The 60,948-nt window shown below is 41.5% G+C and overlaps 1 protein-coding gene and 1 pseudogene across 1 annotated transcript; one reads left to right on the top strand and one right to left on the bottom strand.

The window, feature by feature from the left end:
* The first annotated feature begins 11,025 nt into the window (after positions 1 to 11,025).
* Positions 11,026 to 12,459, top strand: LOC119804303 (annotated as a pseudogene).
* Positions 12,460 to 24,235: 11,776 nt separating this feature from the next.
* On the bottom strand, positions 24,236 to 32,996 carry Cdx4 (caudal type homeobox 4). Its single transcript, XM_038316638.1, has 3 exons — positions 32,495 to 32,996; positions 26,902 to 27,047; positions 24,236 to 25,795 (listed from the first exon to the last, which is right to left on the bottom strand). The coding sequence occupies exons 1-3, from the start codon at positions 32,994 to 32,996 to the stop codon at positions 25,589 to 25,591; spliced, it is 855 nt and encodes a 284-aa protein (XP_038172566.1). The 3' UTR covers positions 24,236 to 25,588.
* Positions 32,997 to 60,948: the final 27,952 nt, after the last annotated feature.

The following is a 60,948-nucleotide window of genomic DNA, read 5'->3' as shown; positions in this document are numbered from 1 at the left end:
ATGTTATAGACATTCATATGTCTCTGTGAAACATGCTTTATTTTTTTGTTTTTTTTTTTTTTTTTTTTTTTTTCCTTTCTTTTTTTTTTCTTTTTTTTTTTTTTTTTTTTGAGACAGCATTTCTCTGTGTAACAGCCCTGGCTGTCCTGGAACTCAGTTAGTAGACCAGGCTGGCCTCGAACTCACAGAGATCCATCTGCCTCTGTCTCCCAAGTGCTGGGATTACAGCCGTATACCACCACCACCCGATTTAATTTTTTCTTGAATAGATATGTTTAAGTGGAATTCTGGGCCACATACTTAAAACCATGTTGAACTTTGGGACTGGAGAGATGGCTCAGAGGTTAAGAGCACATAAGATCTGAATTTGTTTCTCAACACCTATTATTTGGGCAGTGCACAGCAGGTAACTCCAACTTCCACAGATTAGATGACTTTAACCTCTGTGGGCACCTGCACACATGTTCACACACACAGTTAATGATAATTTTTTAAACAAAGATTACATTGAACTTAATAAAATTGTTGAAGTATTTTCCCAGAGTGGCTCTATCAGCTGCCATTCTCGTGAGTTATTTTCCGTCTTCTGAATGATTTATTTACAACTCAACTGCCATCGCCATTTATAAACATGAAAGGTATTTATTAAAATTTGGCATATTGTTCCTTTGTTACTGATATTCCAAGATATTTGACATTTTTGTTGTCTTTCCTATTTTGTCTTTGTTCCATGTTCTCTTTTCTGGTCTTTTTTTTCCCTTTTACCTTGCTGGGGACGGAACCCAAGACCTCACACACACACTGGGAGAAGAGCTGCAGCACCGCACCACTCCTTCTTCAGCCCCTGTATGTATTCTTTGCGGCCATTGGCAGAAACTCATCTTACTTTTCTGTACCTGTGTCTTTTTGCTGGGTGTGTAAATTTGGACTGACGATGGTTTCAGCATTTGAAAAAGGTTATGCCACCTGTTTTGTGTACCCATATGTTTTAGAGAATGAACAATCTTAGTTTTGAGTTGCCAATGATATTTTGTTTATTTGCTGGATGCTTTAAATATTTTTTCTTTGTTGTTAATATTTGAAAATTGCATTACTATGTAGTTTCGTAAGGATTAATTTGTCCTTCTATTTTGAGTCTCCTCCTCCCCTTCTTCCTCATCCTCCTCCTCTTCTTTTTTTGAGACAAGGTCTCACTATGTAGTCTTGGCTTGCTTGGAACTTGCTATGTAGACTAGGCTGACCTGAGACTCCCAGAGATCTACCTGCCCCTGCGTCCCAAGTGCTGGGATTCAAGTCGTGTAGTTTAATAAGTTGTTTTCAAGTCTAATTTGAGCATCCTCACATTAGCTCACGAGAGCCTGGATATTCTCCACTTTCTCTTTTGACTGATATCTGCTTGGCTCTGCATCCTTAGGGGAAGCTGAGTTGTAGCATCCATCATTATGTGACTCCCTGTGGAAGATGAACGTCCACTTATCCCATCGACTTGATTGACGCTAGGATAAGGGGTACTGCTGGATGAAGTGAGAAATTGGGCTTCTTATGTCATTTGCACTAATCCTGAAGATAGAAGTGCCTTGCAGTTGATGAGTGAAAATGAGAAGCCCTAATTGCCTTCTTTTCCCACCATTATTTGCAACTTCAGAAGTATAGGAGTCAAAGCACCAAAATTGGCCTTGCTGTGTAGATGAAGGCGGAGCTGGAGTTCTTTTCCGTGATGTTTACAATTACTATACAGGTAACCAACCACCTAAGTTTTTTCCAGTTAGCTATGCTGGGCCTTTGGCTAGGAAGAACTGATTTAGGTGTAAATTTATAACTGTCCCAACTAGTATTGCTGCGATTCTGACTTCTTCATCTCCAAGTCTGGAGTAGATGAGGCATTAAGAAATCTCAGTGAGAAAGGGAGGGGTTTTTATATTCCCCAGTGGTGTAGCCCTTGGTAAGTTTTCCTTTCTTAAGTAAAACAGCCCCCCCATGTTTATGCAAGCAGTCCCATTTAAACAGAATGGAGTGTGTGCGCGCGCGCCCCCCCACACATACAGAGAGAGAGAGAGAGAGAGAGAGAGAGAGAGAGAGAGAGAGAGGAGGTAGAAGGGAGGTTTGTTAGGAAGAACAAGGGTGTTCTGCTAGAACTTCAAGCTGAGAAAGCCCCATTCCTGCCTCTCCAAACCCTGCCCTCTCAAAAAACCTGCTAAGTGGCAGCTCTTCCCCTGAAGCTGGACACAAACACATCTTGTAGAGGACATGTCATCACACCCCCCACCCCAGTACCTACAAGGTATTTAAGTGCCCTGCCTTAGATCGGTCATGTGATTTTTCTCCTGCCCCCCCCCCCCATCGCTGGGGGTTGGAGGGTTACCCAGGAGTGCTCTGCCCAAATAAACCTGGTCTTTTACTTTTGAATTTGACTTGCTCTGGCTTACTGCATCGATGGAGCTAGAGATTCAGAAAACCTATCAAAGGGGTTCAGCAGTAACAGAGAGCAATGGGATGAATATGATCAATGTAATATAATCTCACTATGTAGCCCTGGCTAGCCTGGAACTCACTATGTAAACCAGTCTCTCCTTGAACTCATAAAGATTCTCTACCTCCCAAGTGCTGGGATTAAAGCCATGCACAACCATGTCTGACCAAAAATTATGTTTTTTTTAAATTCCCTAAAATAGGAATCTGTGACTGATCTTTTGAAATATTGTATATACATTTTATTTTAAAGCATACAATTTTATATTGTTTAGTATATTCACAAATCATTGAAATCATCAGACTTCCAGTTCCAGAACATTATTATCACTCCATTAATGGCTATTCCCAGTCCACCTCTCTTTCCAGCTACTAGCAACCAGTAATCGATGGTGTTTCAGTGGATTTGTATATTCTGGACATTTCATAGAAACAGAATGACACAGCATGCAGTGTTTATGTTGGGCTTGTTTGTTTTGTGTGACACAATTTTTTTTCAAGATACAAAAGTTTGTTAGCACTTTTTTCTTTGGCTGAAAAATATGTATGAATAAATCATATTTTGTTTGCATTCATCAATTGGTGGTTATTAGATTGCCTTTACTTTTACATATTATGAATAGGAATAGGAACAATACAAGTCCTGGGAATAATGCTGCTTTTAGTAGACCATACAAGCATGTTTCCTAAGATTCTTAGAGATTACACAGAGGAATGCATTTGCCAGGTGTCATAGAAAACATATGTTTCACTCTCTTAAGAAGCAACCAATCTTTTCTACAATGGCTACATCATTTTATCTTTCTGTAGTGATATTTTTGTATGTGTTTTAACAAATAAAGCTTGCCTAAAGATCTGAGTGCAGAGATAAGCCACTAGAGGCCAGGCAGTAGTGGCACACACCTTTAATCCCAGGACTCAGGAGCTGGAGGCAGAGGGATCTCTGTGAGTTCAAGGTCACCTTGGGCTTGGTCAAATCTAAAGAGAAACAGAGCCAGGCAGTGGTGGCTCACACCTTTAATCCCAATACTGGGGAATCACATGCCTTTAATCTCTGCACTAGGGAGATAGAGACAGGAAGGGATACAGCTGGGCGGAGAGAGAGGAAATATAAAGCAGGAGGAGACAGGAGCTCAGTTGCAGTCAGAGGCAGCAATCTGAAGCAATCAGTCTGAAGATGCAGATCACACAGTCTGAGGAGGCAGTGTGAGGACAGCATTGTCCTTTTGGTCTGAGGATTTGGTAGAGGTAAAAGGTCTCTCTAGTGGCTGGCTGCACTGCTTCTCTGATCTCTCAGCTTTCACCCCCCTGATATCTGACTCTGGGTTTTTATTATTAAGAACAATTAGAATTTGTGCTATGCCATTGCACCAGCAGTGTCCGAAGAGTCCAGTGTTCCCGTTTCATCATCAGTTGCTATTGTTTTCTGTCTTGCTCTTTTACATAACAATCATCCTGTATCTAGTCCTTGTCATACATATGCAGTGGCACTTCATCCTTCTTTTGATTTTCATTTTCCTGCTGAACAACGACATGGGGGGGGGGGGGCTTTCCTGTTTTTAGAAATTCTACTTATTTATTTATTTGTGTGGGTGTGCCACAGTGTGCTTGTGGAGATCCGAGAATTACTTGCAGGAGTTGGACTCTCCTCTTGGGGGTCAAATTTAGATCATCAGACTTGGCAGCTGAGTCGATCTTACCTGCCCCCCCCCAGCCCCAGTGTGAATATGTGTGTGTTCACATGTGCGTGTGGGTGCATATGCACGTGTGTGTGTGTGTGTGTGTGTGTGTGTGTATGTGCGTGTGTGTTTAGACAAGGTCTCACTATGTAGCTGTGACTGTCCTGAGCTCACTTTGTAGACTAGGCTGCTTTCAAACTCAAAAACGATCTGCCTGCTTTGGGGCTGGTTAATCACAGTAACATCAGGTCGCTGGCTCTGGGTGACTCCTGGCAGTAGAGACAAAGTGACTTGGCCCAGACTGCAGTTTACTGCTGCTGTGGTGGCAGTTGATTACTTCAGTGATGGTGGCTGAAAGTACAAGGATCAAAGTTTTCTGTCAATGTGTTCTTTATTGGTTTCAGTTTTGGTGATTTCTTAAAATTTCATTTTAGTGGTTTCTTTCTGTTGCTGGCTTTAGGCTTAATTTCCTTACCCCCTTCAGTTTGTTATGGCGGACCCTTAATTTGTTCCCTTCAAATCTTCGTTCCTTTGTTATATAGACATTTAATCCTATAATTATCTCTCCAGGATTTAGCTACAGCGCATAACTGATGTGCTGTACTTTTATTTTCAATTAGTTAGAACATTTTAATTTCTTTTGAGACTTCTGGGACCTATGGGTTATTTAAAAGTATGCTGTAGAGTTCCTAAATACTTTCAAATTACTGAGTCTCTGTTTATGATTTACATTATGCTTTTGGAGTATGAACATAGAGTCCACATAATTTCTGTTTTCTCAAATTTTATTAAGGTATATTTTATAGCCCACATATGACACATCTTAGTAAATGTTCTCTTTGTGCTTTCCATGCCTTTGTGTTTTGCTGTTGTTGGACTCAGTGGTCCATAAATATTAATTTTATTATGGTCATTAGGACTTCTATCTAGCCAGGTGTTGTAGTGGATCTCTGAGTTCAAGGACAGCCTGGTCTACAGAGTGAGTTCCAGGACAGCCAGAGTTGTGAGTTGTTTCAAAGAGAAACCCTGTGTCCCTGTGTTGAAAAACCAGAGAGAGAGAGGGAGAGAGAGAGAGAGAGAGAGAGAGACAGACAGACAGACACAGAGAGAGACAGAGACAGAGAGTCTGCTATCTGCTTTTTGATGACATTTTGCTACTGTCAGTTATAGACAAGAATGTAGTCTCTCTAGAATACACAGCTGGCTTTGTTTCCTCCTCATTTCTAACAGCTTTTGCTCATGTACTCACATGCTGTCTTTTTAGCTGCCTATGTCTTTAGGATTGTTATTTCTTCTTTGGAGAATTGATCCCTTTCCTTTTTCTTTTTTGTGGTCCTGAGGGTGCAACCGAGTCACGCTAGTCGAGTGTCCTCTTACTGTTCTAGTCTGCTTTTAACTGCTGTGATGAAACACTGACCCAAACCAACTCGGGAGCACGAGGTTTATTTGCTTCCGAGTTACAGAAGTCATGGCAGGAACCTGGAGGCAAGAATGTAAACAGAGACCATGGAAGAACGCTGCTTGGTGGCCAGCCTCCTCTGGCTTGATCACCTACCTTTCTTATACAGCTCACCTGCCCAAGGATGCTACTTCCCACAGTGGGCTGAGCCCTCTTATATCAATTAGTAATTTAGGAAATGCTTCACCTGGTCAGTGGGCTAGTTCAGTGGGGAAGGGTCTTTGCTGCTGCCAAGCCTGAGGACCTGGGTTTGGTTCCTGGGGCCCACATGGTGGAAAGAGAATTGAATCCCTTTGATCTCCACAGGTACACACACACACACACACACACACACACACACTGTAATAATAATAAAAAAGAAAATGCTGCATGGACATGGCCTCAGGCCTATCTGATTTGGGCCGTCCTTCAGGTGAGGTTCCTTTCTCCTGGTGATCCGACGTTTGTGTCAAGTTGACAGCTGAAGCTAACTCTGACACCTCCCAACCACTTGGGAGGCTGAGCCAGAGAAACAGGATTTGGTGCTGGAGATGTATGGCAGTAGCCTGTGTCAAACCCATTCAATTATATATTTATGTGCTTATATATAAAACAATAATAAAGAAAAAGAGGCCATGATTTGAAAGGAAGAGAAGAAGGATTATGAGAAGAGTTGGAAAGAGGAGGGAAATGATATAATTATATTTAACATTTTAAAAATTGCAAAAAACAAAATAAAAAACCGCATATATTTTTAGGCAAAAAAAAAAACCCCATGAAATAAAGCGAATATTTATATAGATGAATGCAAACAACCTTTGTCAATGTTTTAATTTATTGCATTTAATCTTTCTTTTTCTCCCCTTCTCCCTTTATGTATTGTTTTTTAAAAAGCATTTAAAATTGTGTGTATGCATACATGTCTGTGTGTGGGAATGCACACATGAATATAGGTACATGTTGAAGTCAGAAGATAAGGTTGGATTCCTTAGAACTGGAGTATAGGCAGTTGCGAGCCACTCAACATTGGTGCTGGAAACTGAACTCAGGTCTTCTGCAAGAACTGTATGCTTTCTGAAGTACTGAACCAGCTCTCCAGCCCCAATCTATATGGTTTTATTTGAACTTACTCTAAGCTGCGTACGATGTTCACTCACGTAGTATCATTTATAGTTTATTTTGCTGTCTTTAGCTTTTTAGTGATTGCTTTGGGGCTCATGATATCCATTTAAAATAATTGATCTTTGCTTTCATACAGCACTAAATTGCTTTATTATAGTGAAAATTTAACAGATTATGCTCAATTTCTCTAGTACATTAGTACTGTCATTATTTCCAGCAGTTATATTTTAGGCAAATTAACAAAAAGAAAAATAAATCTAGGCATGGTGGTGTATGCCACTCGTCTGAGCACTAAGTAGCCCAAGGCAGAAAGATTGTGATTTTTGAGGGCTGTCTGGGCTACATAGTGACCTCATCTCAAACTAGACAAATAAACAAAATAAGCAAGGCCTTTAATCCCAGCACTGGAGAGGCAGAGGCAGGCAGATCTCTACCAGTTCCTATCAGTTCAAGGTCAACCTGGTCTAGCAAGTCCCAGGCCAGCCAGAAACATAGTGAGAATATCCTTGTCTCAAAAAAAAAAAAGGCACAAAAATGTGAGCTTTCAGTAGACTACTTGGGAGTTTCTACCTCACTAATTATGCTATTTAGAAATAGAAATACTATTACTTTTTCTTTTCCTAAAAGTTTGCCTTAAAGCCAGGCAGTGGTGGCGCACACCTTTAATCCCAGCACTTGGGAGGCAGTGGCAGGTGGATCTCTGTGAGTTCGAGGACAGCCTGGTCTACAAGAGCTAGTTCCAGGACAGCTAGGTGGGACTGTAACACAGAGAAACCTTGTCTTGAAATAAAAATAAAGTTTGCCTTAAATCCTCTCATATCCTGACTAGAACTTCTAGCATTATATTTCTAAGTCTTAAGAACAGGGCTGGAGAGATGTCTCAGCAGTTAAGAGAACTTATTTTTCTTGCAGAAGACCTGAGTTTAGTTCGCAGCACCTCATGGCAGCTCACAACTACATTTAATTATAGTTCCAGGGAATCGATGGCTTCTTTTGACCTCTTCAGGGTCCCCCATACATGTGATTCACATACACTCAGATACACATACATACATACATACACACAAAATAATAAATATTTTTTAAAAGACTGGTAAGAACAGACTCAGCTGATTATTCCCTACCTTAGCTATGAAGTGTGTTCTAGCTAACACACTTTTTTCTGTGTTGTTTAGTATGACCAGATATATTTTTTTTTACTAGCCTAGTGTACTGGTTGATTTTATGTCCACTTGACACAAGCTAGAGTCATCAGAGAGGAAGGATCCTCAATTGAGAAAATGCCTCCCTGAGATCCAGCTGTAAGGCATTTTCTCAATTAATGATCAAAGAAGGAGGGCCCAGCCTTTTGTAGGTGGTATCATCCTCAGGCTAGCAGTCCTGGGTTCTTAAGAAAGCAGGCTGAGCAAGCCATAGTGAGCAAGCCAATAAACAGCACCCTCCATGGCCTCTGAATCAGCTCCTGTCTAGTGGTTCCTGCCCTACTTTAATTCCTGTCCTGATTTCAATGATCAGCAACCATGTGGAAGTATAAACCAATAAACCCTTTTTTCCCCAACTTGCTCTTTGGTTATGGTGCTACGATACAGCAAGAGAAACCCTAAGAAACTTAGCCAGCTGCTACAATCATATGCTAATTTCTTGCTCTCTCTACGCCACTCTCTCCACCTTTCCCCCTCCTTACACACACACACACACATGTACACACATGTATACACGCACAGATACACTAATGCAAAATACAAATCTGTGTCCATAAGTTGACCCGTAAATAATGTAAAATCCTCACACAGTCATGCATACATATGTGTGTGTGTGTGTGTGTTTGTGTGTGTGTGCGCGCGCGTGTGTGTGTTGCTAAGGAAAGAAACTCAGGCCTTGTGATGCTGAGCAGGTGCTCTGTCACTGTATAACCTGAGTCATGTGTAACTTTTGATTTTTCCCAAATGTAGCTATTAATAGGCACTTCTGTTGTCTTAAAGCTTCACCATTAACACAGACAGCACAACAACACACATTTTGTATATGTATTATAAATAGCAGAGTGTAAGTAAAATGCACAGTCTATGAGTGTGAAGAACTTGTAACATGGCTAGGTGACGATGGAAAACCAAGCTTCCTATGTGGTCTCTAGTGGTACCTTGGTGTAGAGGTCTTTGTTACAGCCCCGCACTGATGGAGGTTCTAGCATCCTACTTGGCTTTCTGCAACATCACCTTTATTTGTTAGTACTTTTTCTTACAGTAGATATTAAGTCAGCACCATATTCCTATCTGAATTTGCCTTTTGCTACCTACAATTGATCCTAAACTTCTTTCTTGTTAGTGGTTTACACTATGAATTCTTCTCTGCGATTGTACTTTTCTCCTTCTGTTCTGGATGGGCTTTCCTTGGTGAGCTGATAGAAAATGTTTGTTGGGCATTTGTGGCGCACACCTTTAATCCCAGAACTCAGGAGGCAGAGGCAGGCAGATCTCTGTGAGTTCAAGGCCAGCCTGGTCTACAAGAGTTAGTTCCAGGACAGGCACCAAAGCTACACAGAGAAACCCTGTCTCAAACAACAACAACGAAACAAAAACAACACAAACACACCACATAAAACCCAACAAAACCCAAAACTCCAACAAAACACACAAGCAAATAAAAAAAAACAAAAACCACAAAAAACCTTAAGCAGAGTTCTAAAATGTGAGAATCTTAATATCAGAGAAATGCAAACTGAAACCATAAGATGATGATTGGTCCTCACATTGCTAGGATGGTTATGCCTGTTATATAGGCAGCTTCTCCTTGAGCCTCATTTTAGGATTTAAGGATCTCAGGTGTAGAGATTAACAAGACATACATCCTATTTTTACCAATCTTTATGCACCTTTAAGAGATGTTTATTGCTGCCCTTTATATCTTTGCCTTTCTGAGCATTTACCCAACATAATTCATTCTCAGTCCCTGCCCCTGCCTCTCATTATTGGAAATGAGATGCTCTCACTTTCTAAACAATACAAACTTTAAAAACTAAATAATGTGCTTTTATCACCTATTTGTGTCTAGTCTAGCAATAATGCCAAGTAAGTCTTACAAAATATATTTTGAATAAATATAAGCCCATTAAGATTACAACTTTTTGAAACCTAAGGTAAAAAATTAGTATTTAAGTCATATTTCTCCTATTTATTAGAAAGTAACTTTGTTGCAATCATATGTGGATGGGGACATGAGAAAGCAGATGATTAATTATATTAAGGAATAAGTAAAGTGTATATACTCTCTGTCACACACATATACACATTGGAGATAAGGTCTTACTACATAACCCTGGCTGGCCTAAAACTTGTTATATATACTAGACTGACCTCCAATTTATAGAAATCTGCCTGTTTCTCTTTCCTAAGTGATGAGATTAAAGGCGTGTACCACCAAGCTTGGTTCAAAGTATATATTTAGAAGAGCTCAAGTTTATTGGCTCAGAATTTGACATTTGAGGAGCAAAAGTGCTTAGTGAGCACCAATAAAAGGACCTGTAAGGTAAATATTTTAGTTGCTTTATATGAAAAAAAGGGGGGGCAGACAGTGGTAGTGCATGCCTTTAGTCCCAGCACTCAGGAGGCAAAGGTAGGCAGATCTCTGTGTGTTTGAGGCCAGTCTGGTCTACAGAGAAAGTTGCAGGATAGCTGGGGATATGTAGAGAAACCCTGTTTTGAAAAAAATGGAAAAGAGAGAGAGAAAGAAAAGGAGGAGGGGGCTGGAGAGATGGCTTAGAGGTTAAGAGTACTGGCTGCTCTTCCGGAGGTCCCAAGTAACCAGGTTCCATTTTCTAGCATGCAGGAGAACACTGTATATATAGTAAATAAATGTGTTAAAAATAAAAATCACATTTTTGTAGAAAATAAAAGCAGCATTAATTATTACCTTACCTTTTATAAAAGTATTAGCATGAAAGTGATATTTATGTTGAATCCTCCAAAATCATCTATTTTTGATGCGTCCACATATATAATTTATCTACAACAATTGGGTTGTGTTTTATCATTTTAAATTGAGTTGTATTTTATTGTTTCAAATTGAGACATAAAGGTTTGGAGTTATAGTTCTTGGTAGAACCTGTCTAGCACATACAAAGGTTCTATCCCCAGCAGCAGCAGCAACAACACACATGCACATACAGAGAGAGACACACATCTCAAAATACCTTGACAAATAAAATTGTATATATGTTATGATTTACAGTGTGAGTGACCCTGGCGGGTCCCACTGTGAGTTTGGAAGACTGCGGTGGATAAGGGACAGACAGGTATGCCATGCAGAGAGAGCTTGGGAATGGAGAGCTTATTTAGTGGGTATTGGGAGGGTATAAGGATAGGAGAGGTATGGGGGGGAGAGAGAAAGAAATGGGGAGAGAGACAAAAAGCAGCCTCTTCAGAACAGTGGAGGAGAGGGAGAGGGAGAGGGGGAGGGGGAGGGGGAGAGAGAGAGAGAGGGAGGGAGAGGGGAGAGAGAGAGAGAGAGAGAGAGAGAGAGAGAGAGAGAGAGAGAGAGAGAGAGAGAGAGAGAGAGGAGATAGAGGAGAGAGCAGAGACCAGCTTGCCTCAGCAAGAAGGGGGAGATTGGGAATGGGTGGAGCTTGTTTCTTAAAGGGACAGAATACCCAGGTGATAGGGCAGGCCTGCATAAAAATTATAACATTCCCATCTTTCTCTTAACATAAAAAGGCAAGGAGTTAGGCATGGCAGGTTAAGGGGCCGAGGGTGTTGAGTTCTCAAGACTGCTATCTGCTGATTTGTGGGCATCGAAATCTTGGGGGACCTGAGAAATCTGGGATGCTGGCCATGCCCTAGGCTATCTGGTTACATTACTGCTATCCAGGATTTGTGGAACTCTCTGGTGTCTCTTGGACCTGGCAAGGTGTTGGCAGAACAGAGGGCAAGGTTAAGTTTAGGAACAAAAATTTTTCTCTAGGTCCTGGTAATTGAGGAGGAGGGTGTCAGGACCGGGGAAAGTTGGGAAGATTTGGGCTCTTAGGGTCTGGTTATTGGCCTGTTTAATGTGAATCTTTCAATTCAGCTTCCTGGAACTCAACAATTCTTTGAGTTTGTGAAAATATAGTTTTAGACACACGCATTGTATAAACGACAGTATATTTATTCCAGATCTTCAGACCTGTGAAGATGGTTTTGCTGAGGTGACCTGTGAAGGCGGTTTGCTATTCTCTTGACCCAGAAAACCCTATAAAATCATGCAAATCAAGAGGAATAAATCTTCGGGTTCACTTTAAGAACACCCATGAAACTGCCGTGGCCATCAAGGGTCTGCACATCCGAAAAGCCACCAAACATCTGGAAGATGTCACTTTAAAGGAGCAATGTATCCCATTCTGAAGGTACAATGGTGGAGTCCGTAGGTCTGGCCAAACAGTGGGGCTGAAGACAGGGTCGGTGGCCAAAAGAGAGTGCTGAATTTTTACTGCATGTGCTTAAAACTGAAGAGAGCAATGCTGAGCTGAAGGGTTTAGATGTAGGTTCTCTAGTCATTGAACACATCCAGGTGAACAAAGCATCCAAGATGCGCCAATGACCTTATAGAGCTCGCGGCCGGATGAACCCGTGCATGTGCTCCACTTGCCATATCAAGATGATCCTCAATGACAAGGAACAGATTGTTCCAAAGCCAGAAGAGGAGCTTGCACAGAAGAAAAAGATCCCAGTAGAAACTAAAGAAACAAAAACTTATGGTACAGGAATAAATTCAGCATAAGAATCTTAACAATGTATTCATCATTAAAAAAACATGTTTTATTTAAAATATATTCAGGGGCTGGAGAGATGGTTTAGTAGTTAAGAGCACTGACTGTTCTTCTTTAGGACTTGGGTTTGTCTCCCAACACTCATTTGGCAGTTTACAACTTCTGAACTCCAGTCCCAGGGGATTCAATGCTCTCTTCGGGCCTCTGTAGACACCAGTCACAGAACTGCCTGCATATACACAAAAGTAAATTAACTTAAAAATATATTAATAATGGAATGGTTAAGTCAAACTCATTAATGTAGTTATGTTTGTATAGAGAGTTCTTGATCCTACTTGAAACATTATTTAAGAATACAGTGTCTCATTAACTGTAGTCACTATGCTTTTCAATAGATCTCTTCGACTTGTGCTTGCTACCTAATTGAAATTCTTTGACAAACACTTCCTCACCTTTCCCTTAAGTACTTGGTAAACGCTATTCTACTCTAATTCTGTGAAATCAGTGTTGTTAGATTTCACATAAGAGTGAAATGATGTGACCTTTGTCTTTCTGTATACTTTATTTCATTTAATATACTGTCTTCCAGGTTCTTACAACTTATAAAAAAGTAACATGAGTTCCTTCTTTGTTTTGATTGAACAGTATTCTGCTGCAAATTCTAGCCCATTTTCTTTTACAATGCATCTACTGATCAAACAGTATTAAATTTTAATTATGTTATGCATAATGAACTTTTTTCTCTTCTCTTCTCTTCTCTTCTCTTCTCTTCTCTTCTCTTCTCTTCTCTTCTCTTCTCTTCTCTTCCTTCCTTCCTTTCTTTTTGAGATATAGTTTCTTTGTGTAGCCTTGGCTGTCCTTTAACTTGTTCTGTAGACCAGGCTGGTCTTAAGCTCTCTGCTGGGATTAAAGGTGTGGGCCACCACCCCCTGGGGCCATAATGGGTTTTCTAATTTGCATTCTTACATTATACAGATTTTCTTTTTTTATTTTATGTACATTGGCATTTTTGCCTGCTTGTATATCTGTGTGAGGGTGTCAGATGAGGGTGTCAGATCTTGGAGTTACAGACAGTTGTGAGCGCCCATGTGGTTGCTGGGAATTGAACCGGGGTCTGCTGGAAAAACAGCCAGTGCTCTTAACTGCTGAGCCACGTCTCCAACCTCTGCTAAGACTTTCTTTGTTTCAGGTCCTAGCTAATACTTAACTTTTGTCTTTGCTGTAATCACTCTAGCAGGCATAAGGAAGTGTCTTACTGTGGTTTCAGTTTGCATTCCCATTGTAAGAGCTTTAGTTTCTTTCCCTGTCACTGTGTTAAACTACTCTTTTTTTCTTTATTCTTCTCTCACATATTACATCCTAACTACAGTTTCCCATCCTTTATCTCCTCCCAGTCCTGCCACATACACCTTCCCTCTCCCCCATATTCACTCCTCCTTTTCCCTTCAAAAAAGAGCAGGCCTCCCAGGGGCATCAGTGGAACATGGCATAACAAGTTACAGTAAGACCTGGCACATACCATCATATTGAGGCTGGACAGGGCGACCCAGTAGGAGAAGAAAGAGTCCCAAAAGCTGGCAAAAGAGTCAGAGACATCGTCCACTCCCACTGAGTAGTCCCAAAAGAATACCAAACTACACAGCTGTAACATGTATGCGGAAAGCCTAGGTCAGACCAAAGCAAACTCCTTGATTATCACTTCAGTCTCAGTGTACTCCTATGAGCCTGGCTTAGTAGATTCTGTGAGCTGTGTTCTTGAGGGTCCTTGACCCTCTGGCTCCTATAATCCTTCCCCACCCTCTTCTGAAGAATTTCCAGAGCTCCACCTAATGTTTGCTGTGGGTCTCTGCCTCTGCTTCCCTCAATTGCATGATGAAGCCTCTCTGATGAGGATTATGCTAGGCTCCTGTTTACAAGTATAACAGAGTATCACTAGGAATCGCTTCTTTGATTTTTTTTCGATGGCTGTATTTGATTTTTTTTTTTTTTTTTGGTTTTTTTGAGACAGGGTTTCCCTGTAGTTTCTAGAGCCTGTCCTGGATATAGCTCTTGTAGGCCAGGCTGGCCTCGAACTCAGAGATCCACCTGCCTCTGCCTCCCGAGTGCTGGGATTAAAGGCGTGCGCCACCACCGCCCGGTGGCTGTATTTGATTCTATTCTGGGTCTCTGGGCTATCCAGCCTCTGGGTTCTGGCCCTCCAGGCAGCGTCAGGGGTGGGCTCTCTTGTGGCAGGGGTTTCAAGTTGGACTAGCCATTGGCTGGCCACTCCTACAACTTCTGTGCCACCTTTATACCCCAGCACATCTTGCAGGCAGGACAAATTGTAGGTAAAAGGCTGGGTTGGTGTTCCAGTTCCACCACTGGAAGACTTGCCAGGCCACAGAAGATGGCTGCTTCAGGTTCCGTATCCCCCATCACTAGGCGCCTTCCCTAGGGTCACCCTTGTGGATTCCTAGGAGTTTCCATTGCATTAGATTTCTACCTCTCCCCTAAAATGCTCTCCAATTCCAGTTGTCTATCCCAGTACTCTCTCTTTCCACTCCTCTACCTGATCCCTCCTGTTCCTATCCCCACCCACCTCCAGTCCACCTTGTTACTGAGCCTCTAAGGATCTGTGAATGGCAGAGTTTTACTTTACAGCTAATGTCTACTTAAGGCAATTTGAAAGAAAATGGCCCCCAAAGGGAGTGGCACTATTAGGAGGCATGACCTTGTTGGAGGAAGTTTGTCACTGTGGGGGCAGGCTTTGAGGTCTCTTTTGCTCCAGCTTCTCTCAGTGTGACAGCCACTGGACTTCCTGTTGCTTACAAGATGTAGCAGTCTCTGCTCCAGCACCACATCTACCAGCATGCTGCCAAGTTCCCTGGCATGATGATGACGGACTGAACCTCTGAAACTGTAAGTGAGCCACCCAATTAAATGTTTTCTTGATAAGAATTGCCATGGTCAGTGGGGCGATGGCAGTACATGCCTTTAATCCCAGCACTTGAGAGACCAAAACAGGTGGATCTCTGTGAGTACAAGGCCAGCCTGGTCTACAGAGTAGTTCCAGGACAGCCAAGGCTATACAGAGAAACACTATCTCAAAAAAAAAAACCCTAAAAAAAGAGTTGCTGTGGTCATGGTGTCTCTTCACAGCAATAAAAAACCAGTTATCAGTGAGTACATACCATGGTTGTCTTTCTGGGTCTGGGTTACCTAACTCAGTATGGTTTTTTCTAGTTCCATCCATTTGCCTACAAATTTCATGATTTCATTGTTTTTAACAGCTGAGTAACACTCTACTGTGTAAATGTACCACCATTTCCTTATCTATTTTTCTGTTGAGGAACATCTGGGTTGTTTCCAGGTTCTGGCTATTACAAATAATGCTGCTATGAACATAGTTGAGCAAGTGTTCTTGTGGTAGGATGGAGCATTCTTTGGCTATATGCCCAAGGAGGGTATACCTGGATCTTGTGGTAGATTGAGTCCTAGTTTTTGGGAGAAACTGCCATATTGATTTCCAAAGTGACTGTACAAGTTTGCACTCCCACCAGCAATGGAGGAGTGGGTGTTCCCTTTGGTCTACATCCTCACCAGCATGAGCTGTGACTTGTGACAAATCTTTAAATTCTTAAAGTTAGCTTTCCTGGACATACTTCCTCTAACAAGGCCACATTTTCTGAATCTACTGAATCTGTGCTACCAACTGGGGACTAACATCCAAATGCCCAAGACTATGGGGTATTTCATTCCCCATAGACGCTTTACATTTCTGTCATTTATTCATTTTTTAAAGTAAGTTTTATATAAGAATACGAGGCCTTAAAATTATTGAAAACAATACGCTTTTCTCACTGTGTATTCTTGGCAGCATTGGTGAAACTAGTAATCAACCAATTGGTAGTCAGTGTGTGGATTTCTTTCTGGGCTCGACTCTGTTCCATGAGACTATATGTCCTTTGTTTTGCCAGCATTATAAACGTGTATTGATTACTGTGATAAGGTTGTATGATACATCACCTTTGTTCTTTTATTATTATTTTTTAAAAATTATTTATTTATTATGTACACAGTGTTCTGTCTGCCTGTATGCCTGCAGGCCAGAAGAGGCCACTGGATCTCATTACAGATGATTGTGAGTCACCATGTGGTTGCTAGGAATGAACTCAGGACCTTTAGAAGAGCAAGCAGTGCTCTTACCATTGAGCCATCTCTCCAAACTGCCCCCCACCTTTTAAATTTTATATGTATGGGTCTTTGCTTGCTTGTATATCTATGTGCCATGTGCATGCCTGGTACTTGAGGAAGTGGGAAGAAAGTAGCAGATTTCCTGGAAGTGGAGTTACAGAAGGTTGTGAGCCACCCTATGGGTGCCTGGGAACCAAACCCTCATCCTCTTGAAGAGGAGCCAGTGCTCTTAACCATTGAGCTACCTCTCCAGTCCACCTTTGTTCTTCAAGATTACTTGACTATCTCGACTGGACAGTATTTTGTGAGTGTATATGAAATCTGTGGGGTTTTTTTCTATTTTTGTAAAAAATGCCAGCGATAGCTTGATAGGAATTGCATTGAACCTATAGACAAATAGCTTTGTGTAGCAGGACCCAGCCATGACAAGCTCAAGGTAGGCCTGAGTCTCAGTTTGCCCTAAGGCGTAACCTAGTTCTAAGAAAGACCCCAAACTGAGACCACCAATGCTCCACCCAGGGACAGACGACCCTTAGCCCAGCACACACCCATCATCTTTTCACCAAGGAGGAAATTCCTAGCATTCCAACTGTTGTGGAGAAAATTGCCTACCAGCAAACACCCAACTCTTTTCACCAGGACACCCCTAGACAAATGTTAACCAATGGAGAGTTTGAGTTTGCAAACTTGTGTACAAAGCTCTTTGCTTTTACAAACAGGACTTGGTCTTCTAGTTGGTTTTGGGGGGGACTCTGATCCAGGCATAACAGGTAGTAAAATGTTTTAGCAAAAGTAATTCTTCTGTTCTATAAATGTGGACTCTTTTTCCATTTAGGCCTTCAATTTTTTTCATAAACTGGGTGTGAAGGTATATACCTATAATTTCAGCACTTGAGAGGCAGAGTTATGAGAATTGCCACATGTTTGAGGTCAACCTGGTCTACATGTAGTGAGTTCTAGGCCAGCAAAGGATTTAAAGTAAGACCATTTCTCCAAAATAAATAAATAAATAAATAAATAAATAAATAAATAAAGTCTTTATATATATATATATATATATATATATACACACACACACACACATGTCTTTGGTTAAATTTATTTCTAACTATCTTCACTGCTGTAAATGAGATGCTTTTGTGAAATCCTTCATAGATTCTTTCCTGTCAGGGTGTAGATTCATTACTGATTTTTGCACACTGACTTTGTGTCCTGCAGTTTTACTGTATTTATCAGCTCTGACAGCTTCTGCTTGAGGCTTTAGAGTTTTCTGAGAAATTAAAAGATGATATCTGGAAACCACGAAAATTTACTTTCTCCTTTCCATCTGGGCTAACTTGGCATATTTTCCTCTTGTGTAACTGCTCTGGGCAGGACTTTAAATATTTGTTGACTGGAAGTGATCAGACTCCTCTTTTCTTCTCTTTTGCTTTTAGACAAGATATGGCAATTTCAGCTTTTCCTTAATGTGCATTCTATGGTGTCATTCGTGTTCTGTCATCCAAGGTCTCTGTTGTGCTGAGATGTATTTCTATGCCTAGCTTGTTGAGAAGTTCATAGTGAAAATGTTTTGAACTTGGACAAATATCCTTTTTGCATCTATTGAAATGGTCATATATTTTTGTTCTCATTCTGTTAATATAGTGTATCATTTTCATAGATTTGCAGATTTTGAACTATCTCTGCATGCTTGAGATAAACCGCACTTGAATATGAATGATCCCCTTAACGTGCTATGGAATTCACTTTGTTGTGTTAATTGTTGAGAATCTTTTCCCTTTGCAATTGCGTACAGTCCATTTTCAATCTCTTTCTGCCTCTGGATCTAAACTGAAACTGTTGTAGACAGCATATATTAATACTTTGATTATATAATTTAATCCATTCTCTTAATTCCTGCTTTTGATTAGAGAGTGTAATCTTTTTTACCACAATTTCTGATTAAGAAAAAATGATAGCCTCTATTTTGCCTTTTCTATGTATGCTCTGCTTGTTTTGTTTGTTTGTTTGGCTTTTGTTCTCTCTTTTTGTTTTTGTTTTTTTTTCTCTCTCTCTTCAAGACAGGGTTTCCCTGAAGCTTTGGAGCCTGTCCTGGAACTAGCTCTTGTAGACCAGGCTGGCCTTGAACTCACAGAGATCCACCTGCCTCTGCCTCCCGAGTGTTGGGATTAAAGGCGTGTACCACCACCGCCCAGCAGGCTTTTGTTCTCTTTTGTGTTTGAGACAGGGTCTCACTAAGCAGCCCTGACTGTCCTACAATTCACTTTACAGACCAGACCAGACTGACCTCAAACACTGGCTTTGGAGTTACTGGAATTAAAAGCATGTGCCCAGCCTTTTTTTTCTTTTTGTGACTAATTCTTTTTCTTTTCTTTTTTTTTTAAAGAAAGAAGCTAATCCTTTTTCATTTTACTTACCATTCCCAGTTCCCACTCCCTCCCCTCCTCCCATTCACTCCACCCTCCTACCCCTCCCCCCCCTCAATCCTTAGAGAGGATCAGGCTTTGGGAAGGTCCAAGGCCCTCCCTACTATATCTAGTCTGAGCAAGGTATTCATCCAAAGAGCATAGGTTCCCAAAAAGCCAGCACAAGCAGTAGGTGTTAGGAAAAAAAATCTCTCTGCTGGTGGTCCCTGGTGGCCCGAGGCATGACAGGGGAAAGATAGAGAGAGCACACACCTAAACCCAAACCACCTCTCCCTTCCCCACCCCATAGCCTTGGGGAGTGGTCCTGACCCTGTGGGGGTGGTCAGCGCTTGGCAGGCTGGGAGTTGGAGTTCAAGCCAGGGCAACTGCCAGGCCAGGGCCTTCCAATCATCCCAGACTTCTTGGATATATGGGTGTTAGAGGGCTGGGGTGATGCCCCCAGCTTAATATTACACTCTAGACTCTTTGGATATAGGGGTGTGACAAGGAGCTGAGGTGATATTTATGACCAAACATCCCAGAATGGATGCCAGGAACTGGGGTGACACTTCCAATCATCCCAGACTCTTTGGATATAGGGTGTCACTTTTGATCAAACAGTGGGTACAAATCCTGGTGCCACTGCCAGTTGTTCCTATTTCTTTTCATTTCGGCCTTCAGAACTCACTTTAGATTTTGGAGTTTTTGGGGGGGAGGGGTGGGGAAGCTCTAGTGGTGATAATTTCCTCAGTTTTTCTTTCTGCAGGGTTTCTCTGTGAAACAGTCCTGACTGTCCGAGAACTCCCTCTGTAGACTGGGCTGGACTCAGACTCTGCCTCTCCAGTGCTGGGATTAAAGGCATGCACCATTACTGCCCAGCTTTTTACTCCCACTTTTTCAGCTTTTATTACCCAAGAATTTCTTAATTTTTCATTTATTTTTGAAAAATTAATTTTGGTGGATATATTTGGGATTTGATAGCTTTTTTTCTCTATTTGAAATTTAAAGAATTATTTATTAAAGATGGAAAAACAATTACTAAAAGATCAATTTTCCCAGAAAACTGTAGAGACACAATACATTTCTTCTATCATGCCAAAATATGGGTTAGCCACAACCACTATGACACAAGCCAAATTCTTATTCTTCAAGAATATGGATGAAGAAAAAAAACCACCAAAAGAACAATATAGAGAACTAAAAAAAGGTGGTTTCCTTACTTCATTCCTAGAAGGAGATCAAATGGATGTGTGTGTTTGGTTTTCACAATAAGCTGAGCATCTGGGACTAGGAATGGGAGCATTTCATCACATGACATTAACACATTAAAATATGTGGGGTGTCAGGGACTAGGATTGTGATTCTTTAAAAACAGCCTTGTTAACAAGACAGTAAGGCATTATACAGCAAATGTCTAGGTTATTTATCACTAACTATAAGGTAATAATTTTAAAAATGGAAAAAGCAAGACAAATGAGTTCCAGTGTCTTCTATTTTCTCTGTTAAAATCAACAAGATTAACAAATACCAATTTGGTTGTACATCAACACTTTCAAAGTACTTCACTTATACAAGTGGACCAAGAGCAGAAATTCAAGCATTAACGAGCATCAGCCCCTTTGCACAGCTTTCTAGGGCTAATGAAGAGAAGCCACATCAAAATCACTTGACACCGAGCAAAGCCCTAGAAGTCTTTTCCAGGTGCTTTAGGAAATTGTGAGCATTTCATAATAAAGCAAATCTTTTCTCATCTTGAGATTTATAGGCCAACGTTGCTCCAATATTTACAAGTAATTTTAGTAGATATGCCCCCATGCCTAAGATATGGACATCTCAGCATGGGTGATCTATATACTGTGTATTTTTGACACTCATATTTTATAGAGTGCTTGAGGACTAAGCAGTACATTAAAATTCCCTTTTGCCCACACAGCTTTGCTGGCAAATGCTCATAGCAATGAGTCATCGGTCTGGTTAGAGGTTTTTGGTTTTTGTTACACCATCAGTACTGGATCCTCACTGAGACTCCTCGGAAATCTTGCTGTTGCCCAGACTCACGGAGCTCCTGTGGCTATGGTTCTAATACACCCTCCTCCCCCCATCCCGTCAATGCCATTGCTGGGTGCCACTGTGTGGTAGTTGGTTGGTGAAGGGTGGGGCCAACTCTCCCACTTCAAGTGAGGGGTGAGGCCAGCACAGCGTGGCCCTTGGGCTGCAACAAAGCTTCAGGGGGCAGCCCAGACCACAGACATCCTCATCCTCATGGCTTTTGGTGGTAATAGGGACCATGAGCATAAAACCAGATCCCAGCTGCAGTAGGGCCTGAGACTGAGACTAGGCCCTCACTGGCAGCTTGGCCCAGACATCACATGGCCTCAGGTGGCAGTAAGACCACTCACAAAGCTGTTGACCCTCCAGTTCTTCCTCTCTCCACAGCACATGAACCATTCTGCTTCTCTTTCCCGTCTCTCCACCACATAATCACCAGAGTGGTGCCTGTCCAGCCCTTACCAGTGCTATGGGACCTCTGGCCGTCTTCTGCCTTAATTTTATTTCATTTTAATGTGTTTTAGTGTAATCTCTGATTTTATCTTACTTGACTGAGATTCATGAACAGATATGTTCATGTCTTTGATCAAAATTGGAACATTTTGACATTATATTTTCTATTTGTGTTACTGAGACAGAGTTTCATGTAGCCCAGCCTGGCTTTGAACTCACTATACAGTCCAAGATGTCCTTGAACATCACATCTTGACCCTCCTGCCTTCACCTTCCTAGTACTGGGATTACAGGTGTAAGACATCATGCTCAGGGCTTCTGTCACCATTTTTTCAAGGATCTTTCCACTTTATTTTCTTTGCCTTTTGTGATTTTTATAATGTGCTTGTCTGCAAAGTAAGTGATGTGTTACAGAGTTCACAGATTCTATTAAGTGTGTTTCTCTCTCTCTCTCCTTTTTGGTTTTTCGAGACAGGGTTTCTCTGTAGCTTTGGAGCCTGTCCTGGAACTCACTCTATAGACCAGGCTGGCCTCAAACTCTCAGAGATCTGCCTGCCTCTGCCTCCTGAGTGCTAGGATTAAAGGCGTGTGCCACCACCGCCCGGTTGGTGTCATTTTCTAAACTCCTCTATCAGGGTAGTGCATTGTCAGACAAGATTATACTGGAAGACAAGGAGAGAGACATTTTGTCTGACAGATAATTGAGTTGTGGAGTTATCTGAAATACATGCTTACATACAATTAAAGGTAAAAACTTCAGTCTAACCAATTTGAGTTTATTATTCTATAGCAGCCTTATCTCATGAAGTTCCCTTCTGCTCAGGAACATCTCCTGTGATACACTTAGAGAAAGAAGGCCTTTCAGGTTTGAAAGGGATTAGAGAAATGACTGTCAGTTTAAGTATCTGTCTCTTCCAATTGTATTTAAGTTTGTTTTTTTTTTGGCTGGGTTTTTTTTGTTTTTGTTCTTGTTTTTTAGATCAGAATGGCCTGAAACTCGGAGATCTGTTTGCCTCTGTCTCCCAAGTGCTGGGATTAAAGGCTGGCATTTATGTTTTTATTAGGTAGCTACGGACTAGAGTTTCAGAGACTGGTAAAATTGAATTCAAAATCCATGCTTTACAGATGAGGATGGCATGAAATAAGACCTCCTGAAGATATTAAGAGTCTTTGAGACTAAAGCAAGAAATCTCCAACAGTGATATTTTAAGCCTTGAAAAAAATATCAGAGAGAGATTGAGATTTTGTATGATTTTTGGAAAAAGGTAAAAGCATAGGGCCTTTCCAAACATGTTAAGAGTGTGAAAACTAGAATAAACTTTTAAGGTCATTCCAAAACTTAAAAAAAACCCAATAACATAACAGACTCTTATTGGTCAAGTGGCTTAACCAAAATCACACAGCTCTTCAGCTACAAAATCAGGTCAAACTAGAAACCCAGCTCTTATTTCCCGGTTTAGTAGTACTTTTTAACACCACGGTCCTATGTACTTTTACTATCAGTTTACATTATTGTACACACAGTAATGTACAAGACTTCTTTGCTTTGCACTGCCACTCTGAAGACTTAATGATCATGTTCCCAGGTCAGCTCCACCTTTCAAACCTGTTAATTGCCTTTACATAAGAAACACAGTAATTGTGTATTATTTGTGTCTCTCCTCAGTAGCATATTCATGTATGAATATGAGAGCCAGTAATCCATTTGAGGGACAGAATCTAAACTATATAATGTGGTTATCTATGTAGACTAAACTCATCATTAGATTCCTTGCCTTTTTTTTGTTATCAGAGTTGTAATAACTCTGCTATAATTATTTTTGTAATATTTCTTTTTGGAAGGGCAGGGTCTAGCTGCCCAGGCTACCTTCAAGCTCATTATAGAGCCAAGAACCCTCTAGCCTTATACCCTGAGTTCTGGGATGATAGGCACGAGCTTCCATGCTCCATGTATGCAGTGCTGGAGACTGGCCTTAGGACTCCAAGCCAGGCAAGCACTCTATAAACTGAGCTACACTCCCAGCCCCTTTGCAGCATCTCTGTAGTCTGATAACCACCTCTCAAGTGCTCTCCACACCACCTTCTAATAGATTCCGCCTTTCCAGTTCTTCCTTACTGGCTCCCCTTCCCTTCTTGATTTGACTTGGTAATGTTAAAATGTTTCAACCAGAGAAGTGGCCAGTTCTCTGGATTTGAGCCAACAGTGGAAAACTTTCCTTCGGCCTTACTTCCTTCTTTATTTGGAAATAGGCCAGGTCCTCCCAATGGTCTTTCTTTGTAGTTGCACACAAACTCTAAGATAAGATCAACGCTGTTAAGTGAAGTATTTGAAGACTGGAACACTGAATAGATTGCAGACTCTTCTAAAGTCTCCAAATTCCTTGTGGATAAAAAAAAATCAGAGTGAAAATAGTATGCATAAATTTGAAAAATAATGAAAAGACTATCTCTCCTTAATTCCCCATTTAACCCACCGAACAGTGTTGGCCATTTGTTGAGTTTTTATTCCTGCTTTGCCCCTCCCCACCTCCCTTCCTTATTGAAGGCTACTTGGAGTACAACCTTTGAGCTTTGGTGTTTACGTGCCTCCAGTATATACCACTGTAATGTAGCCATAAAAGTAGGGGTGTATCTTTTTCTCAGCACTCAGAGAAAGAATAAACATGTCTTTTGAGAGAAAATGCCTTTAATATGCTATTAAGAAAAAAATCCAGTTTTTTTTCAGAGTCTAGTGAAATAGAGAAACATCAATAGGTTTTACAGTAAGAAAGGGCAACTTCCAGGTAAATGGGACTGTTACAGCTGAAGGTGCATCCTTTAGGTATTAAGAATGAGTTTGGACTTATTATTCCAAACTGAGGAAGATCCTCCTCTGGAGGCTGAGGTCCTCATCAGCAGCTGTAATTGTCTTCTTTTATGCTTTTGGAAAGTGACCTGATATTCACAGTTCATTTTCCATATCAGTAAAATGGGGTGATTGATACCTTCTTCATAAGTGTGTTATAAGGAATATGCTTTCAAGAGGTCAGGTCAGAAGTGGAAGGTTTTCCCTTAAATCTTTCAGCACTAATTGATGTATCCTCTGCAGAAGCCATAGAAATATAAGCTCCTTTTCTGACATTTTATTAAGGACTAGGAAGACACAGTTCTTATTTTCAACTCCCAAATAGGTAATTGTGAGACCTTGTCTTCAAACCAGAGGCCTAATCTTTGGCCACTTTAATATGTGAACAGTGTACTGTGCCAACACAAAAGCGCCGGGCCACCCTACTCACTGCAGCACCTTTTGAAAACCCAGATTGTATATTTCTAAGTGGTGAACCACAGCTCTTTGAGAGCGCAGGGCAGTTTATTCTGTGTGGTGACTACCTGCCTTGCTATCGACTCAATTAAATTGGCCTGTGTTCTTCTAGTCTGATTTTATTGTTCTGACAAGATTTGAAATGGTTACATCTCCCAAGTTCTATGATTAGGTATTTGATGGCAGGTGAGTATTATCTGAGGGGAAAAGTGATCTTTGTTCTATTAGCCTGTGGCAATAGATTTGTAATAACCTCCTGATGCTATCTTACAAAGTTAGCTTGTTAGGAAGACTGGGCATTTTTAATTACTGCTTGAAAAGTATCTAGAGATAAATGTCGGCTTACTTTACTCCTATTCCCTAAAAAGGACCACAAAGATGCTCAGAATCAAATAACAAACACAAGAACATATGTGTACATGTGCCTCTGGGCAGAACTGTGTTTTAAAATCTGTTCACAAGCAAGTTTCTGAAATTGTGAAGAAAGTTGCAAGGGCTCGTGAGTCTAGACTTTACAAGTAGCAAAACTTATCGCTGAACTTCCCGCCCAGGCCCACATAGAACAGCGTAGAATAGGAATTATCTGGGAATAGTTTCTGAATGTTAGAGACTTCTAAAACCTCTGCAGCTCATTGTGTGTCCACTTATTTGGAATTCTGCCCTCTAAGGAGTTACATCCAATCTCAACTGCCCTGCTGTTATCTTAGAGGCCAGAGAGACACTGCCATGGGAAGGGTGCTTCTGTTTCCTGCTCTTGTTTCATTCGGAGACTATGACTTGTTGTATCTCAATTGGCTGAAATCCACGGACAGCAGACGGAGTGGTGAAAAACGTGTTAGGCAGCTCCCCAGGGCTGATGGAGCCAGAGTCACTTTGCACGGAACTTCCACTGTTCTCAAACTGGGAGATTTTCTTCTTGATCATCTTCCTCTCCTTGGCTCTGCGATTCTGAAACCAGATTTTCACCTGAAACACAAAATGCTTTATGCTTATTGGGGACTACTATGGGTGTGGTAACACAGCGACTGCTGGTTTTACAAGGCCCCTTCCTGAACATCCCCTCATTTGAGTCTCATGGTAATCTTGTGAAGTATACCCATTTTACAGGTTCTAAAAAGCTGTGGCGCAGAGAGGGCAGGCGCTTTGCAAGAAATGAGACTGAAATCATCAAATCTAGGACTACCAACTCTGAGCGCAAAACTCCCTTGCATCCTCTGCCACACAAGTAGAAATAATTAGATAAAGATAGCAAGGACTGCTGATGAGAAAGAACAATCTAAATAGCAAAGGTGATTACAGTCAGTCATTAAGAGAAACTTCCTTATATTAAAAAGTTAACACCACCTAGACCTGGGTGAGCAGGGTCATGAAATACTATCTATTTCTTGTTGGAAATCAGCACCAGAGTGGTGTTAATGTGCCTACGCATGGATGGAATGCAAACTGCAAGAGATAAGGCCGTGTATTAATGGACTTTACCTTTTTCTATAGACTTCTATGATTCTAGCATCACTTTTAGACTTGAGGGGAAAATCACCAGGTGCTCATGTAACTGCAAAATCCAAATGAGTGGAAACTGCTGACCTTTGCTGTAACTTGATCTTCATTGAGTACTCAGTTAACTTAAATTTGAGGCAGGCATCATAACATCATACAGCCCAAAGAAGATTGCGTTCCTTATCTTGAATGGCAGAAAAGCTCCATCCATGGAGTTTCACTAGTGTTCAGTTCCTCTTGTAGTTTGTTTGACTGATAGGGAGCGGACAGTGGCCAGAGTTGTGAAATTTTCACTTCTCCCACTCAGTACTACTCGAGAGATCAGATCAAGGTTTGACTTGATTGATGAATTGTATTGGAATTAAAATCTCTTTTGCATTTCTTCACTCCATCTCTTATTCCCAGGCCCACATGATACCCACCCGTTCAATAGTTAATCAACCCAAAGGCCAATGAAACAACATCGGCTGAGTGTGGGTTTAGTGGTGCTTGAGGAAAGCATATGTTCTCTATTTTGCTATTTCCTCCAAACCCTAGACAATTGAAATGACCACATGGGATATGTTTGGTAATACCTGTCTCTCAGAAAGGCCCAGGTTAACTGCCAGCTCTGACTTCCTCCGGATGGTGATGTATCTATTGCAGTGAAATTCCTTTTCCAGCTCCAGCCTTTGATGATCAGTGTAAACCACACGATACTTTTCTTTTGTTCTGGTTTTCCCTGTTGGGGGAGAAAGCATTACATTTCATCTTATTCTCCTCCTTTGGAGATTATTTGGGTTGAAGGAACCAGTTACTCTTCTTACTTTCACTTTTTACTTTAAATTTTAAAGCAAATGCATTTTTAAATCAAATATGTCATGTCTATTTCTCCATTAAATGCATTATTATCTGCGGCCATGATATCTATAGCTAATCATCATTCTAATATACATAGATGAAACAAATAGCTTTTTAATGTTTCTCCTGAAATGATCAGTCAGATTATAGCTACTCTATTGGCCCACTGCTATATCAAAACATTTAAAATAAACACTCAAACCATGAATTTCATTCCGTTTCCATCCACATATAACAACTGGATGAACAGCAATGGCAACACCCACCATGAATTACATTTTATGCAGTTCTTTCATGACTGTTTCCCATTAAGCATCTTATCTACTCTGTTGAATTATGCAGAAAATGTATTATCCCCATTGTATAAATAAGGAACCCAAGGTTCAGTATAAGTAGGTGAATTTGTGCTGGTGTGCTTATGAGTATAGACCCAAGCATGTACCTTTGATGCCCAGTTCAGTATGCTAGATTTATTCCCAGTTTAAACCTGTTGGGAAGTGTAATTCCAAGTGTGGCAAACTATTCTGGAATCCTGACATAGTTACATGTGCTACCTACCTAGAAAGAATTTATATAGTTTGAAAAGAAAATATTCATTGCTATTTAGCAAATTCTGTTTCAAAATAACTCCTATTATTTGTTAGAAAAAGTAATAGCTTTCCTGTGGGAGTCTTAAGGCATTTTTTTTATTTCCAAGTGGCTAGTGAATGGGTGCAGGAGGAAGTGTTGACTTAAGCAGACTGAAGTGAGCATTGCACGTGCTTTGAAAGGATATCCAAACATTTGGCTTGTGTTACAACATTGAGCTAATTTCTCATGCTTTCCTTCAAATGGAGTTTTATTCCTCCTTTCAAATTTTCCAAAGGTGATTAGGAAGTTTCCCCTTCTTTTCAGTTTCTCTAACCCCCTCTAGGTTCGTGCTCTTTTTCTCTGTGGCTTTTAGAAAACTTCTTCTGATCTTCTCTGGTTGTTTTTGATGTGAGATTTTGGGGAGCGACCTGTAGGACAAAGACTTCTTTAAAGTGGGTCCCTAAACTCCATTGAGGTGTTAAGATGCAGCACAGGCCTAACAAAGGAGCTACATAGCATGGATCCCATCCTGAACCCTCTTTACATTCAGGAACATCAACCAATTGGCTTGGAATTTACAAGCCCTAAACAAATGTCAGACACCCTTTCATCTCCAGGAAGAGGGGGGGGGCATGGATGTCGAAACAGATCTAGCTTAGGATTCAACTAAATGGCTCGATAACTTATGTGCTACTTAATGAAATGAAAATTCCCTCCCTTGAAATGATGGGTCCCAGCCAATTAACTTTCCTCACAGCCCCAAACTTTGAGCTAGATTTCTGAATCCATACAGAAACATAGGAAACGAGGGATCTGACTTTTGGCATATTCCAAAGACAGAATGTATGCTGAAGGATGAAAAAGGAAAACCTGAGTTTTAATGTTTTCAGAACCTTTAATAATTTAATAATTTTGAAGAGATATTCCCTAAAACCCTTCCTGATCAAAAAGGGACTGAGTTTAAATTTTAACTTGAAGCAGAGAGGTTAAAATTCAACTTGTGTGTGTCTGTGTCTTCAGTCAATTAATCAGTAAATATAACCAGACTTCAAGAACTCTGGAAAAGTTGTGGTCCTTCCCCACCCCCATTGGTCATAAATTCCCCTCTTGCAGTTTCTTCTGAGGACAATAAAAGTCAAGACCAGGCCTCTTTATTTGCCATGAAAATGCTCACCCTTTCCGGCAATATAACCTCCCAAGAAAGGAGCCATGAGAAGGGCCTAGATGCATATCAAAGCTAAACAAGTGTTAAAAGGGGTCTGTAGCCCCAATCGGATAGATAAGACCTAAACCCCCAAGAAGACAGGGAGTGTACTACCTGCACAGTTTACAAAGAGAAACAAATAGATATTTCCTGCAACGCCTCTTGGGCTGCCTTGTCAGAACCTCATCTCTTTCCCCCCATTGCCTCTTCCCCTGACACGAGTGCAGGGATTTGGACACTTTCTAATAGAGCATAATGTCCACGTCTCCATAACTAAAGCTGAACGCAAAGAAAGCATGAAGTGTACTTGTTTTTATTGTTTACGTTCCTGTTTTTTCCAGAGACAATGACATGTTGAGACCAGAGAATTTCCTTCTTAGCCAATATTGAGAGTTGATTTAGGGATGGAAAAAAGTCAAAGATATATTGAAGAGCTATTTCCATTTCCCTAAAGGAAGAATTTCATTACTTCTTCTACAAAGATGTGAACAAACACTTCCATAGTTCATAGTGCTCCTTCCCAGCACCCAGGAGACAGCGCCCTCACAGTTCATAAGGCAATGTCACCACATGTGATGACTTACTATCACCATAAGTGTGTTTGAAACTGTGTTCAGTGGAGAGACTCGTAGTCAAAGTGCTACTAGGCAGAAAAGTCCTCATTAAGCTATAGGATCACAATGGAAAGCCAGTTGTCTTAAAAAGGCAGTACCACCACGATGACTTTACCCAATGGCAATCCTTTATGCTTTTATCTAAAAATCACATCCAAATTCACTTAAGAAATTCGCCAACAAAATAGGAAAAGCCAAGAAAGACAATGATAAGCTTCAGGGATTATTAAGCAACTCAGTTTGTGAAGTGTCCTAATTGAATAGAACTTTTAATTTTTATTCCCTTAGTGTTGAGTGGCTTAATAAGAATCAAACTTCCTTCCCTTTTGTAAACAGGGAGGTGTCTTTCCAGCTCTGCTTAGGATGGTGCTTGACCAACGCTCATATAGGCTCATAGTTCTGTACTAAAGAAAATGAAAAAAAAAAACCCCAACTTGTTCTCATGCACTGGGCATTGTTTAAAATATGAGCTTGTATGAAAATGTTGACATTCATAGAAACTTTTGGATAAGGTTTTGTAAAATCTCTGAAAAGACATGTGTTTGGAATAGAATACTAAGAAAAACTATGATCATCTGGAAGGCAGTAATTTATTCTCCATGTCAATCTCCTCGCTTTCATTGGGAATCACAGCTGTAATGAATGCTCCCCCCACGTTAACTAAAGTCTCTTTCAATTATCTTCCATCAATGTACAAACCTGTCATTGGATTGCCTTAATCCAGGGAAGGGCTACTTCCAGTTTGCTGTTCATAGATTTTTTTTCCTCTCAGCCCTAAGACCACATATTTTGCAATGCTCCAAGATGAGCAGAAAGCTTTGGGAGATCTGACTCATTCATTCATTCATTTTACAAACACTTATCCCCTGCTCTGTTTGCTAATCATGTAAAGGGGTACATTTTGGTCCAGAGAGTCCAATGGGGTGATGACACTTATTTTTGTGGAGTTTATGGCCTGATACCTTGAAAGAGACTCAGTGAATCTAGAATCTCCAGATTGTGCAAAGCATTACTTATGTGCGTGCTATGCTGTGCTCTTATGCATATTCATCATCTTTTAAAATTGTTGATAAATAACAACCTGGGCTACGAGAATATAGCAAGCCTATAGCTTTCAAGGAGTTCAAATGAAATAGTTAGTTAGCCAAGTTTTGTCTGTAGGACAAGTTGCCGAGAGTCCGAGCAGTTGCAAGATCATTCTCAGTGTTCAGCTTCTAAACAACACTGAAGAGAAAACTCCGCAGGTGGCATAATTAAGTCAGCTTTGAGGGCTTCACAGATGAAGGTAGACAGACTAAGGAGGCTCCTTCTCAACTTTTCTTGGCATCAGAATTATCCAAAGCAAGCTCTGAGATATATATCAAGTGAAAGGTTTCAAGATGAAACTCTTGTGTTTTACCCTTATCAGCAGAAAATTCATCACAACATAATTTTTCATCATGTCTCTTTCTCCTCGTTTTTTTATTAAAAGCAACAAGCCAGTGGCATCCTTCCCTTCCCGTGTTGCAAAGTATGTCTTTTTAAAAATGTGTACTTTGCTTGTTTTTAGGTTTTGGTGAATGGGTGTTAATTTTATCCCCAAGATTAGATAGAGCAGCAGCTCTAGGGATGGATGCCCTCTCCTAACCTCATTTTTGAAAGTGACAGGACTCACCCTTGTTTTCTTTTTAATGCTGCCTACCACCACAGGCCTGTAAGCAAGCTTGTAAAGTGTTACTTTTAACCCTAATAAGGAACCTGGAGCTTCCTCCTTCTGGCTGAAAATTCTCCTAGAGGTGGGACATGGTACCTTTCTATCTTCGCACCTTTGCAATTTGGAGGAGAGAGAAGAGAAAACACGGGATTATGAACAACATAATTACTGTGGACTAATGCTACTGACATATGTTTGCTTCTCCAGAGGGGATGAATGTGACAGTCAAACGTCACTATTTTTTCTAATAACGGAGCAAGTATTGGAATAAGAAGAAAGTGATAAGAGAACAACCACAGCTGAAAACAAGAGCGTCACCCCATCCCAGTCCAAGATTAAAGCTAAGGATCCTTCACTTTCTCTATGCGCCTCTTGTCCACGAGGGCTTGCTGGGCAGCGACATTAGACCTTAAACTGGCATCTTTATGCTATCTTGTGTGTTGTCGTTGTCGCAGACTTGCATTCTGCCTCTGCAGTTCGTGGACACCTGCTGGAATAGCAATGAGGGCTTTAGGCACTTATTGGGGGGATAATGCTGGTTGTACCTTGGCAGGTGTGAGTGTTGTGTCATATGAAATGACAGCTCATTGCTGTAACCTCGCTGCCTCAACACTTCCCTCGGCGCAAAGGGACGTTGGAAAGTGATAGGTTTCAGACACTGCTAATTTGGGCGAAGGAAGCTGCAGTTTCCTTGAGAGTCCTATAACGGAGACGCTTTGCTTTGGAAACCTTCATAGACAAGGGTCGTCGGTTGCCAGTTAAGCACCTACTAAGTTGAGCATCACCAATTTTTGTCAAGTCTGCACACCAGGGTGGGGAAAGATTAGGAGAAAGAACAGACCAGCATCGTAACAGCTTCAGCTCTCGGCCCCCGCCACCCCGCCCCGTCCATCACATGTGCATATGTTTTCCCATCTGGGCAACGACAGGGTTGGATCCCGATCCTTATGGTTCATCAGGAACCCATGTGCTCACTTTCTTGACTGATCCAGAAAGGGTAAATAAAACCAAACCAAACCAAACCAAACACCCCAACTATCCCTAAGAGAGGTTTCGTCTCAAGCGCTACTTTTGGCCGGCTTTGAACCTAGGCGCAAAGGCGGGAAGTACTTATCCTGCCAACCGGCTACGCGGTGGGCTGCTTAACTGAACTCTCCTGGAGGGCGGGGGTAGTGAAGAGTAAGAGGGCAGGCGGACCAAGAGTAAAGCAGTGGGGGGAAGGATCGATGCGGGGATAGATTACTTACCGGTCACCTGCACAGTCTTGCGCATCCACGCATAGGGGCTGTGGCGGCTCCTGCTGGGAGAATTGGCACCAGCCGTGCCCGAGTCGATGGAGACCAGTGACTCGCTGGCCGGGGCTGGCAGGCTACCGCCGTTGCTTGTGCCACTGGTGGGGCCCAGATTGCTGTAGTCTGGTGAGCCGAAAGCCGGAGAGCTCGAGGTCATGTCGTTCATGGGCACTGTGCCCATTGTACTGGACGGCCCAGGGTATGTACTCCAGTCTTCCCTGGGCGGACTGTAGGGTGAACTCCAGGCTCCCAGCGACGGCCCATGAGGATCCATGTTAGGCATATGAGGGTACCCCATGTAGTGTGGGTAAGCTGGGGCCGTAGTGAAGTTGGAGGCAGGCAGCGGACTACCACTACCCCCAGAGGTACCCACCCCGGCAGTGCTGCCTCCTCCAGGGCTCCTGAGAGTGCCTGGGTACATGCCCGCTTCTTTTTCCAAAAGGCAGCTTCCATACATGATGACTTGGATAGAAGAAGTTGCCCCCTAGGCCATCCTGAGGTCCCTGTAAACTTAGCGCCAACCCGAATTTGAGACGCAGGAGAGAATCAATGGGTCAGCACTAGCTGCACCACTGGCTCCTCTGTGCGTCTGGGACTAACTCCAATCTTCCTTTCCTCCCCCAGGTTCCCAGGTGACTGGTAGTGGGCCGAAGGAGGGCCACCAAAGGCTGGGCTGACGTCAAGGGGCTTCAGGCTTTACATAGCATTTGCATTCAAATGAAGGGTCATTTCGCTTCCACAGGATCTTGTTCACTTCTTCAGGCTAGACCTTCTCCCCTAGCTCCCGGCCTTTCTGTGCGGTTTCCCGGATTCTTCTGCTTCCTTAGCACCAGTTTTGCACTTTTAGAGGCAGTTGTTGCTCAAGAGATTTCTGACCAGCTCCTTTAAAAAGAGACTGAGGCCTGCCTTTCGCTGATCTTCCCCTTCCCAGCCTGCTCGCCTGGTCTCCCCTGGTATGGGTTTTCCACTTGGCACTGACCCATCATGCCACTGTAAAGGATTTTCCCTTCTTTCACACCCACACACTCCTCAAGGAGGGGGCTTTGTTTCCATGGGCAGATATTTGTTTCACAAATTGTATATTATATTCAGTATCCACCGTGTGTCAGGAAGTGTTGTAGGCACCGGGGATACAACACTAACAAACATTTCTACTCTGGCTTCCTAAAGTTAAATTATAATTGAATGGAAGACTGCTTTAGTTGGATGCTTAACAAACACGCACACACTAAAGAATAATGAAATAATAGGTTATGGCGGGGGCGGGGGAGAAAACAAGTGGACAGCGCATTGTCTGAATGTCATATTAATGTACTAGTTTGAGTGTCTCTTTCTGCACCCAAGTCAGTGCCCCAAAGGAAAGGAATTCTTGCAGTCTCAGATCCATGGCAGCTGCAGCAGACTTGCAATTTCCTTCCAAAAGGATGAGCTAGGTAATCATTCTATCACTTATATCCCAGGCCCTTTCATCCATTTAAAAATAGAAGCCCCAACTGTATCTACATTACGAGACAGGGTTCACTAAGATGAAGCGTGTAACCGGCTTGCCTGCTGTATTCATTTATTCATCAGATACATTTCTGATGGCATTCTTGATCAGGTTTTTAATTCAAATAAGCTGTCCCCAATTATTTGACCCTTAGACATAAAACAGATTTTAATAGTTTGTGAGACTGCTTCCCTCACCCCCTTTTTAGCTGGTTTCTTTTCATTTAATGGTTTTGTGGAAGTTGTAGCTTTCCCTGCAAAGGCTTTTTCATTCTTAAAACACCAACACTTTTCTTTCCTTGCTGACTTTCTTGGCCTGTGGCTCCTGCTCTAATCTGTGTTCTCTGCACCCCTTCTTTGTAGACCCCTCTGCGCACCCCTTCATTCACCCCTCTGTACCACCATCTCTGTACCACTCTGCACCATCTCTGCACTCCTCTCTTTGTACTGTCTTTCTCTGCACCCCTTCTTTTTATCCCATTTTTGCACCCCTTTGCATCCCCTTCTTCTCAACATCTTCTCTCAGCCCTCATCTGATTTGTTTTTGCTGCTGCACCTACTTTCTTTCTTTCTTTTTTTTGTCCCTACTTTTTTTCTCCCTTCTTTGCCCTTTTTTGGCTCGGCAAAGACTGTGTTCTGTTATGTGTGTTGCGCATGTGTTGGAATGTGGAGGTCCTTGTGTGTGGGTTTGGCTTCAACACAATTCTCTGGTTCTTAGTTGGTTCTTGTTCAGGAGTCTGATGAATCTTCCTGTGTGTTGCTCTTTGGTTCTCTGGGCTTTTCAAGATTCTGCAGATGTCTGTATTGATCATCTTGTACATGTGAAGGCTATGGTTACTTGAGGGAAACAGTTTTAAACCTAGTGGCAAACGATTTATCTAACTTTCGGGAAACACTGTTAGTCCAAACGCAGAAATCTCTCCCACGCCCATCAGGAGCAGTTTGCTTACATTAAGCAAAGCAATTTCAAGGATGTTTCTGAAGGCCTTACTGTCACCACTGTCATTATAGAGGATGCAGGGTCCCCAGAACTGAATACAATGACACTTTCTCATTTTGTTCTTGCCAGTTCTCATTTGTTTTTTTAAGGCATAGAGGTTTTTAAAGTATTTTATTAATTTTTGAAGAATTTCATACAGTACACTTGGATCATATTCATCCCTCAACTCCTCCCACCTCCTTTCTACTCACCCAACTTTGTGTTCTCTCTCTCTTTGAAGATTTATTATTATTATTTTAAGTGTGTATGTTCAAGTGCATTCATGTGCATGTGTGTGAGTGCAGGTACCTGCAGAGGCCAGAGCTGACTAGACCCTTCAGGAGGTTGTAAGGCACTGGATGTGGGTTCTAGGAATCTAACGCTGATCCTCTGGAAGAGCAGTATATGCTCTTAACTGCTTACCATCTCTCCAGTCTTCCTCCTTTACAAAACCAAACCAAACCAAAAATGAGTCCAGTTTATGCTGACCAATTACTCATGGGTGTGGTGTCAATTTTTTTGGTGTTGTTCTAGGCTTTAAGTTTCTTAAATAAAGCAGCCTCTGTGGCCTTCTTGTGATGTTCAACCTAATCTTCACCCCACAAAGAAAGTTCAGAAATGCCTTTAGTATGATAACATTTAGACATGAGCGTGCTGGTAATGCTGAAGCAGCCAGGGCACAGCACAGGACATACAGGTTTTGGGTTCTGTTCACTTTACCATGTTATGCCAGCTGTTGATTAGGGTACATGGGTGGCCTCCTCAATCCAAATTTCCAAAGACATCTGGCTAGACTGGTGGTTCCACCACCTTGACTCTGGGAATTCCAGCTCCAGCTGTACCAGTAACAGGGCTTAGCACTAACTAGTCTGTGAGTTGCTAATTCAGACGGTACCAAGCTACCTATTGGTTGGATACAGGTTGATGTAAACATGTTCACACTAACTTGTTGAATGGGAGCCTTTAACACAGTAAATGTACTCAAACTTTTATGCCTTTTCAGAGTAAAGCAATATGATGGAACGAACAACTCATATTATTGAATAAGAAGCACACGAAGATATACAAGGCCCCAAACAAACTTGTTTTCAGGTGCACCCTCTTCTTGTTTCAGTCCTTAGCACCAAAGGATCCTGTTTATAGCAGAACTCAAGTGTCCCTTGCCCCAAACTCAAGGTTTTTAAGACCCAAGAAAGCTAGAATTCTAGGGTTTTCCTGAGAATGCCCAGCATGCTCTCCTCCTGGGTTGCCTCAAAGCACAGAAGTCTACATTGCCTCTAAAATGGTGTCATATAATCACATAAGGCAGTTTCTCACCAGAAACAGACGCTTTTGGTCATTGTCCCCTTCTTCTCCTGCATCCTTCCCTACTGGTCCCAGGATCTCGTGAAAGCAGTGAAAACTCCCACTCATTGTAGTGTATTAGAGAAGAACAAGTATTTTATTAAGTGCTAGGTGCTGAGCTGTGTATGAATAAAGCCTGTGTTACCTTCTTAAGCTTGGATCCTATTTTTAAACATTTATTTGTTTATTGTTTGTTTGTTTTCTTTGTGTGTGTTTTGGAATGCGGAGGTCAGATGACAGCTTGTAGGAGGAGTTGATCTTCTTCTGCCATGTGAATCCTGGGGATTGAACTTTGATTGGAAAGCTTGTCAGCAACTGAACCGTCTCACTGGCCCTTAAGCTTTTATACTAGTGGGGTGTTATTAGATAATTACATTTTGTGATATGTCAAACAGCAATAACTTTTATGAAGAGAAAGAAAGCAATAGGTGGTGTGGACTGTTAAAGAGAGAGGCTGCAATTTTAAATGTAGTGGTCCCCAAGAATTTCCCTTAGAAATACTATCTGCATAAATGACAAGGGTTGATGGAATGTGTCATGAGGAAAGATCTATACCAAGGGACCAAGTGGAAAGAGAATGTTTGTGCCGGCAGTGGTAGCGCACACCTTTAATCCCAGCACTTGGGAGGCAGAGGCAGGCGGATCTCTGTGAGTTCGAGGCCAGCCTGGTCTACAAGAGCTAGTTCCAAGATAGGCTCCAAAGCTACAGAGAAACCCTGTCTTGAAAAACAAAACAAAACAAAAAGAAAGAGAATGTTTGTTCTCTATCGGAGAAAGGCTTTGCGGTTAAAGACTAGATGAGGTCCAAGTGTTGAAGGAGGAGCAAGACTTTGTAATTAGGATTAGGTTTTTCTCTAAATGAGGTACAGATATTGTGGGATTTGGTGTCGATGAATACCATGAATTGCTTTGGACATTGAATTTAAAATAAAGTGTAAATTTGGCATGGAAGAACACATCTATCAGCAACCCCAGCATTTGGCAGGCATAGGTAGGAGAATCAGGTTTTCAGTGCCATCTTCAGTGACGTAGTAAGTTCGAGGGCAACCTGGACTGCATGAGAGCCTCCCTCAAAACTAATGAACAAGGAAACAAACAAATTACCAAACACTATAAGGAGGCAAGATGGAGTTAGGAAGATCAATTAAATATTTATTGCAACTTTGTGAGTGGCAGTGGAGATGGATTCTATGGATATTTTAAAGTTGTTTCTGAGAAGAAATAAAAAGTAATTGGCCAGTAAAAGGCTAATGAAAAGTCCTGTGCAAGGGAGAAAGACCGAGGCCATTTTTGCTCCCTCTAGGTAATGTACCTCTAGGTACTTCCCACATTGCTCTCACTTCATCTTCACAAGAGCTCCACAAATGGTTTACTGTTCCCATTTTAGAGATGAAAAAACTGAGGCTCTGAGTTATTCTTTTACTTATTCTATCCTCAGGCAACTAGTCTATGTGGTATTTGAAATAATATGTCAGCACAAAGAGACAGGGAGGACCTTTGCAAGTCCTATAGCAGGACATGGTGGCTCATGACCGTAATCCTAGCACTTGGAAAGCTGAGGTGGAAGATTGGCACACGTTTAGAACCAGTCTCCGTAGTGAGTTCAGGCCAGTGCAGGCTACAGAGAGAGGCCCTGTCAAAATAAATAAATAAATAAATAAATAAATAAATAAATAAATAAATAGGAGAAGGGATTAGGAAGGAAATGTGAAAGAGGAAAGGGAAGAGAGGAGAGAAAATAACGTAACCCAATGAATCCAATGTTACACATGAGTAGACGGAGGGCTTGAGAGGGCAAGATTTTTAAGGGACTGTAGGATAGAACTATAATTGGAAAACAGGCCTGTCGACTATCCTCTCATTGTTTTCATTAAAAGGTACTCTTCTTACCTGTGTTCTTTCTGTGCCGGAACTGTCTCCACAATCTTCAACTTGTAGAAAGGAAAAACAGTTCAATTTCTCTCTGTCTCACAAGTCTCAGCTGCGATAACCAGCTCCCCGCTAAAGTCTCATGGAGTAATCCTCTCAAAAAGTTATCTTCCTTTTGTTTGAGTCCCGTCAGAGATGCCTGTTCCTAAATAATTGTCACTGTTTGGTCTGCTTCAGGGCTGTTTGAAGTCTTATCTGACTCTTTTGGGATCTGAGCACTCTGAGAGAACATGGGCTGATGTGTTTGTATTCACTAGAACGGAACACCCCCTACTCGGCAGTTTGGGGAAATATTTATGTACTGAATCAGTAAAGAACCTTTGGATGGTGAAAGGACCTTTGGATTGTGGATTGGAAACCATGGTGACCCAGTGACCCATTTGCAGGACATGGGGGCAGGGCTGGTAATAATACTGCCCAGTGCTTGCCGGGCTTCCACTTCAGGATTCTCCAGTTTTTTTTTTTTTTTTTTTTTTTTTTGTACATGTGAGTGCATGCACGAATGTATGTGTGTGTGTGTGTTGGGAAAGGAACAGACAAGGAATCTATTTTAAAACAACTTTTGATTTCTTTCTTAACTTGAATATTAACCAAAGAGGCAGCTTTACTGCAGGGACTGAATTTTACAGAAGCATAGGTGGAATGGAGCTTCAAACCCTCAGATGATTCCTTTCGTAGTCAGGTTAACTTTAATGCCTGAAGGAGACAGTGATGGACATGGGGGTCTGATTAAACCTTCTAATGCTTGGGAGAACTCATCACTTGGCAATTTCTTTCTTTCTTTCTTCTTTCTTTTTTCCTCTTTTGAGACAGAGTTTCTCTGTAGCTTTGGAGCCTGTCCTGGAACTCGCTCTGTAGACCTGGCTGACCTTCAATTGACAGAGATCCTCCTGCCTCGGCCTCCTGAGTGCTGGGATTAAAGGTGTTCACCACCACTGCCTGGCTTGAGAAATTTTTTTAAAACCTAGATTGGTCCCTAGAGAGCAGTTGGGAGCATCTCTCTGTCCTAGCACATCCCTCTCGAACCACTTTCTCCATCTCCCTGGCCTAGCCTGAGGCCAGGTTTGAGCCTTTGCCAAGGGATTTGAAGGGCAAAATGATTTCTTTGTCCTATAGAGTTGGACCCTGTTGTTGATTTTAGGGTCCTCCTAGTCCTGAGAAGGACACACCAGAGTTCAGAACTTAAGTCATCTGTGCTGAAATGGTAGCTGAGGGTGAGATTACATCAGATTCCGTCAGTGTGTACCCAAGGCACACACTAGGAGATAACCCATGTAACTTGGGAAGCCCAAGCACAGTTCACTATGGACCTCCACAAGGCACTCCACTTCTTTCAGCTTCAGTTTTCAATATGAAAAGTGGGCCAGACAATAGAAATCTCTACAGTGCCGCTGAGAGAGCTTTCAGTGCACCAAGGGTGTGCTCAACGAAGAGCTGTTATTGCTACCATCCACAGAGTGTCTGAGACTACAAAGTATGGCCCTACATTGCCTCCTTGGCTCCACCCATAATGGAATGCTTAGTAATTGGTATGAAGACTGAGAACAATGAGGACTTATCTGCCTATTGACTCTCCATTCAAGCTTTGTACTGCAATCTACTTACCCATTCCCACCTTTCTCCTTGATCTTGTTGGAGCCTTAGTGATGCTAGAAGTACTTTATCTTCTGACCACCTTCATCACTCTGATGAATATTTGCACTTCCAAAGAAGGTATTTTAGAGAATTAGAATCACTAATGGTTCTAATTGGTCAAAGAAAGACCAAAGTATGTTTTATAATAAGATCAGAGTATCTTGTGAGAATGTGAAGAATTAGGACAAGTACCCATTGAAATGGTTAGTACTAGAGTTCTATAGTTGTAGTGGGAGGCTACTTGTTGGTTTCCAACCACCTGGCTAGCTTAGCTCGAAATAATCACATAGAAACTGTATTAATTAAATCACTGCTTGGCCCATTAGCTCTAGCTTCTTATTGGCTCACTCTTACATATGAATTTAACCCCTTTCTATTAATCTGTATATCACCACGAGGTCTTGGCCCACCAGAAAAGTTTCAGCATGCCTATCTGTAGGTGTGTCTTCTATCTATCTGATGATTTCATTGGATAATTAATAAAGAAACTGCCTGGCCCATCTGATAGACCGGCCCTTAGGTGGGTGGAGTAGACAGAACAGGAAAAAGGAAGTGAGGTAGATGGCTCAGTCAGATGCCACGCCTCTCTTAAGTTAGGCAGACCGCCGTGCCTCTCCTCAGAGAGAGATGCCAGATGCAATGAAGCTCCAGCCCAAGATGGACACACGCTAGAAACTAAACGGTAAGGCACCACTTCATGGTGCTACACAGATTATTAGAAATGGGTTAAAGCAAGATGTGAGAATTAGACAATAAGAGGCTAGAAATAATGGGCTAGGCAGTATTTAAAAGAATACAATTTGTGTGTTGTTATTTCGGGGTATAAGCTAGCCGTGCGGGAGCCGTGCGGTGGGAAGCCAGCCCGCAGCTCCACACTACATGCCTATCTCTGGTGGCTCCATGGCATCTCTCTGACTCTGCCTTCTCTCTCCTAGCATACAGCCCAGCTTTTCCCACCTAGTTCTGTTCTGCCCTTATCATAGCCTCAAAGCAGTTCTTTATTCATTAACCAATAAAAGCAACACATAGACAGAAGGACCTTCCACACCATATAGTAACCTTAATTGAAGGGTCAGATCTCCAGTTTTGGTTAATGAGAATAAAAAAAATTGTGGAGATCCAAAGCTAGGTGAAAGCCAAAAGTTAACGTAGTGAAGAAATAGGTTTCTTAGACATTTGAGGACAACTTCACTCTGGGAGGGAGAAGTTGTATATGAGGAGGCAAGTAGGGGCCACTGCCTAATGTGAAGGTCTCAGACATGTACATGGGAAGGGTTTTGCAAAAGAGAGCAGGCAAAGGAAAGCAAAGATCAACCCCATATTGTAAGACCAGTGTTGTAACCATAGCAGAGGGTTCTTAATGATAGCTAGACAGAATAAGAATGATTAACTCTAAAATAGAAAAAAAAACTTCATGTCTTAACTGGTTGCTGGAGGAACAGAAGCAGAAATCCAGTTCAAGAGCATGTATGTACTCCCAGGCAGAACCCAGGCATTTGCTCCTGGACATTTCCATCAGACTCACCAAAATCAAAGGGATCGAATGGTTTTCAGTTCTATTTTACATGTTAGTAGAGGAAAGCGATAGGACTGAAAATTCAATAAGACCTGGTAACTGGCCCAAGGTTAAAAAAAAAGAAAAATCCAGCACAAAGCTGCTTAATAATCCTTTAGCCTTAAAACATTTTTCATGCTTGCCTGGGGATTGGGACTTGGAAAACACAGGTTAGATGCTGTGGCCATGTATGAGGAAGACAGCATGACAAGGAAAAGTTGCAAGACTGTAACAGGAAAGATAAGTTCTGAAGTAGAACATGCCTGCTGTAAGGTCCAGAAGGTACTGGAATGGGCGAGCAAGTTGATCAAAGTAAAATAAACACATTCACAACTTCATCAGCCATAACCATTTGTCACCGTAGTGGTACAAACTCTTGATACTATGTTTTGTGGGTGTTGTCAAATATAAGACTGTATGCACCGTTGCAGGACTATATAGTATATTTTCATTGCCCTATTGGTCTAATCTTTGCCTATTCATATTTATCTATCTCTGTTCCTTGGCAACTATAGTTCTTTTTAGCTAATTCTGTTTGATCTTTACCAAAATGCCATATAGTCAGACTTAGATAGTATATAGCATTTTCAGATCATCTTCTTTCACTCCGAAATACATATATAAAGTTCCACTATGTCTCTCATAGCTTTATACCTCACTAGTTTCTAGCAATGACTAATATTCTATTGTTTATTTATTCATCTGCCTGCTAAAGGACATCTTGACAATTACTGGTAAAGCTGCTGTACCAATGTGCAATTTTTTTTTCTTTTGGTTTTCTTGAGACAGTGTTTCTCTGTAGCTGTGGAGCCTGTCCTGGAACTAGTTCTTGTAGACCAGGTTGGCCTTGAACTCACAGATATCTGCCTGCCGCTGCCTCCTGAGTGCTGGGATTAAAGGCGTGTGCCACCACTGCCCAGCCCATGTGCAAGTTTTTGTGTAGACATGTTTTCAGTGCATTTGAGTAAATATCAGGAAGCGCAACTGATGACAATAGCATATTTGGTTTGTGGGAAGATGCCAGAGAATCTTCAAAAAGTGGCTCTACTGTTTTTTTCCCTCTAGCAACACATGGGAGTTACAGTTGTCCTACATCCTTGCCAGTATTTAGTGTAGTGTTGACAGTGCTCTGAATTCTGGTCATTGTAATGCCCTAATATCTGATGTTCAACATTTTTTCTAACATAATATTTTATTTGGGAATTTCACATAATTCACCCCATCACACTTACTTCCCAGTCCTCCCAGATCTATGTCCCCCCCCACCCTTGTGACCTCCCCTACAAAAAGAAGAAAAAGTCCAATTTGTGTTGCCTATATATACTCATTGGAGCATGATTAGACTCCCAGTGACCAGTCACGTTGTGTCCCTGTCCACCCCTCCCCCCCACACCAGAAGTCCTCAGTTATGGAAAGCTACACTTTTGCATCCTGATCACAACCACTCCTGTTGTGGCTGCTTCTTTTGGGGGTGGGGTGGGGGAGAGATTGTCACCGAAGCTTTCTATGTCTCCTTTTCAACTTTGAGTCTGCCAGCATTGATCACACTGCAAAAGAAGCTTCTTTGCCCTTCACAGTCTGTGGGAGCAGGAATCATGGACATCCACATGGCCTCTGGTGTGTTAGCACATGCCACAGACTGGTCTCTGGTGGCAGTACAGACCACGGATACCAACAAGGCCCTCTGCTTCAGCACAGGCGTGGACACCTTCATAGCCCTTGGCAGCAGCACAGGCGACGGACAACAACATGGCCTGTGGGCAACACAGAGCACAGACACCAACCTAGCACGCACCTTGTACATCGACATGGCCACCACTGGCCTCCCAGACCACAGATATCCACATGAACCTCAGGCTTCAATATTGAACTTTTTTTTCCCCTCGTCTATCTGCCTTTTCAGTGAGGTATTCAAGAGTTTTGCTCATATTAAAAGCAGATTATTTTCTTATTGTTGAGTTTAAAAACGAATTACGTTTACTTATTTATTCATGTGTTGTAGAGAGGGCATGTCAGGGCATGTGTATGGAAGCCAGATAACAACTTGGGGGAATCGGTTCTCTCCTTCTACCATATAGGGCTCGAACTCAGGGCTTTAGGCTTGGTGGCAAATTGTTTAAATGCTAAGCCATTTCACTGGCCCTCATTGTTGAGTTTTTATTTATTTTTAAAACAATCTTATTTTGCATACCAATCCCAGTTCCCTCTCTCTCCCATCCTCTCACTCTCCCCGCCTTCTCCCCAATCCCACCCGCCATCCACTCCTCAGAGAGGGTGAGGCCTCCCATGGGGAGTCAGCAAAATCTGTCACATCACTTGAGACAGGAACACCCCCCAGCCCCAATCTAGGCTGAGCAAAGTATCCCTTCATAGGGAATGGGCTCTAAATAACCAGTTCATGCTAGGGATAAATACTGATTCCACTGCCAGTGGCCCCACAACTGTCGTCCACATTCAGAGGACCTAGGTTGGTCTTATGCTGGTTCCCCAGCTGTCAGTGCAGGGTCAGTGAGCTCCCACTAGCTTGAGTCAGCTGTTTCTGTGGGTATCCCTATCATGGTCTTGGCCCCTTTGCTCATAGTGTCGTTCCTCTCTCTATGATTGGACTCCAGGAACTCTACCCAGTGCTTAGCTGTGGATCTCTGCGTCTGCTTCCATCAGTTACTGGATGAAGGTCTATGATGACTGATTACAGGGGAAGGGGCATGGTTGGGGCCACAGAGAGGCTGCTCCCAGGTTTCCTGGGCTCCAGTTGGGTGGGGGTGGGGCACGAGATGTGACTTTGGAGACACTGGCCTAGAACTTTGAACCCCCAGATATTTCACCTCTTCAGATGGGGACGGGGCCAAGTCTCTGGTGGTTGCAGATGCTGTGGGGGATGGTTGTGGTACGAAGTGACTGTTCCCAGGTCTTCTGGGCTCAGGTGGGTGGGGGTAGGGCACGGGATGTGCCTCTGGGTTCTATGGCCTAGAGAGTAGGTCACTGTTGAGATTTAAGACATGCCAGGCGGTGGTGGCACACGCCTTTAATCCCAGCACTTGTGAGGCAGAGGCAGACAGATCTCTGTGAGTTCGAGACCAACCTGGTCTACAAGAGCTAGTTCTAGGACAGACTCCAAAGCTACAGAGAAACCCTGTCCTGGAAAAAAAACCAAAAAAGAAAAAAAAAAAGAAACCCTGTCTCAAGAAACCAAAAAACGAGATGGTTGTTATATGGGTTTTTTATTTGTTTGTTTGTTTGTTTTTGTTTTTGAAGACAGGGTTTTTCTGTGTAGCTTTGGAACCTGCCTCTGCCTCCTGAGTGCTGGAAATAATGGAGCGCACCACCACCTCCTGGCATATTGTGTGGTTTTAATAACAGCTTTTTATTATATATGTATCTTCCAGGTTTTTTCTTGGTTTATGGCTTGTCTTCATGTTCTCTTGATCTAGTTTCTGCAGTATGTAAACTTTAAATTTTAAAGAAGTTCAGCTTAAATATTTCTGTGTCTAACTTTTCCCTGGTGTTGTGTCTAAAATATTACCAACCTACCCAAGTTCATCTAGGTTTTCTTCCTCTTGTCTTTAGATGTTTTATAGTTCTACATTCGGGTGTATAGTACATTTAAGATTTTTTTAATCATCCAGCTTTGCCTTGGTTACTGTAGCTTCATATGAATTATCGATGCCTTCTCATGTCATCTGCCATCTTTCCTCTTCTCCTTCAGTATAGATACTTTTAGCCATAGTAACCGGTTACACCCTGAAAAATCTGTCATGAGTTGAAGGTATTAGAAATTGAAAATATATTTGAAACAACTAACCTGCTGAACATCATAGCTTACCCTAGCCCATCTTAAAAACACTGAGAATATTTACTGTAGCCTATAGTCAAACAAGATTATTTAATATAAATCCTATGTATGATAAAATGCTGAATATTACATGTAATTTATGGAAAATTCCAAATTTGAAGTATCAGTTGTACTGCTGTCTAGTAGAAAAAGCACACTGACTTGGTTGTTTTTATTCCCTGGTTCTTCCCTTTCAGATCAAGCAGGAACACAGAATTAGGAGACTTCGGATATTTTAAAGAAAACTTGGACATTTACAAAGTTGAAAAATTTGAAGTTGGTGGGACTTTTAAAATTACTCTGTATTATTTATTTATTTATTTTTGTTGCTGTGATGAAACGCTATGATCAAGACAGTTTATAGAAGAGTTTATTTGAGTTTTCAGTTCCAGGAGGATAAGAGTTCATCATGGTGAGGAAATGATAGGCCTGGAGGCTGGGGTAGCAAGATGAGAACTCAGGTCTTGAACTATAACCATGAAGCTGAGATAGGAAACTAGAGAATAGCATGAATCTTTAAACTTTCAAAGACCATACCTAGTGACAAACTTTATCCAGCAAGGCCACACCTCATTTTTTGTTTGTTTTGCTTTGCTTTTTTTTTTTTTTTTGGTTTTTCGAGACAGGGTTTCCCTGTAGTTTCTAGAGCCTGTTCTGGAACTAGCTCTTGTAGACCAGGCTGGCCTCGAACTCTGAGATCCGCCTGCTTCTGCCTCCCGAGTGCGGGGATTAAAGGCGTGCGCCACCAACGCCCGGCTGTTTTGCTTTTTGAAACAGGGTTTCTCTGTGTAACTTCGGTGGTACTGGAACTTGCTCTGTAAATGGCTGCCCTCAAACTCACAGAGATCTACATGCCTCCTCCTCTGGAGTGCTGGGATTAAAGGTGTGCGCCACTATCCGACCCTCCCCCCACCCCCCAAGCAAAGGCCACACCTCTTAAGTTTTCTCAATCAGAACCACCTACTGAAGACAAAGTTTCAAATGCCTGAGACAATGGGGGACTTTTGTCTTTCAAACTATCACATACTCCATTTTATACTGTGGTGTTAACCTGAGATTTGAGGGAAAGGAAAAGAAAGAAAAACGTATGGTTCAATCATGCTGTATCTGTATACCAAGTTGATAAGGAGGCACATTTTGCTTGTTTTTGGAAATTTGAGGTATATTAGTTATCTGAGAAAAGGGATCTGTGGTGGTTTGACGGAAAATGGCCCTCAAATGGAGTGGCACTACTAGGAGGTGTGGCCTTGTTGGAATAGGTGTGGTCTTGTTGGAGCAAGTGTGTTACCATGGAGATGGGCTTTGAGATCTCATATATGCTTAAGCCATGCCCAGTGAGACCGTTCACTTCCTGTTGCCTGCCAGTCAAGATGTAGGATTCTGAAGTCCAGCACCATGTCTGTCTGCATGCTGCCATGTCCCATCATGATGACAATGGACTGAACTTCTGAACCTGTAAGGCACCCGATGAAATGTTTTCCTTTAGAAGAGTTGCTGTAGTCATGACATCTCTTCACAGCAATAGAAACCCTAACTAAGACAGGAATCTCAATGAAAGAATTGCCTTCACCTATTGGCCAGTGCACATGACTGTGGTTATTTTCTTGATTAATGATTGTTATTGGACAACCCAGCCTCTGTGGCCTGTTCCACCTGTGGTCAGGTAGTTCTGGGTTGCATAATAAATCAAGCTGAGAAAGCCATGGAAAACAAGTCGGTAAGTGGCATTACTCCACGGTCTTTGGTTCAGTTTCTGCTTTGAGGTCGTGCCTTGGCTTTCTTCAATGATATCCTCTAACCTGTAAGACGCAGTAAACTCTTCTCCCCAAGTTGCTTTTGGCTAGGGTGTTTTTCACAGCAATAGAAGTCTAGCCAGGACACTCACAAAGCAGTGCATTTCTTTAAGTCTTATTCATATAGTATTAGTTTTGGTTAACCCACCTCCTTTGCCATATTCTTTCCTATCTCCCTATTCCCATCTGCACTTATTATCCTTTTCTTTTTCTTTTCTTTTTTTTCCCCTCAAGACGGGGTTTCTCTGTAGCTCTGATTCTCCTGGAACTTGTTTTATGGACCATATGGTATTGAACTCCTAGATCTGCCTGCCTCTGCTTCCTGAGTGCTGAGATTAAAGGCGTGCGCCACCACTACCACCTGATCCCTACTTTATACCTTTAACCCAGAGTATTCCTCCCTATTCTTTCCTGGCTTTCCTTTTAGTATCACCTCTGATGGTTTTTTACTTGGGTTGTAACATGGTAGATTTCCATATAGTTTAATCCATCCACTTTTCATTTTTATTAAACTTCCCCCATCCCTTGTTTGCCCACCACCACTCCTCCCATGTTTGAATTTTTCTGCATCCAATATTCTCCCTCTTTATTTTCATTTTGCCATATTTCCTCCTTTAATGCACGCATCTTCAATATCCCATTTCTAATTACCTGACTTCTGCATCCAAGTTAAAGCAAAAGAGGAAATGTTACGATCCACATATGTGAGAGAACATGTGGCATTTGTCTTTATGAATTTGGGTGACCACTCTGAGTATAATCTTTTTTAGTCCCATCCATTTGCCTGCACATTTCCTGTTTCTTTACAGCTGGGCAGCATTCTATTCTGTATATATGCACCACAATTTTTTCTATCCATTCATCTGCTGATGGATGTCTAGGTTGGTTTTATTTCTGAGCTAATGTGAACATGGATGTGGAGTAGGACATAACGTCCTTTGGTATAGGCTCAGAAGTGGTATAGCTCGGTTACTTGGCAGATCCGTTTCTAGCTTTTTGAGGACCCTTTAGACTTATTCCCAAATTGGCACTAGTTTATGCTCTTATTAACAGTATAAAGGTATAAAGGTGCCTTTCTCCTCACATCCAGGCTGGTTTTCGTTGTCATTTGTGTCCCAAGTTATCTCTGACTGCAGTGAGATGGAAGCTTAGGTGATTTAAATCAGTCTTTCCCTGCTAACCTCTGACTATTACCCATTTGTATTTCTTGTTTTGAGAACTTTCTGTTCAGTTCCATAGCCCATTTTTTAATTGGGTTGTTTCTTTTCTTCATTTTTAGATTCTCCTGCCCCATAGTTTGTATATTTTAGACACTAATGTTGGATACTTAGATGGCAAAGATTTTCTCCTATTCTGTGGGTTGCCTCTTCACTTGATTGACAATTTCCTTTGAGAAGCCTTTTAATTTTTGTGAAATACTGTTTGCCAATTATTGGTCTTTGTGAACAGCGAGAGTCCTATTGCACCTATAAATCGAAATATTTTCCCTAATTTTTGTCCTAGCAATTTCACAGTATCAGGTCATATATAGAGATCCCTGATCCATTTGGAGTTGAGTTTTGTGTAGTATGAATGACAAACGTCTAGTTTTTTTCTGCATATTGAGATCCAGAATTCTGAGCACTGTTGATTAAAGAGATGTCTTTTCTACAATGTATCCTTTTGGTATCTTTGTCAACGATAGTGTTGCTGTAATTGGGCAAACTTCCTATTTGGGCCTTCTATTCTGTTCCATTGATCTATGACTTTCCTTTTGTGTCTATGCCATGATGCTTTTTATTACTGTGGCTCTGAGGTGCAGTTAGAAATCAGATAAGGTGATTCCCTCTTTTTATTCAAGATTGCTTTGGACATCTCACAGCTGCTTTAGCGGCAGCTGCAGACCCAGAGTGGAGACAGGCTGGAACTCTAGATTAGGTTCACAGGCAAGTGCGAAGTTCCACATCTTACAATTGCCCCAGCAGAAACTGCAGACTCACGCATGATAGGGACTGGGTCTGGCTCACAGCAAAGCCCACAGATAACAAGGGGAGTTCCAGAACTCACCATGAAAGCTGCAGACCCAGGAAGGAGGCCCAAACAAACACAGGGCCATGCCAGACCTTCAGAGGAAGACAAGAGACAGAGTAATTCCCAAAGAGGGGCATTACACCTCAATCCTACTCCAATTTAGTCTTCCCAGAACATTGCAAAACCCACCACTGATGGAGAAAAAGAAGGCTTGAGTTTAAATGGAGCAAAATACAAAAAAAAGAAGGAAGGAAGAAAAAAAAGAATCAACATAAAAAACAAGATAGTTTTTCAAAAAGAAAAAAAGTCACTAAGGTAGAGAAATTAAATCTTTCAATAAAAATCAATGATGAATTTTTAAAAAATGTGAGTGGAATATATGAAAGCTCTGGGACACCATGAAGAGACCAGATTTTTTTTTTGTGAGCCTAGCATTTAATGGCTGAGCCATTTTTCTAGCCCTGAGACCAGATCTTCTAATTATGGACATAGAAAAAGCTGCACCAAAGGTATAGAGAAATTTTTTAAAATATTTATTTATTTATTATGTATACAATATTCTGTCTCTGAGTGTGTCTGCAGGCCAGAAGAAGGCACCAAACCTCATTACAGTTGGTTCTGAGCCACCATGTGGTTGCTGGGAATTGAACTCATGACCTTTGGAAGAGCAGGTAATGCTCTTAATCATTGAGCCATCTCTCCAGCCCTATAGAGAAAATTTTTAATAAAATCATAGAAGTCAGGCAGTGGTGGTGCTTGCCTATAATCCCAGCACTCAGAAGGCAGAGGCAGGCAGATCTCTGTGAGTTCGAGGCCAGCCCGGTCTATAAGTCTATAAGAGCTAGTTTCCAGAAACCCTGTTGGAAAACCAAAAAAAAAAAAATCATAGAAGAAAATTTCCTAAAGCTAGAGAAAGAGATGCCCAGACAGGCAAAAGAAGTCCACAGAAGAGCAAATAAATAATACCAGAAAAGAACCTTTCCATGACATATTATAGTAAAAAAAAGAATGTTTTGAAAGTTTAAGGAGAGAAGGATTAAATAATCTATAAAGGCAGTCTCATCAGAATGACACCGGATTGATTATTCAGCAGAAACTTTGAAAGCCAGAAGGACTTGGGAAGACTGAGATCTGAAAGTCCACAACTGCCAAACCAGACCATTAGCCGAAGGAAAGCTGTGTGCTGAAATTGAAAGCTAAATAAAAACTGTCCACGATAAAAATAGACAAAAAAGGAATTGATGACCACTAAGCCAGCTCTTCAGGGGATACTGGAAGGAGTATGTCAATCTGAAGGGAAAGATAGCCACAAGAAATTGCCACAGGATTAAGTAAACAAAACCAGGGCAGTTAATCAAAAGAGGTTTAAGAGAATTCCCCACAAAGCCAACAGAATGGCAGGAATGAAAACACACCTGCCAATAGCAACTCAGTATTTTTTTTTTTTTTTTTTGGTTTTTCGAGACAGGGTTTCTCTGTAGCTTTGGAGCCTATCTTGGAACTAGCTCTTGTAGACCAGGCTGGTCTCGAACTCACAAAGATCCGCCTGCCTCTGCCTCCCGAGTGCTGGGATTAAAGGCGTGCGCCACCACCGCCCGGCTGCAACTCAGTATTAACTGTGTCACTTCTCCAAATAAAAAAAAATACAGACAAGCAGATTGGATTTTAAAAAGTAGGATACCGTTGGGCGGTGGTGGTGCATGCCTTTAATCCCAGCACTCGGGAGGCAGAGGCAGGTGGATCTCTGAGTTCGAGACCAGCCTGGTCTACAAGAGCTAGTTCCAGGACAGGCTCCAAACCTACGGAGAAACTCTGTCTCAATAAAACAGGGAGAGAGAGAGAGAGAGAGAGAGAGAGAGAGAGAGAGAGAGAGAGAGAGAGAGAGAGAGAGAGAGAGAGAGAGAGAGAGAGAGTGAGAGAGAGGAGAGAGAGAGAGAGAGAGATATGATGCCAGGGACCTATGGTCCTTATTCCTTGCCCTAAACTCGAGCTACCTCCCGTAAGCTATAGGGATAGTCCAAAGTCCAAATTTCTGCTTAGGGTCCCACACTTTCAGGGATGTTCCCTGCCATCATGTTCCAGTGCATTTGGCAATCTCCTCTCTGTTGGCTTAGAATGGCCTCAGTCTAAGGATCCTTGGTAGATGAGAGGCAAGGAGGCCCTAATGGGATGTTTTCTGGTGCTGAGCAGTTGCTTGCTCCTCTGCAGGAAGGTGACATGCCTGCATTACTGTCCTCAAGGCAGTCAACCCTTGCTTACAGTTGGCATCCTAGGAGATATTTGTTTTTTTCCAGAGAGCTCCTTTACTAAGCAGGCAAGAAAAGTTAAAGGGGCTGCTTTCTGACTCAGGCAGAAAACAGCAGCAAATGACCTTGTGGGTATAATTTTTAAGAGAAGGAAAAGGGCAAGTCTCTGTTGGAATGGGCTTGAATTCAGTGGTAAAGGAGATTAGAGGATGAGGAAAAGGGGGACGCGGACAAGGGAAAGGGGGAAGGAGTATTTGAAAGAAACTACCTCAATAGTGAATATTTGAATAAAAAACATTAAAAAATAAAGGTAAAGGGGGAAACCCTGTGCTAGAGTGTGGTGTTTAATTTTTTTAATTAAAAATGTAAACTTTTCATACTAGCCCAGTACCCCCTCTCTCCCCTTCTTCTGCCTCCATCCCACCTCTACCTACTACTCCTCAGAAGATGGTAAGGCCTCCCTTGGGCAGTCAACAAAGTCTGGTATACCAAGTTGAGGCAGGACAAAGCCCCTCTCCCTTTTATCAAGGCTGAACAAGGTATCCCACCATAGAGAATGGGCTCCAAAAAGCCATTTCATGCATCCAGGATAAGTCCTGGTCCCACTGCTAGGGCCCCGCCAACAGATCAAGCTACATAACTGTCACCCACTTTCAGAGGGCAGGATGCCCAGCTGTAGGTCCATAATCCCTGAGCTCCCACTAGCTTGGGTCAGCTGTCTATGTGGTTTCCCAATCACAGTCTTGATCCCCCTTGCTCATATGATCCCGCATCCCTCTCTTCAACTAAGCTCCAGGAGCTCAGCGCAGTGTTTGGCTGTGGGTCAACTGCATCTACTTCTGTCAGTTACTGAATGTAGGTTCTATGAGGACAATTACGGTATTTACCAATCAGATTACAGGAGAAGGTCAGTTCAGACACCCTCTCCACTATTGCTAGGAATTTTAGCTGGGGTCATCCTTGTGTATTCCTGGGAATTCCCCTAGCACCTAGTTTCTCCCTAACCCCACAATGACTCCTTCCATCAAGATATCTCTTTTATTGCTCCCCGACCCCCTGCTCTGTCTCTCCCTCAACTCTGCCATCTTGAGCCCTCATGTTCCCATCCCCTGTCCCCTCTCTTCAACTCCCCTTCCCAATTTACCCAGGATATCTAAACTATTTCCCTTTCCTGGGGCCCCCTTAGGGTCCTCCTTTTTAACTAGCTTCTCTGCCATTGTGGATTATAGCCTGGTTATTCTTTGCTTACATCTAATATCCATTTACGAGTGAGTACATATGGTGTTTGTTTTTCTGGGTCTGGGTTACCTCACACAGGATGATTTTTTTTCTAGTTCCATCCATTTGCCTGCAAATTTCAAGATGTCATTGCTTTTTTGTTTTGTTTTGTTTTTTAACCACTGAGTAACACTTCATTGTGCAAATGTACCACCTTTTCCTATCCATTCTTTGGTTGAGAGGCATCTAGATTGTTTCCATGTTCTGGCTATTACAAATAATGTTGGTATGAACACAGTTGAGCAAATGTCTTTGTGGTATAATTGTGCATCTTTTGGGTATATAGCCTGAATAATCACACAGAAACTATATTAATTACAACACTGCTTGGTCAATAGCTTAGGCGTATTCCTAGCTATCGCTTACATCTTAAACTAACCCATTTTTATTAATCTGTATATCACCACGAGTCTGTGGCCTACTGTCTCCTTCATCAGCTACATCGCATCTCCTTGACTCCGCCGACTCTCTCTATAGATCCCTTTCAGCCTGGTTATATTCTGCCCTGACATAGGTCAAAGCAGCTTTATTCACTAACCAATAAAAGCAACACATATACAGAAGGACATCCCACATCAGTGATATTGTTGGGTCTTAAGGTAGTTTGATTCCCAGTTTTCTGAGAAACCACCATACTGATTTCCAAAGTGGCTGTACAGGTTTGCACTCCCATCAGCCATGGAGGATTGTTCCCCTTACTCCACTTCCTCTCCAGCATAAGGTGTCATCAGTGTTTTTGATCTTAGCCATTCTGACTGGTGTAAGATGGTATCTCAGTGTCATTTTGATTTGTATTTCTGGGAGATAGTTTTTGATGGGTTCCCTGTTCCTGATTTGGCTGCTCTGAAGGATCTGGGTATTTGTTCCTAGGATGAGCCACTTCCCACTTGGTGACTTGTGGTATTACCTGTCCCACTGCTCCAGGCCCATCCTCTTTGGTCAGAGCTGGAGGAAGAGGAATCTTTGAAGACTGAGGGATTGTGCAACTAGCTTGATTTCTTGACAAGGCTTGGTCGACTTTTTTTCTTTATTTCCTTTTTTAAAATTGATTTTTATTGAGCTTTACATTTTTTCTCTGCTCTCCACCCTGCCTCTCCCCTTCAGGGTAAACTACTGAGACTCAGGCCTCAGTTAAATTTATTGATGACTGAGTCCTACACTGGCGCCAGTGATAATGGTTAGAAGTTAAGAAATTCCTTTGGGGGCTGGAGAGATAGCTTAGAGGTTAAGAGCACTGACTGCTCTTCTGGAGGTCCTGAGTTCAATTCCCAGCAACCACATGGTGGTTCACAACCATCTGTAATGAGATCTGGTGCCCTCTTCTGGCCTGCAGGCATATATGGAGGTGGAATACTGTGTACATAATAAATAAATAAATCTTAAAAAAAAGAAATTCCTTTGGGCTCTACATTTTTCTCTGCTCCCCTCACTTCCTCTCCTCTCCTCTTCAACCCTCCCCCAAGGTCTCCATGCTCCCAATTTACTCAGGAGATCTTGTCTTTTTCTACTTTCTACTATGCATGTAGATTAGATCTATGTAAGTCTCTCTTAGGGTCCTCATTGTTGTCTAAATTCTCTGGGATTGTGGTTTGTAGCCTGGTTTTCTTTGCTTTATGTTTAAAAACCACTTATGATTGAGTACATGTGATAATTGTTGTTCTGTGTCTGGGTTACCTCACTCAAAATAATGTTTTCTAGCTCCATCCATTTTCCTGCAAAATTCAAGCTGTCGTTAATTTTTTCTGCTGTGTAGTATTCCGTTGTGTAAATGTATCACCTTTTCCTTATCCATTCTTCGGTTGAGGGGCATTTAGGTTGTTTCCAGGTTCTGGATATGACAAACAAAGCTGCTATGAACATAGTTGAGCACATGTCCTTGTGGCACAATTGAGCATCCTTTGGATATATACCCAAAAGTGATATTACTGGGTCTTGAGGAAGGTCATTCCCTAATTTTCTGAGAAATCGCCACACTGACATCCAAAGGGGCTGTACCAGCTTGCATTCCCACCACCAATGCAGAAGTGTTCCCTTTTCCCCACAACCTCTCTAGCATAAGTTATCATCAGTGTTTTTGATTTTGGCTATTCTTACAGGTGTAAGATAGAATCTCAGAGTTGTTTTGATTTGCAGTTCTCTGATACTAAGGATGTTGAACATTTCCTTAAGTGTTGTTCAGCCATTTTAGACTCCTCTGTTGAGAGTTCTCTGTATAGATCTATACTTGATTTTTTTATTGGATTATGTGTTCTTTTGGTGACCAATTTCTTGAGTTCTTTGTATATTTTTTAGATTAGACCTGTGTCTGATGTGGGGTTAGTGAAGATCTTTTCCCATTCTGTAGGCTGTTGTTTTGTCTTGTTGACCATGTCCTTTACTTTACAGAAGCTTTTCAGTTTCAGGAGGTCCCATTTATTGATTGTTTTTCTCAGTGTCTGTGCTGCTGGGGTTATATTTAGGAAGTGGTTCCCTGTGCTAATGCGTTCAAGTGTATTTCCCACTTTCTCTTCTATAAGGTTCAGTGTGACTGGCTTTATGTTGAGGTCTTTGATCCATTGGACTTGAGTTTTGTGCATGGTGATAGATATGGATCTATTTTCATTCTTCTACATGTTTAAATCCAGCTATGCCAGCACCACTTGTTAAATATGCTTTCTTTTTTCCATTTGATATTTTTTGCCTCTTTGTCAAAAATCAGGTGTTTGAAGATGTGTGGATTGATATCTGGGTCTTCTATTCGATTCCATTGGTCCTCCTGTTTGTTCTTATGTCAATACCAGGCTGTTTTCAGTAACTATAGCTTTGTAGTAGAGTTTGAAGTCAGGGATTGTGATGCCTCCAGAAGTTCTTTTATTGTCCAGGATCATTTTGGCTATCCTGGTTTTTTTTTTTTTTTTTTTTTTTTTTTGCTTTTCCATATGAAGTTGAGTATTGTTCTTTCGAGTTCTATGAAGAATTTTGCTGAGATTTTGATGGGTATTTCATTGAATCTGTTTGGGCAACTTTCTACGGAAGAAAATTCAGCCCTGAGAAGCAGAGAGCACTTCTGACACTGAATCTTTGATCTTAATTTTTCTCAATTTTTAGAAAGAATTATACATCCCAGCCACAGTTTTCTCTCCCTCCTCTCTTCCTAGTTCCTCTGCCCACCTACCTGTCTTTGTTCCTATGCCCAATCCACTCTTCCTCTGTTTCTGTTTAGGAAAGGGCAGATCTCCCATGAGTATCAACAAAACATAGTGTATTTGATGCTGAATTTTACCTTGTTTTGTAAATAATGTTTCACATAAAAATGTTTTTTATAATATATGTTGAATTTTGTCAAATGCCTTTTCTGCATCCACTTAGATGATCATGTGATTTCTGTCTTTTAGCCTATGTGCTGAATAACATTTATTGATTTTACTAAAATATTTCAAAAGACCTCTATATCTCTGTAATGAATACAGCTTGGTTGCCATAGATGTTCTTTTTTTTTTGTGATGCTGCATTCAGTTTTCATTTTGCATCTGTGTTTATCAGAGAGACTGGTTAGCTATCAGCAATTTTCCTTTTTTTTTCCTTTTGGCTAAATCTTTATCTGGTTTTGGAATCAGAGTAATATGAGCTTTATAAAACGAGTATTTAAATACTCTAGATTATAGGGGACATTTCTCATTCAAAATATCTTACATAGCCAAAGATGACCTTGAATTCACTATGTAATTGAAGATGATCTTGAACTTTTGATTCTTCTGTTTCCAAAGTACTGATATCAAAATGCCTAATTTTATGTGGTGCTGGAGATTGAACCATGGGTTTCATGAATGTTAAGCAAACACACTACCAAATGAGCTACAACCACAACTCCTGATTTATATTTGTTAGTTTGTCTTAATGTACTAGTGGTTAAACCCAGGACCTGGCACATAATACATATACTCTACTACTGAACTATATACTCAGTTCCTCATTTTTAATCAAGGACAGAAATCACATGATCATCTCAATTGATGCAGAGTAGTCCTTTGACAAAATCCAATATCCTTTCATGATAAAAGTCCCATGGAAACCAGGAATAAAGGAACATATCTCAGCATAGTAAAGGCTATATCAGCAAACCTATCATCAACATTATATCAATAGGGAAAAACTAAAAGCGTTTTCGTTAAAATCAGGAAGAAGGTGGGTGCGTCCACTTCTGAAAAGTTTCTGCACCCCAATAATCTTCTTTGCTGATGCAATAATTTGAATCAGACCAAATCAAACTGAATTAGAAAAAGCCCAGGTTTAATAGATACAAATGTTCCCAGATGGCTTTTCAGTCCCCTAGAGGGGAGACAGGAAGGAAGACCCCGTGTTTGTTGTCTGGGGGGCAGTTTAAATACCCTGTAGGAGTGATCTTGAGCATCTCTAGGGAGGGGTTGTCATTTTTCAGACTTTCTTGGGGGCTGCGTCTGGGCTGAGGCAACTGCCAGGAGAAGGATTTGGGGTGGAGCTTCTACCCGAACATTCCTGACTCTTTGGATATATGGATTCCTAGGGGCTGGGGTTAAAGCCTATGCCCGAACTTATTCTTCAGGATATATCTTGAATATATCTTATTCAATATAGATAGTATCTGAAGTCTTAGTTAAAGCAATAAAAAAATAAGAGGGGGTACAGATAGGAAAGAAAGAATTCAAGATGTGCAATGATACAATTCTATATATAATAGATTATATCAGAAAACTCTTAGATATGACACATACTTTCAGCAAAGTGGCAGGATACAAAATTAACACACAAGATATATAAATAACAAACATGTTGAGAATTAAATCAATAAAACAACCCCATTTGCAATTGTCTTAAAAATATCTTAGTGAATAAACAAATGGTCCCATGAGTAGGAGCACTTGATGAATAAAAAAGAACCTAAGTTTGAATCCTCAGAACCTATACAAAAACAAAACAAAACAAAACAAAAACAGGCATGGCAGTGCATGTGCCCATAGCCTTAGCATTGTTAGGGACAGAGACAGGAGGATCACTAGGGCTTGCTGGTTACCAGCCTACCTGCAGGCTCAATTTGAGACCCTGTCTCAAAGGAATGGGTGGACAGTGATGGAAGCACAAAAGATTCTAGATTCAAAGCATTTTGAGCATAAAAAATAATGCTGTAGATATCACCAAAACTGATTTCAAGTTATACTCTTCAGCTATGGGAACAAAGTAGCACGCTAATGGCACAAACCACACATGTGGACAGATGAAATAGAATAGAGGACCATGATGTAACCCTATCCAAATGCAGTCAACTAACTATAAAGATGTAAAAATAACACATTGGTTTCTTCATCAAATGGTACTAAGAGGTCTGGATAGCCATATAAAGAAGAATGAAGCTAGATCCCTTTATCTTAGCCTATATAAAAATCAACTACAAGTGAATCAGAGTTAATAATATAATACTTTAAACTATAAAACTCTTGACAAGAAAAAGGAGAGAAAATGGCTCAAGATATAAGCACATACAAGGACTCTCTTTCCTGAATAGGACTCTATTTGCTCAGGAAATAAGCTTAACAATTGACAAATGGGATTCATGAAAGTAAGAAAGTTTCATGCTGCAGAGGAAACAATTAAGGAGAGAAGCAGCCTGAAGAATGCAAGAAATTCAGCCAGGCAATGGTGGTGCATGCCTTTAATCCCAGCACTCGGGAGGCAGAGGCTGGTGGATCTCTGTGAGTTCAGGGCCAGCCTGGTCTACAAGAGCTAGCTCCAGGACAGGCTCCAAAGCCACAGAGAAACCCTGTCTCAAAAAAAAAAAGCAAGAAATTCTTTTGCCAACTGTACATCTGGCAGAGGCTTAATACCTAGAATACACAAAGAACGGAAAAACCCTACATAAATCAAACAGCTTGGGGGCTGGAGAGATGGCTCAGCGGTTAAGAGCACTGCCTGCTCTTTCAAAGGTCCTGAATTCAATTCCCAGCAACCACATGGTGCCTCACAACCATTTGTAATGGAGTCTGGTGCCCTCTTCTGGCCTGCAGGCATACACGCAGACAGAATATTGTATACATAAATAAATATTAAAAAACTAACAAACAAACAAACAAGCAGCTCAACCAGCGAAATAAACACATAGTTCTCAAAGCATAGAATACCAAGACTCAGTAAATAATGAAAAAAATGTTCAACCTCAGATGATTAATATTGTCAGTTTGGAAGGATCCAAAATCACCATGGAAACAGCCCTTGGGCAAGTCTGTGAAGGATTAGGTTAATTGAGCCCTAGAGACCCACTCTAATCCCTGGGAGGCGTCATTTGCAGGTGGTGGTGGTGGTGTTAGGGGGCTGGTTGCATAAGATGGAGAAAGATGGATGAGCGTGAGCATTGTCTCTGTTTCCTGAGTATTCAGTGTGACTAATGCATCACACTCCTGCTGCCATGACTTCCTCAGTCTATATCTCCAATTTGTGGGTCGTAATAAATCCGTCCTCTCTTAAATCGTGTTGTTTTTTTCCAGATATTTTGTCAGAGCAACAAGAAAAGTAATTAAGACACATGCGTCATTCAGGAAATGCAAATTAAAACTATCTTGAGATTCCATCTAATTGTAATCACAATGGCAGTCTTTAAGAAAATGGGTAACAGCCCAGCGTGGTGGCACAGGCCTTCAATACCAGCACTCTAGAGGCAGAGGCAGAGGCAGAGGCAGGTGGATCTCTGTGAGTTCCAGGCTTAGAGTGGTCTACAGAGTTCCAGGACAGCCAGGGCTATACAGGGAAACTTTGTCTCGAAAAACAAACAAACAAAAACAAGCAAACAAACAAACAATAAAAGAAACATGTGTGAAGCTACAGAAGGATTGTGTTACCGCTTTACCTTTACACTTTCCTGCTTGTCCTCTAATGGGACTTTTGATGAGCAGGAATCACAATCACTTATGGAATCTACTTTCTTAAGTACTGTTCTCTGCATGAGTGGATTGAGAAATCAAATTATGCTCTTAACTCGCCTCTTTTCTTTCAGAGTGTAGGTGTATTGACTAACTAGCAAGTATGCATGTTTTGATTTTTATTGCATTTAATCCAGTCAATCAATCAATCAGTTCTCTCCTACCATGTGGCTTCTAGGGATAAAACTCAGGTCATCAGGCTTGGTGGCAGTTCCCTTTACTGCTTGAATCATGTCATCAGCCCATGTATATGTTTTTGAAAGGAGCAAGCTGGGTTTCTATTGGCAGCTGAACTTTTGAGTTGTGAATATTGCCCGGATATGTCTATGCTTATTCAGGAGAAGTATATACACTTTTTGAAGAATAATCGTTGTCTTCTTGGGGATTTATTTAGGTTAGTGAAGAGAGTTTTATTTTAAGGTAGGACAAATATGTCTCAATATTTAGCTATATCTTCTCTAAAGTCAACTGGCTAGATGTTTATTTTTTATTAGAGAGGCAAACAGTCTGGAGTGTATGTACAATTCTTAGTAGGCTGTAATGGATTAATAACAGGTCTTCAAATGAGACCTTTTGTTTGATTTTGTGGATCTCTGGTTTCGTAGAAAGGTGCATGATTAGTTTTGAAACGGTACCAAATTGCTGGTTTTGTTTTTTTAATTAGTTTTTCAGGACAGGTTTCTGGCTGTCCCGGCACTTGCTTTGTAGACCAGGCTGGCCTCAGATTCACCGAGATCCACCTGCCTCTGACTCTTGATTTGTGAGATTAAAGGCATGAGCCATCACACCTGGCTAAATTCCTTTGCTACTGGGTGCTGGAGAGATGGCCTCAGCGGTTTAAGGGCATTGCCTGCTCTTCCTAAAGGTCCTGAGTTCAATTCCCAGCAACCACATGGTGGCTCACAGCCATCTGTAATGAGGTCTGGTGCCCTCTTCTGGCCTACACAGACAGAATATTGTATATATAATAAATAAGTATTTTAAAAACATTCCTTTGCTATATTTTTAAGACTATCTGCCACATGCATCTTCTATGCCATTCCATGAAACTGGCTCCCTAAACATTGTCATGGTAATTCCTATTATTTACACATTACTATTTTCTGTTTGGAACGTCATTTCCGCCTTCAGTTACTGAAAGTCCTTGTGTTTATTAATAACACCTATCATATAAAAGTTACCTATTAATTGATTACTAAGTCAATAGAAAATGTTCTTATAAGGTCCCAAGGATCAAAATACCTGCCCTGGTTATTTTTGAGCACAACCCATGTAGTCATTGTGATTTTTTTTTTAACATTTTACATATTTTCTTCTGACATCATTTTTAAAAATATATGCATACATTTACCAATGTCCTTTTCTTTACATATGGTTTCGCTTTTGTCCTCCAG

The sequence above is a fragment of the Arvicola amphibius genome, chromosome X (genome assembly GCF_903992535.2).
Source record: "Arvicola amphibius chromosome X, mArvAmp1.2, whole genome shotgun sequence".
Classification (NCBI taxonomy): Eukaryota; Metazoa; Chordata; class Mammalia; order Rodentia; family Cricetidae; genus Arvicola; species Arvicola amphibius.
The sequence above is the reverse complement of the archived record's forward strand: the minus strand, read 5'-3'. Positions and strand labels throughout refer to the sequence as shown.

Excerpts from the sequence above, each read along its gene's own strand:
- Cdx4 (XM_038316638.1), bottom strand. The coding sequence starts at position 32,996 with ATGTATGGAAGCTGCCTTTTGGAAAAAGAAGCGGGCATGTACCCAGGC. Across the intron at positions 27,048-32,494 it reads CAAGACTGTGCAGGTGACCG|GGAAAACCAGAACAAAAGAA; the intron begins GTAAGTAATCTA and ends CTCCCCCAACAG. Across the intron at positions 25,796-26,901 it reads TGGGCCTTTCTGAGAGACAG|GTGAAAATCTGGTTTCAGAA; the intron begins GTATTACCAAAC and ends TTTGTGTTTCAG.